This window comes from Vulpes vulpes, chromosome 4 (assembly GCF_048418805.1).
Source record: "Vulpes vulpes isolate BD-2025 chromosome 4, VulVul3, whole genome shotgun sequence".
NCBI classification, from domain to species: domain Eukaryota; kingdom Metazoa; phylum Chordata; class Mammalia; order Carnivora; family Canidae; genus Vulpes; species Vulpes vulpes.
In genome coordinates, this window is record NC_132783.1 from 21,780,653 (window position 1) to 21,852,741 (window position 72,089).

At 39.5% G+C, this 72,089-nt stretch overlaps 1 protein-coding gene and 1 long non-coding RNA gene across 2 annotated transcripts; both read left to right on the forward strand.

The window, feature by feature from the left end:
* The first annotated feature begins 1,049 nt into the window (after positions 1-1,049).
* LOC140598712 (uncharacterized) lies at positions 1,050-46,647 on the forward strand. The gene is made up of 5 exons (XM_072757239.1): positions 1,050-1,111; positions 4,382-4,786; positions 40,688-40,749; positions 43,386-43,476; positions 43,638-46,647. The coding sequence occupies exons 1-5, from the start codon at positions 1,050-1,052 to the stop codon at positions 43,699-43,701; spliced, it is 684 nt and encodes a 227-aa protein (XP_072613340.1). The 3' UTR covers positions 43,702-46,647.
* LOC140598522 (uncharacterized) lies at positions 5,307-35,147 on the forward strand. Its single transcript, XR_012000959.1, has 3 exons — positions 5,307-5,466; positions 32,677-33,518; positions 33,697-35,147. It is a non-coding gene; the product is annotated as an uncharacterized lncRNA (long non-coding RNA).
* Positions 46,648-72,089: the final 25,442 nt, after the last annotated feature.

Consider the following 72,089-nt stretch of genomic DNA (forward strand, 5'->3'; position numbering starts at 1 on the left):
TCTACTGAAATTTTTACATGGGTTTCATCCTTTCTTTTATTGATGTGATGTATGATATTGATTGATATGTGAATATTAAACCACCAGCCTCCCTGGAATAATATCTTACTTGATTATGGTGAATGATTTTTTAATGTACTGTTGGATTCTGTTTGCTAATATTTTGTTAAGGATTTTTGCATCTATATTCATCAGAAACAATGAATTGCCTGTAGTTCTCTTTCTTTTTCTTTCTCTTTCTTTTCTTTCTTTCTTTCTTTCTTTCTTTCTTTCTTTCTTTCTTTCTTTCTTTCTTTCTTTCTTTCTTTCTTTTCTTTTTGGTAGTGTCTTCATCTGGTTTTGGTAGTAGGGTAATACTGGCCTCATAAAATGAACTTGGAAGCTTTTCTTCCTCTCTTTTTTGGAACAGTTTGAGAAGAACAGGTATTAACTCTTTAAATGTTTGATAGAATTTGCCTGTGAAGCCATCTGGCCCTGGGTTTTGATTCAAATGCAGACCTTTTCCCAAAGTCCTTGCTCTTAACCTGTATCATATACCTAGACAAGAAGATGCTGTGGATAGCAGATATAAATGTTGTGAGACAGAAGAATATTCAAGCTTCACCCTTCGCATTCATATCTTCATCCAAGTCCATTATACTTAAATGAAAAGGCCCCATTTCAGATTTGTGAGGATCTTCTGGGGCTTCTTTTACCTATCAGTAAAATTTTCCTACAATGGTGGAGGTTTTTTTTTTGTTTTTGTTTTTTTTATTCAAAAGAAGTTAGAAATGGAAATGATAGAGAATAGTTTTCCCTCTCTGTCTAGACAAATGCATTTCTCTTAACAGCTCTCTTGAATCTTGGTGAAGATAGAGACTCTAGAGCGAGTAAAACTGCTACTCTTCCCAACACCTGCTCTCACTGTATGAGGACTAGGGATAATCAGAGAAGTAGATCTTAATGTGCATCATATGCTTCACTAGACTGGCATTGTTCCAGACAAATAAATTACTTGACTACAGAAGGTGCAGTTATAATGGAATTTCAACTAAGCAATAACAACGATAATGGCAAAAAATAACAATATTAATAACTATGGATTTGTGGGCTTTCTAAATTGTTCAGAAATGTGAGGTCCACAACTGATGTGTCTGCTGTCCAATGCTTGATTTGTGGTATAGATCAAAAACTTTTCCTTGGGTGGCTCAGTTGGTTAAGCATCTGCCTTTGGCTCAGGTCATGATCCCAAGACCGTGGGATGGAGCCCATCAGGCTCTCTGCTCAGTGGGGAACCTATTTCTCAGTCTCCCTGCTTACCACTCCACCAATTTGTGCGCTGTCTCTGTGTCAAATAAGTAAATAAAATCTTTTAAAAACATTTTCCTGGGGGATCCCTGGGTGGTTTTTTTTTGTACAAAATTTTCAGTTTTATTATAAAAATGCCCACACAACAAAGATTGTCATAAGTCATTTCTTGGCTCTACTTGCATTCAGCACTTGCTCTTGAGCAGCTTTCTTTGCTTTTCCCATCTCGACAAGTTCCTTATATCGCTTCATGCAGTCCTTCTTTGTCCTGCCAGGCACTGCTTCTGCTATTTTTTCCCACCTTTCAGGTGTATTTACTGGGTACGTTTTTAAATCCTGTTCCAAAAGCTTCTGTTCTTCTGTTGTCCAAGGGGTGAAATCTGTGCACGGGCCTTCAAATCGTTCTGAAGGTGTCGCATTGTTGGCTTGAGGCACCACTCCATGCTCTTTTTTAAATTTATCAAAAGCCCTTTTGTTTATGTCATCTTTTTGAAGAGGGTCAAGTTTTTGAAGACTCTTTGCTTTGCCAATAACATCTTTGGCAGTTCTCTTGACTCCAGAAGAAGAGTGTATAGTCTTATCATTAGCGATAACTTCCCATCTTGAATTTGTTCCAGCAAGGAAGAGGTTCACAGCTTTAATTAGTAATTGCAAATCATCTTCTGACCAGTTTTTACTGCCATTTCCACTTCCACCAGTTCATTTCTCTGCATTCTTGGATGCTTGTCGCATTCGAGCCTCACCTTCCTCTTTCTCTTTTCTAATCTGCTCATTTATTTCTTCTGTTTTTTCCAGAGCAGCCTTTCTTACTTCCTTTGTAGATGATGTGAGTGTTTCATTCAAACACTGTAAACTTAGGCACTTAGCGCCTGCCTTCTGCCCAGGGCATGATCCTGGAGACCTGGGATGGAGTCCCATGTCGGGCTCCCTGCATGGAGCCTGCTTCTCCCTCTGCCTGTGTCTCTGCTTCTCTCTCTCTCTCTCTCTCTCTCTCTCTCTCTCTCTCTCTCTGTCTCTCATGAATAAATAAATAAATCTTAAAAAAAACTTTTCCTCGAAAAATCATGTGAAATTTACATACAGGGAAATTCACAGAACACAATTTTTTTATTGTCCATTTGGTCAGGGACTAATTGCCATATTAAAATCACCCTCTGTCAGCTATTTTTTTTTCTAATGTATATTGATTGGTTTCTTATTTAATCAGACTTACACATTTTATTTCCATTGAATATGGAATTCTAATTCCTTACTATTTAACCTTAACTCAAATCTTACCCTCTCTTTTAATAAATTAGGACATACCAATCTTGTAAAATATTATTTCTAATTATCGGTTAGTACATTCCACTCTCTTCTTTCATCTGACAGGTGAGACACACAATCACTCAATCTTCATGCAAAGATATATGACGATGTAATACAGTTTTACAGAATACTGTGTATGTTATTTCTATTACATAATTCATTTTAGTGTTTCCATCCATCAAAATATAGCGTTCATCTGAAACTTCTCTAATAATTCTTTTGCCTCTTATGTACAGAGATAGATAAATGAAGTGACTGTCTTACAACATGTAATAGGTTGACTTATTTGTTTGTATGTGGGGATTTATACAGTGATTTGTCTCCAAAGAGGAAGTGAAATAATTTTTTTAAATGGAAAACATAAAAATTTTAATGTGAAGACTACAGGGAAGGCTTTAATGAAGGAGAAGGCTGACATATTTTCCTGATAATGACAACACAGACATTGTTAAATTTCTTTGCGAGGACAATGAGAAAAAAGTTAGGAGGGTGCTTTTATAAAGTCATTGTTATTATTACTCAAGTCAATGAGCTGTTAAGTACAAGCTTAATTATGACCTATGTTCATCATCTTGATACTTAATAACGCACCAGATGCACTTTCCCTGCTTTGTCAATTGCCTGATCTGGGATCCCTGGGTGCCCAGCGGTTTAGCGCCTGCCTTTGGCCCAGGGATCCTGGAGACCCGGGATCGAATCCCACGTCGGGCTCCAGGTGCATGGAGCCTGCTTCTCCCTCTGCCTGTGTCTCTGCCTCTCTCTCTCTCTCTCTCTCTCTCTCTCTCTCTGTGACTATCATGAATAAAAAAAAAAATTGGCTGATCTATCAGTTGACTGAGCATTCCCTGCCAAATGTGACTGTCTTCCATCTCCAGAGGAGATAGCTGGTTTACCCACATCTAGACTTCATCGTTTTCTTCCCAAAATATTTGTTCCCTGAGACAGGTTCCATCGGAAATTAGGTCGGAAATTAGGTCGGAAATTTGTTGTTTACTCAAATTTGTTACTCAAATTTGTTCCATCGGAAATTAGGTCGGAAATTTGTTGTTGACCACATCTTAGGTCAGAAGAAACAAATGAAACAATATCTCATCTTGATAAATGATTGAGATACGGTCAGATGACATACTAATTTTAAAAGTGTGTTAATCCCACCTAAATATAGATGACGAATTAATTTAAACGTGGGCTAACCGGCCTGCTCTGCACTGCATCCAGGTGATGCCTTTGCTCTCAAGTTAACCTGATTGCGCAGAGGTGCCCTTGTTCCCTGACTTCATCCCCAAACCATCAGGATTATTTCAGTTTACCTTCTCCTTTTCCCAGAACATCCTGTTTGGAGTCATGCAAAGGGAGTGTTTGCTGCAAAGAAGCCTAATTCATAGTTAACATTGTCCTTATCATGGACATACTACGTAGGGGAATGCCTCTGCTGGAGGTCACCCACCAGGACCCACAAACCTGTGGCCCACACCCAGGCTGGCTGGGCTCCAGACAGGTTGATTTGGCTCCTTCCAGACCCAAGCCCAGGGCGCTGGGCGGTCGTGGTTCACCCAGGGTGGGGGCAAAGTGCCCAGGGTAGCAGCACTTCTTATTTTTGGTGGAAACTGCCCCTCGCTCTGGCTTTCAGGACCTGGGGGTGTGCGCACTCATCGCGACAGTCCCTCTCTTAAGTGAGGCACTCCGCGCCCCCCCCACCCCCAATCACCTCTGCGCGCCCCCCTGCAGCCCTTGCAGCGCCCAGCGCACCCCAATGGCGGCCACTGAGCTTCCTGCAAGCTCCCAGTTGCCTCCGTCGCCGCCTGGGAATCTGGGGCCCCAGGGGACTGCGAGCCCTGGTGTCCGTGGGACACAGGGAGGACGCAGCCGCTGTGCCTGCCCCACCCGCCACCCCTGGGAGCGGGGAGGCCCGGAGAGGCGGGGCGCGGCCAGCAGCTGGCCTGGGGCAGGAGCAGCGCCGCCCACAGCCCGGGCCTGGAGCCCAGCGGAGGGGGAGCGGCGGGGGCAGAGCTCTCCTCCGCGGGGGAGGGCCCCCAGCGGGGGGCACAGCAGCACCAGGCAGCTGCCCGGAGGCCGCGGGGTCCTGGAGCGGGGGTGGGGGGGCAGCTGCAGCGGGAACAGGCCTCCGTGGAAGCGTGGCTGGTGATCACCGGGACTTCACCTTCTCTTACTTTGTTAGGAAAGCCACCAGGTAAGGAGGGGACCCCCGGAGGACGCGCCGGGCGCTGAGTGGCCTGGGGCTCAGCTCGCCCCCTTCCTGAACCTCCCCCCTTCCTTCACCCTTAAAGGAGCTCTGTTCCCAGGCCCTTTGCTTTCCAAGGAGGGCTTTGGTCCCGCTGGGCCATAGAGATCTCTACTCCGCGGCAGGTACAGCCCAGACGCCAGGCGTGGGGTTCGATGCAACTTTCTCACAAAGTTAGATGCAACAGTGCACAGGCTGGACCCCCTCCCTCGACCCGCCCCCCACCCCCTGCCCTGGCATCCCCAGGGCAAGATTGTTCAGACACCCCGCTCAGAGGCCTCCCCCCCCTCTAGCCTCCGGGGCCCCCTAAATCTTAGCGCCCCTCAAACCATGTTGGAGCCCTTCCCTGCAGCTCCTCCGGGAGCACCATTTCCAGCCTGGTCGCAGCGGCTCCGCTCCACCCCAGGCCGCTCGCCGGCCCTCAGGGGGGGCGGGGAAGCCGGCGGGGGAGAGCGCGGGGAGCCCTAAGGCAGCACCATGCCGGAGTCCTCCCGGAGTGAGTGGGGTCGCCTCCGCCCCCGCAGTCCCTCCCGGGCTCCGCGCTTCCTTCCACTCTCTGGCTGCGCCCAGGGCGGCGCTGGGGAGGGCGGCGGCGGCGGAGGGCAGGTGCCCTTTGGGGACCAAACAAGGTACTTCCCGAGCATCCCCCCTCCCACTTCCCTTGGGGGCGCGGGGCTGGGTGCGGGGTGGGGGCGTCGGGGTCAGCCGGGGGCGGGGGTGCTCCCCTGGAAGCGGACTGATAGGGTTCTCTGCCTTCATTCTCTTCGTGTAGTCCTACTTAGGGACCTCAGAAGCGGCTCTTGTTTTTCTGTTTGTTTGTTTTTTCACAAAAGGCTGTTTCTCCTAAAGCTTTGGTGTCCCTGTCATCCCTGTTGGGGTTTGGGGACAGAGCCGACCTCTTCGGGCAACTCTGATCTCCAGGGTTTCGTTACTCCCCGTCCTTGTAAAGTCTTTAAAAAAAGACTTTTTTTAAAGCTATGGTTATTAAAACGTATGTGTGTATATATTCTTATATACTATCTGTAAGAGTTCATGTTGAGTAAAAGTCAGAAAAGGAAAGTGTAAAATATTTAAAGAGTAGCACAGACCATTAATTGTAAGAGTTAAAAAGCACCAAAAGCTGTCAGTTTAAAGAATATAATCTAAGAGCTTGTGTGTAGTCAGGGGTTCTGGTTTGGGCTGATATTTGGTGGCATTAACTGGGTATTTAAGAGATTACTCAGTTGTTGATTATAAAAATTCCAAATTTCTAAACCCAGCGTGATTCATATGGTTGTGGTAAAAACTTATTGCAGACATTTTCACTTTAGAGCTAGGATTGTTTTTTTAACTAGAAGCTCACATTACTTTGCTTTTTTCCCTTTTGTTACACGCTGTAAGTGTAAAATGAGTCTGTGATTCAGAACCCCATGAAACAGATCGTTCTGTAGAAACATTTAACATTTTTTAAATTTAAAATAAATTTGGATTCACTTAGATTGGGCATCCGTGCCTGTAAACAGGCATGTTGATGGAATATTTCTACCTTATTTGATTTAATTGTTGTCATTTGACATTCATGCGTGCTTTTTTATCCTATCCCCAGACTGAATGATCTGTCCTCACAAGTAGTCCCTGAACAGGATGAAGGTTTCTGGCATTCCTAAATTCTTATTTATATACCTGTGAAGGGGATCCCTGGGTGGCTCAGAGTTCAGTGCCTGCCTTCTGCCCAGGGCATGATCCTGGAGACCTAGAATGGAGTCCCACGTCAGGCTCCCTGCATGGAGCCTGCTTCTCCCTCTGCCTGTGTCTCTGCACACCCCCCCCCCCCCCGGTCATGAGTAAATAAATAAAATTTAAAAAATACCTGTGAAAATTGGTTGACCTTGAAAGGAGTTCTGCTGCTATATTACATTGATTGTTATAACTTATCTTCAAACACAGAGCTAAGCACCTAGTTTAAAGAAAGCTACAAGCTTGGGGCATAGATGCTTTTTAGGAATCGCAGCCTCAAAGGAAAAAAAAAAGGAATCGCAGCCTCTTTATGTGAATTTGAGTGTCAATTGAAGAATTCATAACATAATCTATAGGCAGAAAAATTATTTTGAGACTTGCAAACTACAACGTATGGAAAATCCCACCCTCACTGTTCTACCTGCCTGTGTACATACCCTGTGAACTAAGGGCTCTAATCTTCATGCATTTGCAAATGAAGGCTTCTGGTGCCAGTGCCACTTTAACAGCTCTTCTTCTTGCCATCATACTAAAATAATGTTACCTTTCATTATTTACTAAACTTCTCTGCCAAGGAGGGTGATGTTTTACATCATTTAGTATTGTAGGAGTAGCATGGTTGACTTTTTATTGCTTTGTTTTGTACGAGGCAAAGAGAATATTCAGAATATTTGGCATTTAATGGAAATAGGAATTACTAAGTGAGGACAAGTTTTTATGACCGCTTGGATCAAAGTCCAGAAACAGAAGTCTTACACTTCCGTGTAGCTTTCAGCGATAGACTTTTTATTTGACACTGCAAAACTGTGCTGAATTAGTTCACATTCCTGGTCCTGTGTCTAGGATTTTTTTCACTTCTTTTCTTTTCTTCTCTCTTTCTTTGTTTCTGTCATAATTTTTCTCATCTCTAAAAGCTGTAATATTCTTATTTGCAAAATAGTTCTATTAAAATCAGATGAAATAAATTTAACACCAATAAAAGATAAATGTATTATAAAAATTCAAATGAAATAAAATCAGATGATAGATATCAAATAAATATTGCCATCCACTTTTTCAAAAGATACTGTTTCTGTGAATATATAGGAATATAATTCCAATTATCAGATAAATGATTTGTGAGGCATATGTTATTAAGTTGTCACTAGTGTTGAAGATAATAAAACTCTATGGTTATTGACTCAGTCTGACTTCGGTCTTATTTATAATAATTTTATGGTGGTAATTCTGATGCGGTGATGACCTTTTCTTTTTGTATGGTTTATAAACAGCGTTCATATAGCCAGCTTTAAGCTGCTCTTTAGTACTCACCTCAAGATGTGCAGTTTTTAGTATTTTGAATATGTTGTGCAACAAAATTTTCTTTTTAGTAATTCCACCTAAATATTTAAAATATCCGAAACTGGCTTTTAAGTTTCAAAGGTAGAATTTGTACCTTCATCCTTATCTGAATACAGAGAAGGTTTCCTAAGGTTTGAAACACAAAATAACTTAGGACTTTGCTTGAACTTCCTACTGCATTTTAAGAATGCTCAAGAAAGATTTCTTCTGTAGTTGAAAAGGCTACACAGAACTGTTTGGTGTTTATTAGTTTATCCCCCAAACATTTTTCAACCTAATATTTTATTAAACCTGTAACTGTTATGTCGAATTAGATGTGTTCTTTGTTCTCAGAGCTGATTGTAGGATGACAGCCTCTTCCTAGGAGGAAAGTCTTCCATAAGGACCACTGGGCAATTAAACAAATCACTGAGTTGATTGATTGTGGAGGGTTCAAAACGACTAATTTCTGAATTTAGGATGCAGTCTAGTTACTGACTTTGCAGGACTTCCTATGAAATTAGTTTAGCTGGATAGATGCGGATTCAGTTGACCAGTGTTTACAGCTGATTGATGTGGTCGCGGTGATATCTGTTATATCAGGCTCTGAGTAAAAAGCGCCTGTGAGCTACATACCTAGGAATAAAAAATGAAGGAAGGCTTTCCAATATAGGAGTCATTCATTTGATATTTAGCTCTGTAATCTTATTTACCGACTTGGTATTCCCACTTAACTTGAACTATATATATATTTTTTACGATGTAAGTGCTTTATTCATTTTCTCTAACTGGTAGAAATTTACGCTTACTGCCAAGCAAATGTTTAAGGCAGGTAAAGCCAAGTACTCACTTGGCTTAAGTTTTGACACTGCAAAACTGTGCTGAATTAGTTAAGAACTTGAGTTCTTAAGAGTCATTTTGCTAAGTATTCTAAAAACCTTTTAAGAAGCTCTTAAGGATATCTATTTATTTCTCTGGTTTGTAGTTTGTACTGAACATGCTATTTAAAGTGTTATGTGCCATTGGTAGCTTCTGTTTTCCTCGAGACTTTTCCTCTGATTCTGAATTGTAAAGTCAACCTTTTGGAAATTACATTTTCTGAATAATTTTATTAAAACTAAACTTGGGACTGAAAAGATACTCTTCTAGTATCATATCTCTAGTGATAACTATAAAAAATAGCCATCCTTATTTCTGCTCTCTGTACATATACCGAGGTATAAGAAAAGATCCGGATCTCTTAAGCTGATGAAATAATTAAAACACACACACACACACACACACACACACACACACACAGAATTTTTGCACTTTAGAGTTAGAGAGGATCATGAAATCCGGTGTTTCTCAGACTTAAGTAGTGTTCCCCTGCTAAAGACAGTCTTATTCATCTCTAGCATATTAGAAAGCATTTGGTCATAAGTAACATAAACCCTACTTGGATGCATATAAAATTGACTTACATGATTAAGTGCCTGGAGATTGGTTTGGTTATGAAATTGAGCTGATCAAATACCCGTCAAGATTCTGTTTGTCTGTATGTCTGTTTAATCTGTTTGTCCTTCCTTCAGTCTATCCATTCACCTCTTCTTCCTTCTTTCTTTCCTTCTGTCCATCTACCCTTCCAGTTTTTGGTCTTATGCTGTGTTGGCTTTATTCTGTACATTTTCTTTATAGGCTGGAAGCCTTTTTGGTGCAACTTTCGGTGGCTCTTAATATTCTGAAACTAGAGAAATACCTTGTTATTTGTGTCAGTCCTCTCAAAATTACTCTGGCCCTGCTTGGGTCATGTGCCAGCTCTGGACCAATCACTGTGTCCAGAAGAATAGGTTTATCCAAGGGGTGGATAAGCCACAATCTGAAATGCCTTTGGGGGAGAGGGAATTTCCTAAAAGAAAGCGATGTAGACACAGCAAGAAGTTCCAGATACCTACCATCTAGTGCCGGGCTTCCTTTTATTTAATGTTAGTTAAACGTGGAATTCTTAAGAGCTGGTATAATGCTGCCATAATTACAGCATTTTTCCAATTGTAATACCGAAATAAATTTGTGAGTTAATTACGAACTAAAATGGTACAACCCCAGCCAGATACAAGTTGACAGCATTTATTAAATCACCCTTTTAGAGTGAATCTGGCCCTGCCTGCCCAGTAAAGGGTCTGCTGAGGTCAGCTCACCTTTGCTACAGTTGCCTTAATGATGATTGACTTCTTCCCCTGGGTCTGCTCAGTCAGGAAGCTTTTATTCCAATAGCACAGCATACCAACTTTGGGTTTTCCTTGGTCTGAAAGCATATTTGCATATCAAGGTGGTCTCTTTTCAAGATTTCCCTTTGTTCTGCGACCACTAAACTGCAGTGTGATTGTGAACACAAATATATACCTGACTGCCAAAATTGCAGGACAGTGCTTGATTCCAAGGTGGTCATCCCAGTATTTTAAAGTATACTTCTTTCACCTTCTTTCTCTCCTCCTCCTCCTCCTCCTCCTCCTCCTCCTCCTCCTCCTCCTCCTTCTTCTTCTTCTTCTTCTTCTTATTATTATTATTATTATTATTATCATCAGTGTGGAAACACAAAATTTAAGACACTTTCATAGAAAAATTACAGATCTCCACAACACACTTGTTTGGGGTCCCTCCAATTGGAGGTGCCCCCAAGTGCCAAACCAGCACAGTCTTTCCCATATCTCAGCTGCAAAACAAATCAGTTTACATATTTACAGCATAGACGTCAGTGACTATGTTTTCTTTCAGAGATAAGTAGGATTTCCTTTAAGGAATATTTTTCACACATGTGTTTGTGAGTGCACGGAAATTTACAGAACACATCTCTTTCAACTCTCAGTCAAGTGTGAATGTAAAACCACATGAAGCAGTTATGCATTTAATTTGTATCGGGTCCCAGTTAGCTTCTCAGATGTTTTCATAGCTGGAGAAAACTTGGAAATACTAGATAACTTCAGGCAGAGCGTTCATGTCCTTTCCATGCCAGATCCAAGAGAACTAATCACTGTAATATCGGAGTAGAGGTTATTTGAGGATATCACTTGGAGGTGCTCCGAATCTCCCCAGCTTCATTTAATAGCCTATTATAGTGTAGTCATCTTTTCTTTATCTAAAGCAGTACTCCTCAAAGGGGATGCTGTGGGGGTACCTAGGTGGTCTAGTTGGTTAAGTGTCCAGCTCTTGATTTTGGCTCTGGTCATGACCTGAGGGTTGTGAGATCAAGCCCCACCTTGGACTCCATCCTGGGCATGGACCCTGCTTAAGATTCTCTCTCTCTCCCTCTCACTTTTTTCCCTCCCCAGCTTCTCTCTCTCCCCCTCTCAAAAAGAAAAGGTGAGGGATGCTATTGGAGTTCGATGGTGGCTTTTTTATGTTGTTTTGAGACACTGTACAACACATTGCAGGATATTTAACATCCCAAGGCCCCAGACACTAATTGCCAGAGTGCCCCCATCATACTGACCCACATTTCCAAATGCCCCCAAGGACATACTATTACGTACATACTACTTGGTTAGAAGCCATTGTTCCAAACTCTTTCATATTGATTTCTACTGATGAATACTGTGTAAGGGCCCCAGATAGGACAAATCTTAGCTTCAAACCCTGGAGCTATCTCTTTCAAAGATTATGACCTTAGGTGCTTCATTTGCCTCCTCTGTAAAATGGGGATAGCATTTACTTTGTAGGGTTCTTACGAAATTTAAAGGAAATAATGTATATTTTCTTCTCTCTCCTAGAATGAATTTCAGTAGTTTACTCTTTTATCTTTATCTTGAGAATCATCAGCACCTTAAATATAATCACAGACAGTCATTGCTTTATTCTGGCAAGTGGGAATTAGAACAAATGAATGGTGATTTTATAGATTTTAAGAGTCCTTATTTTTTACATGAATGTTAATTAATGATTTGAACAGAACCATTTGTGAATTCTGTGAGGTACTGGAAAAGGAAGTGGAAGGGGAGCTCAGACCTCCCAGTGCTGTCCCCAGCATTGGAATTGGCCCAAATTAATAACCCTCAGCTTTAAAGTGAGAGAGGGTAGGGAATCAAAGCAGAGACATTCATTAGTGAGCTTAAAAATCTCTTTCAGGTCTCCTAACTCAGGGAAAAGAACTAGGGGTGGTGGAAGGGAAGGTGGGCGGGGGTTGAAGGTGACTGGGTGACAGACACTCAGGAGGGCACTTGAAAGGATGAGCCCTGGGTGTTATTCTATATGTTGGCAAATTGAACACCAATAAAAAAAAATTATGAATAAAAAAATCTCTGCTCTAAGCATTCTTTTTTTAGGCTTATTTGAGAGAGCAAGAGAGAGAGCATGCACACAAACAAAAGAATACAAGCAGGGGGAGCTGCAGAAGGAGGAGGGAGAAGCTGACTCTCCCCTGAGCAGGGAGCCTGATGCCCATGGTTCCTTGCTCTATCCCAGGACCCTGAGATCATGACTTGAGCCAGAGGCAGATGCTTAACCGGCTAAGCCACCAGGTGCCCCAGCACTAAGCATTCTTGATTCTCACAAGGAGAGCAGAGTGTCAGATTCTCAGATTCAATAGTTTTCTTCTTTAACTACTTTCCAAATATATGAGTAGTGGATGCAGGTCAAATCATTCAAACAGTGTAACTCAAACTGTAAAATTAGGATTGAAGGGCAGGAAAAATATCTAATGTTATATTTATTTTTGTGAGTTATTTTTGTGGTTTTCCTACAGATCATTTTAGCAGATTTCCGTATAGGTGTTTAACCATCCCTTTCCAGACAAATAATTAGTATAATTTTTGTAATTCTGGTTTTAAAGTGATTAATTCACATGACTTATGGAAAAAAGCACTGGACAGAAAGAAAAAGGGATGACACTTTAATAGTAATCTTCAAAACTTGGGAATATGTTGTGTTTTGTGGATTACTCAGGTCCTGCAACTTTTTAATCTACTTGTCTGAAGCATCCTGCAAATCTCCCCAAATATTACTGCTCAAAAACCTGGTGCATAGCCCTCCTGGAGGCCCAAGCTTCAGCATACTTAGAGAATTTCCTCAATTGAGCCCCTTCGGTAGGAGCTATAACAGACCAACTTTAGTTTCCAAATCTGTATCAGAGTGTTAAAGTATTATGTTATCTAGTACTAAAAACCATTCTGCGATTTAGAATTATGATTATTGTGAAATATTGCAATTGTTTTCATTATAGTTATTTATTTTCTCACATTTGTTGTGAGTTTTATCTTTGATATTTTGAAAAAAGGTCCCCCAAATCTATAACTTATTTCTGCAAAAAAAATTAAGTTTTTGATAGTAATGGGAAAACAAGATATGTTCTTATATTTATTTTTCTCAACTAAATATTCAGCTCTTTATTTTTATACATTATTCAGAAAATTACATCATATATAGTGTAGTTATTATTAGTCTAGGGAGTCTTAATGGTTTTTCAGTACTAAATTGAGAGAAAACAAGCATTGAAAAGACCATTTTATTCCTTTAAGTGTTTCTGTACAGATATTAGTGCTTTTAAAACAGGAGCCTAAGAAGCAGCAGTGGCTAACATCTAGTTGTTCTGTACAAGCCTCTTGAATAATTTTTATTTTTACAAGAAATCACTTTTGAAGGTATACTCCATTTAATAATGTTTGATTAACTGAAAAGTAATATCTATCATGTATTAAAGACTGTATTAGGCATAAGGCTTGTCTGAGACTCTATGCTGTCACATTATATGTCTCATTTCCTTAAATTTTTAAAAAATACTTATTTATTTATTTATTCTACTTTACATTTTGTGGCTTTTTTATTTTCATGTATCTATTTTTTATTGGTGTTTAATTTGCCAACATATAGAATAACACCCACTGCTCACCCCGTCAAGAGCCCACCTCAGTGCCTGTCACTCAGTCACCCCTACCCCCCGCCCACTACCCCTTCCACCACCCCTAGTTCGTTTCCCAGAGTTAGGAGTCTCTCATGTTCTGTCTCCCTTTCAGATATTTCCCAATTATTTTTCTCCTTTTCCCTTTATTCCCTTTCACTATTTTTTATATTCCCCAAATGAATGAGACCATATAATGTTTGTTCTTCTCTGATTGACTAATCTCACTCAGCATAATACCCTCCAGTTCCATCCACGTCGAAGCAAATGGTGGGTATTTGTCGTTTCTAATGGCTGAGTAACATTCCATTGTATACATAGACCACATCTTCTTTATCCATTCATCTTTCAATGGACACTGAGGCTCCATCCACAGTTTGGCTATTGTGGACATTGCTGCTAGAAACATCAGGGTGCAGGTGTCCCGGCGTTTCATTGCATCTGTATCTTTGGGGTAAATCCCCAGCAGTGCAATTGCTGGGTCTAGGGCAGATATATTTTTAACTCTGAGGAACCTCCACACAGTTTTCCAGAGTGGCTGCACCCTGGAATCCCCTATCTGCAGTTCATATTCCCACTAACAGTGCAGGTGGGTTCCCCTTTCTCCGCATCCTCTCCAACATTTGTGGCTTCCTGCTGCGTTAATTTCCCCATTCTCACTGGTGTGAGGTGGTATCTCATTGTGGTTTTGATTTGTATTTCCATGATGGCAAGTGATGCAGAGCATTTTCTCATGTGCGTGTTGGCCATGTCTATGTCTTCTTCTGTGAGATTTCTGTTCATGTCTTTTGCCCATTTCCTGATTGGATTGTTTGTTTCTTTGCTGTTGGGTTTAATAGTTCTTTATAGATCTTGGAAACTAGCCCTTTATCTGAGACGTCATTTGCAAATACCTTCTCCCATTCTGTAGGTTGTCTTTTACTTTTGTTGACTGTATCCTTTGCTGTGCAAAAGCTTCTTATCTTGATCAAGTCCCAATAGTTCATTTTTGCTTGTGTTTCTCTTGCAAAAGAAAAGAAGAGAAGAGAAGAGAAGAGAAGAGAAGAGAAGAGAAGAGAAGAAAGAGAAAGAGAATAAAATAAAAGAGAAAAAAAGAAAAGAAAAAAACGGGTGGGGGGTCAGAAACAAATCAAAAAACAAAAAAAACAAGGGGGAGTACCCTCTGATTCTGTGTACTGTAAATCCCTCGACCCCCCCTGGAACTTTCCAGTGCTGCTTGGTGAATAATTTGTTTTTCCCCTGTCCCCCTAGCTGGTCTCCTGGGGGAAGGGCCTGCTGTGCTGATTTTCAGGTGTTAGCACTTGGGGGAACTGCTCAGTCCCCTGCCTGCTGCAAGGCTCAGTGAAAGATGTTTAAACTGTTTATCAGGTGAGGCCACTGTGAGGCTCAGTGGGGGTTGTTTACCCCTTGAGGCCCCAGGAGGAGCAACCAGAGTAGTGGCAGCCAGCTCTCCAGCCCTACAGTCAGCTCCCGCAGTAACTCGGGAGCTCTCAGTCTGCAGGGGCCTGGAGACTCCGGGGCGGGGGCACTCATCTGCTCAGCTTGTGGCAGGAGCCTCCTTGTTGTCCTTGGCCCTCGCGGCTTCTACCTGTCAGCGAAGGAGGCCAGATACTGGGCTGTGTCCCCGGCGCCCTGGGCTCCCAGGCCTGTGCTGTTGGAATCCTGCTCCTGCCACGCAACCCCCTTCACGCGGAGCCGCAGCCGGAGCCCCTCCGAGCTACTCCCCGGTCTAGCCAAGTGCACTGCAGCCCTTTAGGCAGCTCGGCTCTGGGGTGTGGCGTGCTGTCCCCGGGGTGCAGGTGTCTGTTAGTGCCTCTGGGAGCCTGAGGGCATCCCCACCCTCCTGGGTCCTGCTCCAACTTCCTGTGAGCCCCTTTCCATCTGGGAAGATTGGTGAAGCTCCTGCTTCTCCGGGACGGAGCTTTCCTGTCCTGGGGACACCGTCCCCAGCCTTAGCCGGCTCCACATGGGGCCCCTTCCCCTTGGATGCTTTTTGTTTCTTTATTTCTTTTTCCCCGTCCTCCTACCTTGATAGATGCATGAAGTCTTCTCACTGTAGCGTTCCAGCTGTTCTCTCTTTAAATCTCAGGCCAAATTGGTAGATTTTGAGGATTATTTGAAGGTTATCTTGGTAATTTGGTGGGGAGAGGTGACTTGGGAACCCTACTCTTCCACCATCTTGCCCAGAATACTTTTCTGACATTCTTCAGCTACACATATTTAGGGCACTAATTACTTGTAATGAAAAACTGACTTAATTTTTCACATCAACCCTTTTAAGTTATTTAACTTCCTGTGTACTGTATTCTGAATGCTGTTCAGTTAAAGAGACTGCGATCTGTAAAAATATGTGTTTTCTATCTGCTTTTCACTCTGGAGATAGGGGATTCCATGGGTCGGGGTTATTGGATAATACCCCTGGAGAAGATATAAACAGGTAGGCCTCGGTGATATGTGTATACGTGTGTATAAGCCCAAAACAGCAAGAATTTTTAACAGAATCCTTTGAAAAATCACTAGGGGTGGTAAAAGGGGAGGAGCGAGGGGGTGGGGGTGATTGGGTGACGGGCACTGAGGGGGGCACTTGACGGGATGAGCACTGGGTGTTATTTTGTATGTTGGCAAATTCAACACCAATAAAAAATAAATTTATTATTAAAAAAAAAGAATCCTTTGAGAAATCAATAGAAAAAGCCCTGTGCCCTTTGCTGAAAAATTGTAAATCTCTACTGTCCTAGTGACGATCTTTGTTGATTTCTAAAAATGTGTCTCTCTTGGGTTTAAATCTGAGAACGGTGTGCTGTCAGAATTGATTACATGAGCAGACTTTTTTTTTCTTTGTGCTTCTAAGGATATCCTGAGATCTGTTTAATTGGACACTGAAGGCAGAGCATCTGGCCTAACTTCAGTTAAAAACAAAGGAAAAAATGCCTGTAATTTAATATAAACATATGGTGCCATCTGATTCTCCAAAGATACCCCTACCTTAAATATTAGTGCTTAAAACTAGCTTCTTTTTCTTTTCTTTTCCTTCCCCACCTTAGCTACATTTTTTTTTTATGTAACTGGCTTAGGAGGTCTGTGCAAATCAAACAGGGTTTGGGATCGAGATGGTTTTTACTGCAAGATGAGAATATTCACTCATTACAGGCCCCCAGACATGTGGGAGATGATCTTCAGTAGGACAGTAACCAATACACTTCATCTTCATGAAAATTCAAATAAAAGATGATGCTATTTGGAAGACAAGTTTTGACAGGAAAAAATTATATTTTGGCTGCAAAGGTTAGTTAGATGCAGGAAAATGATACTAAGAGGAATATCTTCCTTATTCCTTCGATTTTAAAAATGTTCAATTTATTACCTCAGGGTTTGGTATCAAATTAAAAATAGATAAATGGAGACTTTAATAGTAGCCATCTGTCTGGAGAGTTTTTATTTGGTTTGTCTGGAGAGAGGAAGGATGGCTTAGATTATCTTTGAATGTCTCTTAGATATTTCAAGAGGGGAATGCTGTGGGTAGGGTGGGAAGATACAAATCACATGAGCAGATGATCTTACAGCTTCAGGGAAGTGTTAAGACTGGGAAGGGGAACAAGGCACTTCAGAGTTGGAGGGAACAGGTAGCCTGCAGAGAGGAACTCAGAAGTCATTTGGTTCAGGGTGTTTTGAATAAAATAAATAGTGGTTCTGTTAATGAACAAAAAGAAGTATCTCAGCTATGAATATGTAAGCAACTCTACAGTACACTGCTGTCTATGATCTTGTTGCTATGAGAATATAAGTAATCCTGAATCGATATGTAAAATGGATGTATTGAAAGGGACAGGTTTCATCAGAAGTTTAATATAAAATTAAATGGTGCTTGTCTCCTAAGCTGTGATGTGGTGTGAGATGGTTACAGACAACCAGAGTGAATACATCTAATGGACCGGAAATAAGTCACTAATACTGAATACTTGGACCTGGTTGGAGGCAAAGGGCCTGGGAAAAAGCTGAAATATACAAAGAGCCAACGATGCCCCTGGCCGAGTGTCCTTACTCTAATAAGTCACAGAGAAATCTTTGTTACATTTCACATCTTTGAAGAAAGAATTCCAAATGTCAGACACATCTGATGTATATTGTACTTCCTACTGGGCAGCCAATGTATGACTCAGAGGTAGTTTCTGTGAGTAGTGCTGTCCTCTCCAACGGAGATATGTCCCTGACAGAGCCATTGGGGTTTCCCTACATAAAAAAAAAAGTTGGATTGTGTGGATTCCAACAGTAATGGTGTTCTGGAAGAGAGTGTCTGTTTGTGTAAATGGAGGTCTCAGTCCTTGGATTCCCCAGAAGATTTATGTGGGGATCTGCACTCCAATAAAGATAGCCAGAAAGAATGTAGTAAATGCAAAGCGGTTCGTTAAAGCAAAAAAAGTGCACTTTCAAGGTGGAAGAATAGGCAGGTTCTGAGAGGTAGAACCGGCTCCTAGGTTGTTCTGGAATTGGGTATTACTGGGCCTCTCTGGGCTGGGAGGAGCTGTGATCTGCAGTGAGGTGGTCTCTTAATGGAGGCTGCCTCCAGTCATTTGGGAAACTCCTCCCACAAGTTGGGAGTAAGAGTTTGACCCTCTGAGGTTTGGCAGCCTTCTCCGTGGGGGGGGGGGATAGAGTGTTGTACCCATTATGCAAATACATTATAATGAGTCTAGGGGTTACCTTGGGGTAGGGGTGGAAGGGGAGAGAGCATGTTCTACACCTGAGGCATTTGATCTGCCCACCCCAAGGTCTTAGAAACTACAAAGGAGGCCATTGTCTTCCCAGGATTTTTTTTTTAATTTTTATTTATTTATTATAGTCACAGAGATAGAGAGAGAGGCAGAGACATAGGCAGAGGGAGAAGCAGGCTCCATGCACCGGGAGCCTGATGTGGGATTCGATCCCGGGTCTGCAGGATCGCGCCCTGGGCCAAAGGCAGGCGCCAAACCGCTGCGCCACCCAGGCATGCCTCTTCCCAGGATTTTAATGTGTAGCTTATTTATCACCAGCCTTGCCTCTGCTCCTCTCCCCATCATTTCCCTTTAAAGACTGGGGACCGTGCCTTAGGGTGTTCCTTCCACTGCTTCAGTCTCCCTTCTGCAAAACAGTCGCAGATTTTAAAATCTGATTCTAAGAAAATTTTTGTTTCAAGAATCTAATGGCATTGCTGCTCATTCTGCTTCATTTAGCTCTTTGTCAAGGTAAACAGTTTTGTTACTGTAGCTACAGAGGAACCGGGAAAGGAGACTTCATACCCAATTATCTAACGTGACTTATTTAATGATTTATTCACTGTCCTTAAAGAACAGTGAGTTGATGTCCTCTTTGAGGAGGGGCATGGAGAGTTCTTTCTATGTATCCCAGCAGTCTTTCTGGACACTTCTGACGTTACCCAATGGGCAGTGAGGGGTAAGCAGCAACATAGCACAGTTTTCAAGTGCCTCCCAAAGGAGATCTCAGTATGAGCTTTCCTAGTGAGAAGTTACAAATTCCCATGGCTTCTCACCTAAACATATGAGATATAAATAGTAGGTGTTTATAGTCCTGAGTTCTTCTTTTAGCAGTTACAATATCAAAAATTAAATTTCTGCTTCTCATGGAGGTCTCGCATTTTGTCAGCAAGATTTTTAAATGATTATTGAGGATCCTTTGGCATTTAAGAAAACAGGAATTGTTTGAGACACATGGCAGTGAATGGTATAAAGACAGAACAGGAAAACTGCATTTTTTCTGGACAATATATGCTAAAATCTTGACATATCAGTGTTTGGAGCTCATGTAGCAGATGTTTTGATGTAACAGTCTTTTGGAGGTAACTTGACCTCTGCAGATGGCTTCCTAGTCTGTACATCAGTATGTGGCTGGACCTGTGCAGTTTGTTTGATGTCCCTGCCCCTCATTTTCTTGGTTGCTTCTGTGCCACTCCCGGGGCCTTTCTAATTGCCTTCTATGTGCTGTTCTCTCTGGGTAGGAGCACTCTGTCTCCAGCCCTCCACTGGCCACTGGCCAGTCCCTACCTTCTTTAGAGCTCCTCTCAGGTCAGAGAGGCTGTATCATCTCTTCTGAGATTGCTCAGCTCCCCTCACTCTGCCTCCTTCTGCTCTGCTTGAGTTGTCTTCACAGCTCTTACCTTTCCCTGAAGTGATATCCTATGCTTGTTTGTTCTTAAGTGCTGCAACGATGTCCAGTTCCAGCTGTCTTGTTCACTGAAAGATTCATAGTGCCTTAAGTTGTACCTGGCACATGGTAGGGACTCAGTGAATTATGTCCAGTGAATGCATGATTGTCCAAATGGATCATTGGGAAATTCAGACATTATTAGGCTCGTGGTGCTTTATTTTATTAAATGAAGTTTTGGAGATGTAGAATTTGTTTATCCCCACCCCAAGTCTGCAAAGGTGAATTTATATTCTTATATTTGTGTTACTTGGTATTAGAGATCTGAAGTGCTGATCACTCACTCCTTTCCTCCTCCCCTGGATTCCAATGGAATTTAAACACACAGTGAGTTGGATGGAGATTGATTTTTCCATTATTAAACTGAGCACCGCCTGATAACCTACAGCGTGGGGGCCTTGGAGAAGCTTGAGTTGAAGCAACTTGGTTTCCAGAATGTAAAATGAGCTACCCACTCCTTTGGCAGTTACCTCTCTCCCTCCAACTGAATGTTGAGTGGGTCTGACCAGGAAGCCTTATGGCATGAAACAAAAGACAGAGGGCGCACTGACCTCAACAAGCCATGAGCAGGCCATGAAAAGACAAAATGGAACCTATTTTATTTATCTACTATTTAGAAATGTGAAAATGTGGCTCAGTGGATGTCAGATTCTACTGGTTTCATTGGCAAGTTCTCCTCATATGGAAAAGATTCAGGAAACAGGTGGAGAGTGAAATTGAAAGGATTGCTCCAGCTCTGCCCCCCTCAAGTGGGAACCAAGCAGTATCCCCTTTTCAGTGGGAAAAGGGGGACAGGTTGCAATTATGGTTGTCCCCTGGGTGGTTGCAGTTGCAACACGTCTATTAAAATATACCAACTAACAAATAATTTGAACCAGAAAAGAGCTATCAACTCTGAGAGTTGCTGCAATTGTGAGTCGTCTAGACATCTGCCAAATAAAATAGTAGGTTCTATTTGTACGTATGTTTAAGGGGGAGAATGGATGTTAATCCAGCATCTATTCAACATCTGTCAATAAGAAATGTGTATCCTTATGAGAAAATATCATATCCTACTCTTGATATGTTTAGTATGACTAATACTAACTTCATGTCCAAACTCAGCAGCTTTTTATGTTTCAGGTTCGTGGGAGTAAGGGAGAAGTACTATACATTTTGGATGCTACCAACCCTCGACACTCCAACTGGCTTCGCTTTGTTCATGAGGCACCATCTCAGGAGCAGAAAAACTTGGCTGCCATTCATGGAAGCTTATTTGCTTCTTATTTGTACTATGTACTGTGAGAGGAATGAACCAATTTATAACTGCACTCCCTGTTTTAAATTTATTCCCAATGACCTGCTTCAAATAACAGTAACTAACTCATAAAGCAGAGAAATCTCATGTATTCAGCATATGCAGAAAAGGGTTAAATCTAGTTGTAAATTGACACCAGATCATTCTCTTTATGAGAATTCTTGAGGGAATGAATTACATGCTCTGATAATGTCCTTGGCAGATCTTGTTTTCAAGTACTTTTGATTCATTCAGTGAACATTTATTGATAGTTTCTTTACTTGATGGTTTATTTGGCTCATAGTGCAATATTCTGTGTTATTACTTGGGAAAGGCTTCATGGAGAAATTTTATTTGGGTATATCCTCATGACTAGATTTTGAGCTTCTCGAGGATAGTGTATTAGCCAGTGTTTCCCAGAGAAATAGAACTGATAGGATCTAGATATCTGTCTTTCTGTCTATCTATTTATATATATCTCTATCTATCGAAAGATTCATTCCAGGGAATTGGCTCACGTGGTTATGGAGGCTGACCAAGTCCAGAATATGCAGAACAAGTGTCCCACTTTGAATCTAGAGGCCACAGGCTGACGTAGAAGAAGCAGTGTCCCACTTTACACACCGTTAGGCTGGAAGAGCAGATATTCTAGTTTGAAGATCATCAAGCAGGAGAATCCTCTTATGTGGAGGAGGATCACCCTGTTGTTCTGTTCAGGTCTTCAACTGATAGGATGAGGCTCACCCACACTGGAGGACAATTTGCATTAGTCAAGTCCATCTATTTAAATGTTAATCGCATGCCAGAACACCCTCACAGAAACACCCAGAATGATGTTTGAACAACTATCTGGTGATCCTGTGGCCCAGTCAAGTTAATACATAAAATTAACCATCCTCAGTAGGAACCGTATTTTATTGAATTCCATATCCCTGTATCCTTGCCTAGTGCTGCACATTACATTGGGCTCTGACAGAAACTGTGAGTTGAACATAGCTGATTCCTCAGCAGAAATTCCGCCAAGATGAGAAAAAGTTAAGCAATAAGTTTTTAGAGGAGTCCTCTAATTAAAACTCCTTTATCAGATGGTTAACAGAATGAAGAAACATTGCAATTCACTGGGAAATTGGTTGATTGCATGTGAAAGCACAGCTCCTGGTACCTAAGCTGCAAAAAAAAAGCAAAGCTATGGTTGGCAGAAGTAAGAGAGAAGGGAAAGAATAAGGAAACTAATATTTTTTTTAAGAATTTACCATGTGCAGGCAGGCCCAGTGGCTTAGCGGTTTAGCACTGCTTTCTGCCCAGGGCGTGATCCTGGGGACCCGGGATCAAGACCCATGTCAAACTCCCTGCATGGAGCCTGCTTCTCCGTCTGCCTCTCTCTCTCTCTCTCTCTCTCTCTCTCTCTCTAATAAATAAATTAATAATCTTTAAAAACAAAGAATTTACCATGTTTATTGTTCTAGAAGCTTCATTGTACATCATGTCATTTACTGTGATCCGAAAGACTGTAAATTTAATAATTTGCTGAGAGTTATGCTGATTTCACTCCATTCTGAGTGTAAAGTCCACAGTCAGAAGAGGGAAAATGCACAGAATTAGGTTTTAAAGTAACCAGAAAGGATAGTCATCTAGAATATTCCATTTCCTGATGTTATTAGCTAACCATATTTTCTCCATACAGATAAGCATTGGATAACCAATGTAATTACTGTCTTTTTTTTGTCTGGATAAATGAGAGATGCCTCTTACAAAAGGCTAGATTGGGCTGGAAAATAGAATCTTTTTGGCAGCTGGAGATATTCAAGCCACTTTTTAGGTTATTCAGGATATACGTTGATCCAACCACAAATTTCAACTGATATTTTTAAATGTGCATACATTAATTTTTTCCAAGCATTTTGTATTTTTTATGGCTTCCTGATGCAGTCCTCTTCCAGCACCTCCAGCATGACCTCACAATTTTAATTTACAAACTCAGTTCAAGTGTCTCCTTGTGAATGTTACTGATATCAAAAAGCCTACATGTAGACTCATGGAATTTACTTTAGGCAAACCCACTGTTTTGTGTTCTTTCTTTATTCTGTGTTTTAGAGAATGTTATTCTGTTTAAACTACATTTTTTCCTTATGCTTAAATAGTAACTCTTACCTTTGCTCAGCTGCCTTTTGTTTGTGACCTTTCTTCCTATTGGTGGTTATGTCTGTATCATCGATAACACTCTACGTTTGCCCAGACTCCCAAAGGATTGGCTGCTCAGCTTTGAGTTCCCTTTAACTGTATATTTTGCTTGCAATGATCCCTTTAGGTAATGGAATACTATGTCGGTAAGTTTTTATATCTACCTTTTACCCACATCACTCCTCTAGGCCCTACTTATGTATTTCTTTATAAGGGAACCACCTGCACGTCTCTCTTGTTTAGTAGCCGGTGTTGCAAAGACTCACACAGTTCTCCCGGTCATTCGGTCATTCAGTGTCGTACCTGTCTTCTGCTATGTCAGGTGCGCTTCCTTCCTTGAAATAGAGTAGGAATCTACAGAAGATGACTGTTGGCAACTTTGATACTCTCAGAAATTATTGTTCGATTTAAGAGGAGGTGAAGTGGGGGTGGGACTGGAAGAGGATTCATAAACTAGAAGATCTGTGAAGTTTCATATTCAAATTAATTAGAATCTGTTCAGAGGCCAGTGTGAGAGCCTTTTGGTGCACAAGTGATGACAGTGTCTTTAATTCCTTTTAACATTATCTTGGCTTTTCCTTAGAGTGGGATCGAGTGCACTCTGTGTTCCTTGCCACAGAGCACAGTATGGATCTTTGTCGCTCCCTTGGCGGAACGTCTGTTTTCCTTGAATGCTAGCTGGAGTAGCAGACTGTTCAGGGTTCAGAATCACATCTGAGCTGGGAGCAGAGGACCCAGCTATAATGGGTCACAAGGCTGACAGTGATGTCAGCCTTCTGATTCGGTGGAATAATCTCCTGAGGGTTGCATTCCAGAAACATCGAGCTGGTAGGAGAAGACCATAATGTTTCCTGCTTAACATTATGAATCACTTACATTCCAAATTGTATCTGAAATTTGGGGTATTCAGGAAATTTCTTGTTTGAGCTGTATGTCCCAGGATTGGAGTAAATGAGAAACATTTGTGGCTATGTGGCTTGCTTGGTGGAAAACATCAATAGTTGGTCCAATTTTTTTGGACAAGGGATTAAGAATTTGAAGTCTGTTTTGGCAGAGAATTGGAACTCCTTTTTGGAGACTTAGTTCACTGGTAGTTTTGCAATTTATTTGATTTTGGAAGATTTGCTTTGGAAATGATGATTTAAATATATGAATTATTGAAGGATCTCATAAGCAAAAAATTCTTCCCACATGCACACATTTCAGAACAATTCATTGAACTGTATGTTCAGACTTCTGAAAAGTATTTCCAACTGAACCAGAAAATTCTAAGTGTGAAAGATGTGGCTTAAAATGAACCAAAAGAATTCTTAGGCTCCATAAAAAATGGGTGATTCTTATGACTAAGTATTAATTTCTTTACACCAAAGGAAAAATGTAATATTGGAAGAAATATTTGACCTACTCAGATTTTACAGGCTTTTAAAAATTTCTGATCTTTTCATAGAAAATTATTTATGTACAGAATTACATCATTTAAAGTCAAGACTTTGAATTCTTGGAATATTTTAGATATAGTGCTACATCTCATGTTCTTAAAGACATAGTTCCAGGCATCCCTTCCTGGGACTTTTTTGCAGCATAATATCAACATAAATGAAAAGGTGGCTTGGTGTTATAAGAAAAAGGAGCATATAGAAAACCTGGGTTTTTGGAACACCTCATGAGGGATGTCAGGTTGTGGGGATGGACTGAATATGTTGAGAGAGCACTAGGTATTGAGCCAAACTTGTGATGTCAACAAAGCTTTGTCCCAATTCTGATGTCAGTTTCGTTTTCCCATTAGCAGGAGAGTTATTTTATTACATATTATTTTCTCTCCTTTCTCTGCCTTGTGCAAGGCTGGGTAGTCTTAGGCAGTTTATCTTGGAGTCTTCTGGTGACACATGATATTTCAAAATGGTCAAGCCAAGAGATCAAATGTGGATTCCTGTGAGAGAAGCAACTTGATTGTTTCTAAAGCACAGACAAGACTTTCTCCATTGTCATGAAGACATTGAGATCCATGGGCTTATTAAATGTTGTTGATGCAGCATTCAGATCGCAGGGGCACCAACCTAGCAACCAAAAAAAAAAAAATCAACTGGATTTTTCATTTATACCAAAAATTATAAAGACTTTTCTCTAATTCAGTTTCTTTTCTGTTTTTTAAATCAGATTTATATAAATGTTTTTTTAATAATTTTTCTAGACTCTGTTACAGAATATTAGGGAGCAGCTATCTAATGATTTCTTTAGTAATACCATAATAATATCAGTTAAATATCTTGGAGATCTTTTAATGGATTATTTTATAGTAAAGTACATATTTGTCTTTCCTTAGTTAAAAGTTTAAAATAAGTACAATTAGAAGCAGTAGGTCCTATGAAATTTTAAGTACTAGCCCTACTGTGGCTACATATTACTATAGGAAGTTAAATTATTATATTACTTATAAATATATTATTTTAATTCAATTGGAGATTATCCGCAAGTCAAACGACTATTTTTAGAAATATCCTTAAGCTGTATAGATTGATAACTTTGAAATACATCATTTAATCCTTAATAATGATGATGGTGACGGCAGCTAGCACAGAATAGGTACTATGTGCCTATAAGTGGTCATGTGTATTAGAACCTTAATATGTACCATGAATATGTGAGGAAGGCACTAGAATTGTCCCCTCCTCTGTCAGGTGAGGTTGCTGATACAGAATCTAAGTAACTTGCCTGAGCCACACAGCCATTGAGTAGCTGGATAGGAACTGAGTCCAGGTAATTTGTCTTCCCTGTCCACCGTGTAAACCTCTGTGCTCTAATACCTTAGAGTTAATTTGCAAAAGAGTAAACACAGATTTTAAAAGCCTTCCATGCTTCTGAATTTACTATTTAGATAGTTTTGAAACTACTGAACATTTGCAAACAGTTTCATTTAAGAATATACATAGTTTAGAGTTATTTAGAACTCATGTTCCTTGATATTTTTAAGTTCTCAAAACATCCTGAATTCATTCAAAGGCATTGCACCTTCTTTTCTTTTATACAAAAGTCATGCGTAGGCAATATGTGTTTTAGCCTCTTTTTCCCTTTGGTGAGGGAAATTAGCTTTGTTGGAGGATGAGGAAAAGTTAGAGTCAGTGGACAAAACAAACACTTGATATAGAAGTAGAAAGAATGCAGAACTGAGCCCAGTTTGGATTCTGTTAAGAAAGGCAATTTAAAGGCCTAATTTCTGGCCCTGACCCTTGTTGGCTGAACACTTCACTTGATGCATTCATTCAACTGATAGCCCTCGAGCATCTGCTGTGGGCCAGGGCCTGTACAAAACTGAGCCCAGTTTGGATTCTGTTAAGAAAGGCAATAAATGCCTAATTTCTGACCCTTGTTGGCTGAACACTTCACTTGATGCATTCATTCAACTGATAGCCCTCGAGCATCTGCTGTGGGCCAGGGCCTGTACAGAGCACTGGACATGTTATAGTTCAAAAGATAATCTAGTCACTGTTTCCATAGTGGTAAAAATAATCTTGGAACTCTTGTTTCTGTTGTGAATTAATGATGATAATACCTACCTCATTGGATTTTGTGAAGATTAAGTTAAATAAGATAACATAAGCAAAACACCTGGCCCCTATGTGTGCCATATAAGTTAGCAAGTATTTTTATCACCACTCTGCCATGTGTATAGTTTTTGTCTCTGTAGTTTTGTTTCTATATAAAACAGAGCAAAGTCTGTTTTATTTCTCTAACATCTCAAGGTAGCTGGTATAAATCCCAAGCATGCCAAAGACGTTTAAGTAAATAATCACCACTCAAGGAACAACGTGCTATGTGGATGACAGTCCTAACGGGCCTACTCCCAATGAAGACAGCAGCAGCCTAGTGCCCTGTTCCTGGGCTCCTCAGTTGGATGCACAGGGAAGCATGTGTTCACTTAGGCCACTTGAATATTGTTTACCGGGGCCATCGTACTGGCTATGGCTGGGTGGCCTGTCTTCTCTTTGGAAAGGTTGCTAGGACTTTATAAATGTAAGAAATGTCCTGTAGGGAAGATATCTTGTTGTGCTGTGCAGAGACCTTTATTAGATATGGTGGTTTGGCAGCTTTAGAGATAGGTTTAAGATCATTATTATTATGCTAAACCGCTTTCAGCTTTTTAAGAGAAGCAGGTTTTGTGCCAGCTGATTGTTTCTTAGTCAACCTTGTGCCTGCAGTCAGCTACCTTTCCGAATGGGGAATGCTGGATGTTAGTAGGTAGGGTCTTTAGAAATCATTTCAGTGAGCCTACACCTTCATAATTTGTAGGGCAGTAAAGCCTACCGCTGAGGCATCAACCAAGGAGAAGCTAGAGTGTTTGTTTCCTAACTGCGCTGCGGCCTTTGTTAACAGGATTGGTGATACTGAAAGTATGAAATAGAATTTAAAAAAGGAATTCTGTGAAATTCTTCTTTGGGAGGAAAAGTGCTGAGTCTTCGATTTTATATTTAAAGTTATTATTATTACTAATTTAAAATTAAATTCTATTTAATTTCTAATTTAACATTTTAAGTGAATTTGAAGCAGAATTGTTTAAGATTTTCCCAATACCTCTAGAATAGAAATCTAGAGTAATATATCCATGGGCCCACTTAGAGAAATGATTTACTTATATATGTGTTTTTGTCACTGAACTGAGTTCCTCAAGAACTGAACTGAGGAACACAGAACAGCTATGTTTATTTTCTCACTGCCCACCCTGGCAGTCGGGGCTCAGTGAATGCTGGGTGATCTGGCCTCCTCTGTTCCCTTTCGTTTCTCTCCTGATGCAGTACACCTCGTCCAGTGTGCCTTTTCAATTCGGAAGAAAGCTTATGTCTCTTTCCTTGGAAGTTACAGAAAGCAAATTCTTCCACTTGAACTCTGGTCTGCTGTTCATGTGCATGGAAGTATTTGGTCTGGCAAAGTGTTACATTTTTACCCTGGGATTGCTGAGTATGTACTGGTATGTGTGTACACATTTTGGTCTACTGTGTAAGTAGCTTATCTCTGAGCCACATAACTGTGTGGCCAACAGCATCTTGTTGTTAGGTCATAGATCTTTTTATGGTTATTACCACAGATAATCAGAGCCTTCGATTAAGATACCCCATTGACTAAGAACCTGGCAGTCCTGTCTGGACTACTCAGAAACCTGGATATGGAGCAGTGAAATGACTAAGGTTCATGCGAAGATGGTATTTGCTGCAGGGTTCTTTCAAATTATGCTTAACAAATGTAATAATGAAAGATTAGTATTCTAAAATTAATCCACATTGCATTAAATACACAGGTTTAAGAAGAGATATGGTAAAAACTAAAAAGGAGAAAGTTTACAATCTTTTGTTGCTAAAAACTATGATGAAAAGAAGAGGCATTCGAGTTAGATTCAGTAAGGCAAATAACATGAATACATCACTTATCACAAGAGGAAATTAAAAGAATATAACACTTTTAAGTGTTAAATCTAATATCTAGACAACTAAAATTAAACATACATATTGCTTGTTTCCAGACAGGATTTCTTTGTGTAGGAAGATAAAGAAGAAAATGCCTTTTTTTTTTTAAATTGGGGATATATTTTATGATGAGTATTAGATTATTTTTTAATGATTGGTATAAAAATAGTCAATAAGCTGCAAAGTGAAGTTAATTTAATGCACATAACATAAAACACTTGAATTAGCTAGATTTAGTTCTTTATGAAGGAAAGTTGTGTTTCTAGGGAGATTTTTATTCAAGAAAAATGTATTCCATCTAGTAACATGAGTGGATACTCATAAAAGATTCAGCCACTACTTAGCCATACAAAATAAAATGTGAAGTTCTACATTGCATCATTGAATTAATAAAATATTCAAAAGAAGGTTTAAAATTTGTCTTGTAATATAAATTTTTATGATTTATATTTATACTTTATATAATTCAGTGAATGTAACCTGCACAATAAAGATGTATTCAGCTAAGTATATTAAATTATGAGAATTTGAGAAACAAGCTCACAGAACCTTAAGAAAAATGTTTCTTAGAACCTTAGGAAAAATGTTTCCTAGAACTTTAGTCATCCTTCATTGTGCCTTAGCCCTCTTTGGAAATCTCACATGATCCAAAAAAGACTGCTCAGGAAGGGAGACAGAACATGAAGACTCCTAACTCTGGGAAATGAACTAGGGGTGGTGGAAGGGGAGGTGGGCGCGGGGGGGGGGGCGGTGACTGGGTGCTGGGCACTGAGGGGGGCACTTGATGGGATGAGCACTGGGTGTTATTCTGTATGTTGGCAAATTCAACACCAATAAAAAATAAATTTATTATTAAAAAAATCAAAAATAAAAGAAATCCTGTGCCTAAAAAAAAAAAAAAAAAAAAAGACTGCTTGGAGAAAAGAAAAAGGAAGATAAGTTACTGAGTTGTAGGCCACTGTTTGTGGTGCTTTATTGCATCAAGAGGGTACAGAGTTGAATAGAAGAGGAGTTCTAACTCCTAACTCTGGGAAACGAACTAGGGGTGGTGGAAGGGGAGGTGGGCGTGGGGTGGGGGTGACTGAGTGGCAGGCACTGAGGTGAGCACTTGACAGGATGAGTCTGGGTGTTATTCTGTATGTTTACAAATTGAACACCAATAAAAAATAAATTTAAAAAAAGGAGAGGAGTTCTAAAATGTGGCCTTCCCTTTTTTGGAGTTTGTTTTTTTTTTCTTTTTTTTAAACTTTATTTTATTTTAATTTATTTATGATAGTCACAGAGAGAGAGAGAGAGAGAGAGAGAGGCAGAGGGAGAAGCAGGCTCCATGCACTGGGAGCCCGACGTGGGATTCGATCCTGGGTCTCCAGGATCGTGCCCTGGCCAAAGGCAGGCGCTAAACCGCTGCGCCACCCAGGGATCCCAGGAGTTTGTTTAACAAGAGTCTAAAAAGTAATTAAATATATTATTATCATGGCTGACTTATGTCAAAACTATACACACTATTATTCTTTTTTTTTTAATTAATTTTTATTGGTGTTCAATTTACCAACATACAGAAAAACACCCAGTGCTCATCCCGTCAAGTGTCCACCTCAGTGCCCGTCACCCATTCCCCTCCAACACCCGCCCTCCTCCCCCCTTCCACCACCCCTAGTTCGTTTCCCCGAGTTAGGAGTATTATTCTTAATTAAATGCATAATCAACTGACTGATGTGTCTATTATTTCTTAGGTTGGTATTTACTTTTTTATTTTTTTTAATTTTTAGATGAAGAACAAAATTTTATTCTAAAAATAGTTCTCAGTGACAATTAAATACCAAAACCTGGTCATTATAATAAAAGGAAAAAAGAGTTAAAGGAATTTGCTTTAAATTTTTCTCCTTAAAAATACAAAATTCTCACGAATATATTGTCAACTCTCATTTACCTGAATGGGAGTGATTCATGTTTTGGATTATCTAAAGTCCTGGATTGGATTCTCACGCATCTTCCAGTGAATACATTTCTCAGCGGGAACAGAAGCGAGTATTTGCCGCAGTGAACAGGACTAGGTAATGAGTTTATGCCCGTGAAATGTGCACTAGGGGAGCAGTGGTTGGCCTGGGAAGTGAGCGATGCAGCTTCCACACGGAGAAGACAGGCCTCAGGCCACCGGAAAGGTATTCAGGGACATGAAGTGGTTCCCTATCCTCAGAGTGCTCAGAATCCGGCTGCCTACGGGGTTCTTTTTTTTTTTTAATTTTTATTTATTTATGATAGTCACAGAGAGATAGAGAGAGAGGCAGAGACACAGGCAGAGGGAGAAGCAGGCTCCATGCACCGGGAGCCCAACGTGGGATTCGATCCCGGGTCTCCAGGATCGCGCCCTGGGCCAAAGGCAGGCGCCAAACCGATGCGCCACCCAGGGATCCCCTGCCTCTGGGGTTCTAATGGACCTCAAGCCGGGAAGCACAAAGAACACAAGAGATGAAAAAGGTAAAATTGAAAACACCCCCCACCCGCATCGTCATTTTACAAAGAAATGGAAACGGTGGGGGTTCCTACCAGGCAAGTATGTGGTCTGTTACCAACTCTGCCCACCCAGGCTTCCTTGGATTCCTTCTACAATACACATCTCAGGCCTGCGGCGTTACCTGGTCCTCAGCAGACTAGGCCTTAATGCACAGTGCGTAGACGTGATGCTTTTACATAGAAATTCCTAGCATCCTCTGAAACACAAAAGCTGATCACAAGTCACATTTAAATCCTTTGCAGTGCAGACGAGGGACATTAGGACATATTAGTGCATTTCTGGATTAGCAGAAATTTACTAAGATAGCAACACTCTGTCGGATGGTCATATAGTCAGATTAAGTACCATTTTTTCACCAAACATGAACGAGTTTTGGCTGCTTGTAACAGGAACTACATTGACTGGCCCTGGGGTCCCTACAACATGGGGCTTTCTCTAATACCATAATACAGCCATGTGCCCGCCCCCAGGAGACCAGTGGCCTGAAGAATAATAAAAGCTTATCTTTAAAAGCCTTAAAAATGTACTCCAAAGCTTTTGTAGTATAAAAATGCTATGTCCCCAATCTGAGTAAAATCAACAGTGCACAAAAATGCAGCATTTGGTATGTAGGTGGGAGCCTGAGGGGTTGTGTAGGTAGTGCTGCCCTACGGCCCCTGGATGGACTGGCACAGCCTTAGCTTGTGGGGTGGGTTTGGAAATCACAGGAGGAACTTAGGTTAGGGAAGTTTACAGGACATTCAGCGATTCTAGGAGCAGAAAGCTTTACACCTCTTAAAAATATTCACTAAACAGAAAATAACTGTTCCATATGAAATAGAGCGATTTCTGGTAGTGACACTAGTCTCACATCAGCAATAACCTAACCAAATCTTTAAAACACTGTTCAGTGTTCCAATTTAGTGAAATACACAGAGGAAAAAAATACTTAGATTACCTCTCATTGAAAGTTCAGGCTCTCCCTAGCAGGGCAAAGCCCAGATATCTTCGCTAGTTTGACTGGGCCCTGGGGGCAGTGCACCCGGCACAACGCTTTAAAGTTATGCTTGCGAGCTGGTGAACTCCTATAATTTTTGCTGTGTGGTGTTTCTGTCAGCATCCTGAGGGCCTTATTTGTATGCAGGGAGGGCACAGCACCCATGGGGGACCATGTCTGCCGATCACTCCCCTGCTGTGACCAGTGCCATACAAGGAAAGGGCAGGCCTTGTCTTACTGTGTATTTCTTAAAAGTGACTATAACCATTGCATTAACTCTATGTTCCAAATACTCCTTTAGAAAACCCAAACCAAACCCGTTTTCCCTTTAGGAACCAGGAGGACGCTCCACATGTTTATATAGCACATTGTATATTATGTGCATGGCCGAATCACCGAAATGATCTGACAGGGCTGTATCCGTCTTCTTCCACTGGTCCTGGACCTCCTTAGATGATGGCATCATGTTCACCAATGGTTCGTGATCGAACGCCTCTTCTGGAATAATACCTTCTGCCTCCGATGTAAGGAACCGACGGGACACCCAGTGTCAGCACAATACCGCCCAGAGAGCTGCCAGTATCCACTCTGGATCCTGGATTTCCTTTAGAGCTAATAGCTGGTGTGATTGTGACTGATAAGAAAAGGCCGCGGCTGAACTGTCGTGGGGATGGTCTCCGAGGCCAGTGTCGCCTGGGTTGTGTTCTGGGACCCTGAGCTGCTGGAGATCCTGTTGGCCCAGCCCCCAGCTGCTGGGATTCTGGCTGTAGCCACGCGTCTTGGAGATGGAGATGGCGGTTGGTCAGCGGGTTCCCGGAGCTGCTGGTGGCCTGGCTCCTAGAGCTGGAGGTCACAGAGGTGACATTCCCTGTTGGTGGTTTCCTGAGGCATCGAATTCTCTGCATGCAGAGATCCGTGCAGGCGCGCGCTGTCCACAGGCGCCTGGAGCAGCGCCAGCAGGAGCAGCAGCGCCCAGGCCACGTCCCAGGCCCCTTGTTCAGGGGCAGGACACGCAGCCTCAGGGTCCCGCCCCAGCTCAGCTGCCTCCTTCAGGCGGGATTGAATGGGCGATTGATTTAATTCATCTCAGTGGGCAGAGATGACAGCGACATTTCCTTGTGTCTTTCCCTTTGGTGAACTAAGTCCTGTGATGTATGGCTGTGCACAGTTAGGGGTGGGTTACATGTCTGTCTGTCTATCGGTTTGCTTTCCTTCTTTCTTTCTCCTTCCTTCCTTCCTTCCTTCCTTCCTTCCTTCCTTCCTTCCTTCCTTCCTTCCTTCCTTCCTTCCTCACTCCCTCCCTCCCTCCCTCCCTCCCTCCCTCACTCCCTCCCATTCTTTTTGTTTTTCAGAAAGGAAAAGCAAAGAAAAAGGAGCATGGTCATTCTTGCTGACAGTTTCCCTGACTCTTCCTCTAGCAACAGCATGGAACCAAGCAGGCTTTGGAGAGCTTTCCCTCCGCGACTTAGTTCCATGGGCCCATTTGTAGACTTTGGAATGTAGTGTGCTTGTAAACAGCTTTCCTGATCTTTCTTCATTTTTTTCTCTATTAAATTTAAATGCACATTATTGGGTATTTATATGCTATATTAAACTTTTATAAATATATTTTGCTTTGTTTCAATTCATGGTAGGACCAATGCCATATTGTACACAAAAGTGACATTTAATAATCCCTTGAAATACTTTGTACCTTGCCACACGTAAGATTTTTAATTCTGTTGACACCATCTGAATCCCATAGGAAACCCTATGGTAATTTTAACCCTAGAATGTCAGTAAACAACTGGAAAGATAATGTAAATAACACTGACACATCAGCTCCTGACAGCACACACTCACACTCACTCATCGGTGCACTCGTTCTGTTTTCGTCCTCCCGGCATAGAGAAGTGTCTGTCCCCTCCTCTTTCTGAAGAACAAGCCTGTGTACCCCCTCTGATGAACACTTAGGACGTAGAGCATCCCCTCTCTTCATTTGATATTCACCCTCTGACACTGATGATCATTGTCATTGATATTAAATATTCAGACTTTTTCTTTTCAAAATTGTTCCCTCTTGATTCTACATCCCCTTTCGTCAGGGATCCCCTCTTTGCTTGGATATTCTAGGTCTCCAGTTTTCTCACCTCCAATGTGCTCCTCTGCCCGCACTGAGATGGCTTCTGCCCTGAGCTTTCTAGTGACTCTCTCAGGCCACCATGCACTTTGTGTCACTAAAGCACTGCAGGCTTTTTGGAGCTCCTTCTGCTGATCTGCCCAGTGGCATTAGGGGTTGTTGACAGATGACAGATACCTCCCTCTTAAAGCACTCTCTTCCTTGACTTCACTGAAACCATCTCCTAGCCACTCATTTTTTTGTTCTATTTTTTTGCAGCTTATACGCTTTTTACCCAGCTATTAAATGTCTGAGTGCCTTCCACTTGCTCTACATTTGCATTTTCTCTTTTTCCTTTGCTAGATTCCTCTGTTCAGTCATCACAGGGCCAAGAAACCATCCTTGAACTCCAGATGAGATTAGCTCTCTCCATTATATACTCCAGTAGCACCATGTTCATCATTGTCCTTGCATTCATCAGGTTATTTTCCATTTCTTTGGTGGTTGATTAATGGCTTATCCCTACCTAGTCTGTAAGCTCTTTGAGGTTGGGTACTGTGCCTGCTTTATTTATTTCACTGTGTTATACTTAGTCCTAGCATTACTCTTGCACATACAGGCTCATTTTTTTTTCTCAAAAGAATTGTTTATCTATATAAGAAGTATTTCTTTCTTCATTAAAATAAAAAGAAGTAAAATTAAAAATGGTTGATATTGAATGACTATTGCTCTGAACTTATCTGAAGGCTATTTAATGTTACATTTTGGTCAAGGTTAACATGTTTTCATTGACTAGAAGGTGTATCAAGAGTCCTTTAGTTTTTCATCAGATAGATTCTATTGTAGCAATATAACAGACATCTGAAATTTCAAGTTTGATTGTATTAGTCTGGGCTCTCCGGAAAAGCAGAATCAATAGGATGTGTGTGTGTGTGTGTGTGTGTGTGTGTGTGTGTGTGTGTATATATATATATATATATATATATATATATATATATATATATATATCTCAGTGTAAGAATTGGCTAAGGTGGTTATGGAGGCTGACAAGTTCTGAGATCCGCAGGGTAAGCCAGCAAGCTGGAGACCAAAGGGAGCTGGTGCTGTACTAGTTTGAGTCTGAAGGCCTAAGAACCAGGAGAACTGAGGGTATAGCTCAGGTCAAAGACTCTCAAGCTCGAGACACAACCAGTGTTTCAACTTAGGTCCAAAGGCAGAAGAAAGCTAATGTCCCAGTTTGGAGGCAGTCAGGCAGGAGGAATTCTCAGGGGAGGGTTAGTCTTTTGTTCTGTTTGGGCCTTGAGCTGATTGGATGAGGCCCACCCATGTTGTGGCTAGCAAGTTCCTATAGTCAGTCAATGAATTCACATCTTAATCTCATTTGAATATATTCTCATGGATACACTCAGAATAATGTTTGACCAGATATCTGACACCCTATGATTCAGTCAGGTTGATACATAAAATATACCATCATATTGATCAAATGAACAAAATTTATTATAGATTTCTACTTTTTAGTCTTTTTTTTTTCTATTTCATTAGGGTGAGGAGGTTGCCTTATAATTTTCTTCAAATGCTGCAATTAACAAGGCATATTTAGATTTTTTTAAAAGATTTTTTTTATTTATTAGAAACAGCAAGAGAGAGAGAACATGAAGGCAGGTAAAGGCCGAGGGAGAAGCAAGCTCCCTACTGAGCAAAGAACCTGATGCAGGGCTGGATCCCCGGACTCCAGGATCACGAGCTGAGCCAAAGGCAGGGCATGTTGAATCTGTGCCTGACTTTTCAGTCACTCCACACATCGAAGCTGCTCTTTCAGTCTCCTTTTCTACAACTTGTCTGCAATACCCAGTGTTCTAGCTAGGTTTGTTGCTTACCATAATCTGAGCTACGCTTGGTAATACTGTGACTTTGCTGACATTGTTTGCCCTATTTTAATAAACCCACTCCCTCTCAATCTTGTCTTGTCCCAAACTTTCCTAGTTTTCAAGGTTCAGAGTGAATCTCAAACACTGTTGTGAAACTGCCTCTGAGACTTCCATAGCTGCTGCTCTCCATGCAATTGTCTTGGCCCCTTTTACTTTTTATGGTAATTTAACCAGTTCCTATTCTCTTTCCACCAAAAGCATGTCAAGTCCTACAGAGCAGAAACTGGTATTGACTTTCTTGTGAGTGGTGGGGGGTGGGGGGTCCTGCAGGATGGTGCACATGATGTGCTACAATAAATGCATTGAATGAACACTCGGTTTCTCTCATAGGTTTTTGAATTGACTTTTGGTATATGAGTGGAGTGTGCTTGGCCTGATTCCGGTTCTCTTTCCAGGAAGCACATCTGCTTATCTACTCTGTCCTCTTATTTCCAGTCGGTTAAAATACTCTCAATTATTGGTTAACTTTTGATTTCTTAAGAATTTGTTGGGAATGGGAACTTGATTCCTCAGTCCTTTTTCTAGCAAGTTCCACTTTCCTGAATGACATTCTTGCCTTTATCATCTTATTAATTTACAGGAAAATGCCAGTTATTTTTCTTAGTTTTTAGTCCATTGGGTTCTTTGTGTCTGGCCCTCATGAGCAAGGTGTTGAGTCAGGTACTGAGATTTCTACATAGATGAATATGATGTAGTGCGTGCCCTCTGGGAGCAAGGAATCTTTGGGGAAGGGAGGAGGCAAGGGGAAGGAGAAATCTGTGTTTAGTGAAGTCTCCTGCCATTTAGAATAATATATATTTGGGGAATGATAATTTATATGTAATTTGAGGATATAATCCCTTCCCCCATGGAGTTTGCAGCCCAGTTGGCGGATGCATCTAAATAAATACAGATCAGGGTGGGAAATACTTTGATAGGGATAGCAAAGTTGGTTAGGGAGGCATGTGTGGGGAATCTGTTGCTCAAACTTGGTTATATAATAATTTGGTTGAAATTCTCTTTTCTGATGTGATATGGACCGGTACGTGGTCAGGTAATAGAAAAAGTTTGTGCTAGCAGGGAAAATAGAACTGATATTTCAACCATTTAATTTTAGTTTAAGTTTTGTAAGTATACATTGATTCTTTTTTAAAATAATAAATTTATTTTTTATTGGTGTTCAATTTACCAACATACAGAATAACACCCAGTGCTCATGCCGTCAAGTGCCCCCCTCAGTGCCCGTCACCCATTCACCCCCACCCCCCACCCTCCTTCCCTTCCATCACCCCTAGTTCATTTCCCAGAGTTAGGAGTCTTTATGTTCTGTCTCCCTTTCTGATATTTCCCACACATTACTTCTCCCTTCCCTTATATTCCCTTTCACTATTATTTATATTCCCTAAATGAATGAGAACACATTGATTCTTTAATTTTTAAAACTATGAGCAGCCTGGGTGGCTCAGCAGTTTAGTGCCACCTTCAGCCCAGGGCGTGATAGTGGAGACCCGGGATCCAGTCCCACGTCGGGCTCCCTGCATGGAGCCTACTTCTCCCTCTGCCTGTGTCTCTGTCTCTGTCTCTATCTCATGAATAAATAAACAAAATCTTTTTTAAAAAAATAAAATTTAGGGATCCCTGGGTGGCGCAGCGGTTTGGCGTGTGCCTTTGGCCCAGGGCGCAATCCTGGAGACCCGGGATCGAGTCCCACGTCGGGCTCCCGGTGCATGGAGCCTGCTTGTGTCTCTGCCTCTCTCTCTCTCTCTCTCTCTCTCTCTCTCTCTCTGTGTGTGTGTGTGTGTGACTATCATAAATAAATAAATAAATTTAAAAAAAAATAAAATAAAAAAAAAATAAAATAAAATAAAATTTATGACCATAGCCTTCTTGATTCTGAGCATAGGTTTTCTCACTAGAGTTTGCAACCATATATATTTTTTATAACCACTCCTTATAGTATTCAGTTTTGCTATTTTTAAAGTAATATGAGTAAAGCCTCCTTCTTGTAAAGCAAGTGGAGTATAAACTCCTTCCAGACTTATGATTTTCCTCCATCTTTTATAATTGCTTTCGTTCTGTAACTTTTTTTGTTTTTTTCCTCTTTTTTTTTCCTTCTGTAACTTGACAATTCTTTTTACACATTTACCTTTGAGTGTTTTTTAAAAATATACAGCTGATTTTCTTAGAAACAAATGAATTTTTTTCTTACTCGTATATCTTTGGTTTATGTAATATTTGGTTAAGTTATCAATTAAAATATCTTGTACAAGTGTCATAAAATATGTGGGAACACACACAAGGGACTCTCACGACACAAGCATGCTAGTCAAGGGCTGAGGACAGAGGTGTGCCCGTAAAGCAGAGAGCAGGCTGCCAACTGAGAAGACTTTGCTTTGGACGTCATTCAGCTGACTTGATGCAGTGTCAGGTAAATCTGGGAATGAGTTAAGTGGAGGTCAGTTAAAAAACTTCTGATGTAAAATAGAGCAAAAATGCTCTGGGAACACAATATGCTCTCTAATTGCTTGTCTATAAAATAGCCACTCTGTTCTCTGTGACATAATCTTATTCTAAAGTTTCTTGGCCTGTCGAGATTGGTAATTTATCTAAGTAAAATAGTTGAGGTATACCTTTTTTTCCTGTGAAGAGTACCTGTTTCCTAGGATCAGATCACATGTTTTCTGTGTAACAGATTTTTCTTTTTATTCTTCTTGTCTTTTCTGTTGACTTTTTTTCCATGTCAGATTTTTTTTTTGTAAGATACTTTAAAGATTACTGTCTTTGCCTGAGCCCCTCAGAGAAACATAGCATATATGTTAGTGATTTGTGGTTGTTGTTTTTTATTTATGGACTTAGTTTTTTTGTCTAATATAGGATCCCATTCCTAGGAATCCTATTAAATTGTTTCCTTGCTGTGTGGCTGATTATTAGCTGTGATTAGAAACCATCAGAGACCATTTTAGTGTCACCTGGATGGCTCAGTTGGTGAAGCATTTGACTCCTGATTTCACCTCGGGTCATGATCTCATGGATTGTGGGATCCAGCCCTGAGTAGGATTCCACACTCAGCAGGGAATCTGCTTCTCTCCTTCTTGCTCTCCCTCTTCCCCTCCATTGTTTTCTCTCTCACAAATAAATAAATAAATCTTTTTTAAAAGAAAAGAAAAGAAACATTTACATTTGTTTGAAACTTCACTTTTTAATAGGACCCGATGAGTGTGCCGTAAATATGAAATTAACTTATTTTACACAGTTCACTCTTTTGAATACACCTGTCATTTTTCTGCTTCACATAAATTTCCTTGATTAAAAGATGCTTCATTTTTACCAAGGGAATAATTTAAAAAGTATTATTTTGCTTAAGTCATTGTATCAGTCAACTTTTGCCAAGAAGACTGCTCAAACAAATAACCTTAAAGTCTTAGCGGTTTCTAGCAACAAAGATTTAGCTCTTGTCCATGCAAGTGTGGGGTACAGGAGGCTGTGACTCTTTCCAGCATTTGGTTCCACTTGATGTGTAAGGGAACAACACTTACAAGAGACATGCATTTTTCTGGCAGAAGGGAAAGAACAGTCCCCCAAACATGACGACTCTTAAAGCATTCTCTTGGACATGATTCACTTTGCTTCCAGTCACATTTCATGTGTCAGTACAAGTCATTTGGTCAAGCCTGATACAGTACACACCTCATACACACACACCACTCTGGGCTAGATCACAACTTGGTACAGTGCCCCCTCCTGGGATGGGAGTAAATAAATAGGAATGCAATGTTCTGTTACAGTCAGGTCTTTTTTTAGGTTTTAATAATAAATTTATTTTTTATTGGTGTTCAATTTGCCAACATACAGAAAACACCCAGTGTTCATTTTAAAGATTTTTTGTTTTGTTAGAGGAGTATTAAGGATATATTTTGTGAATTTTACTGTGGAAATAATTTTTTCCTGATATTTTTCAGCTTTATATTTTGAACTCTGTAGAACTGATGTTAATATACAGGTTAAGATTGAATTAGGATCTTTGTAAGGAAGAATTAAGTGAAAGGATATTACATATGGAATTCTTACTTCCTACTTCATTATATTTTATTTTCTCCACCTTTATCACTTGTCTCCTACTTCTATTGATAATTGAGCGGGAGTTCAAACTTTTTTCGTCCATACTGGTATAGTTTCAGTTTGTAACTTTAGGAATTTTGAAGATTATTTCCTATTGTATTGATTAGTCATTAGTCAATTTGGCTGGATAATCTGACGCTATCTACTACCATTTCAATACACTAAATTATGCCTTTGCCAATTTCATAGTCATGTTTTGTTTTTTTTTTTTAACAGCATCCACATGTGGACAACAGTCTCCCAGCAAGTAAAGAGAAACCAAGTTAAGTCACAGACAGGTGCAGCTGAAATACCAAATCACGCATGGCCTTTTCTAGAGTTATATTTACTTGTGCACAGTGGGGACTATATTTCCTTACAAAACAAGAGATAGTTACATTTGCTGTTTTGAAATAGCAGAACTGAACCTCAAATGCATGAGAACATGAAATCTTAGTGGGGTATGGTACTTGAAAAGGGACAGTGGGCAAGTTGTCAGAGAAATTGGAGATTTGTGAGTGATGCTGGATGTTGGAAGGAGATAGGAAGTTTGAAAAGTAGATACATCTAGATATCCAGGAGTAAATGTTTTGTGATAGTGATGGAATCAGAAAGAATTAGACTGGAAGGCATTGTGAGTTTGTTTGGTCCTAGCTATTGCCACAATACAGAAGCAGTTCCATTGGTAAAAGCTTATCAAATGGTGGCTTACATTATCCTGTGTAATTTCAGAGAAGTCCCCTCCCCCAATCTTCCAAGATTGTGTATTCCAGTTTTTCACTGTCATATCCCACTTAAGTGTGTTTCTTAATTCCATACCAACTATCCTTTTCAAAGGGTGAGGTCTGAGAGGGGCAGCAATGATCACATCATCCTGTATATGCATTTCTCTTTAACGTCATTAAAGCTCTTGGGAAAGATGTTATTTCACCTGTGATTGAATCTAGTTCTGAAAGGGATGAGATTACAAAGTCTACCTACACCATTTTACAGATTAAGTGAAAGAGTTTCAAAGATGATGAGACTCGCCCAAGGTGAAAGGGCCCAAATGGGAAAGCCAAAGCCAGAAGAACAATCTTGTCTCCTAATTAAGTGTTCTTACTTTGTATATGACATATAAGTGGCTATTTCATGAGTATATTAATATCAGATGTACATAACAGAATATAAGTTTTCTTCCTGCACATAACATTGAGGTAGCATAGTTAATAATAGGTGTCTGGCCAAAGAAAGGAAATTGTTTTGTGAGTCATTGAAAAGTAAGCATAAGAAATAAAAGAAATATATGAGGACAAATTCCATTTAGCTGTCAAACGCATTGGGTTGTTTTAGCCTCCTTTAAGAAATGTTTTATCCAGGAAAATTGAAAGCTATATATAGATTAACTCATTCTATTTCACTCCTGAGTTCACTACGCCTGTTCTTCTCATGGTTCTAGTTATAGGCTGGCTCTAGGATTTGCTAAGTGTGAGCTTTACAATTGTTTATCATCACTTAGTCTCAACTCTCCCATTGGTAAAATGTGCACAGCTTGGAGGTGTTCTTCTGGGAGATGGACCCAGATTTTTTTGAATTTTTTTTAATAAATTAATTTTTATTGGTGTTCAATTTACCAACATACAGAAAAACACCCAGTGCTCATCCCGTCAAGTGTCCCCCTCAGTGCCCGTCACCCATATCCCCCCACCCCCCACCCTCCTCCCCTTCCACCACCCCTAGTTCGTTTCCCAGAGTTAGGAGTCTTTATGTTCTGTCTCCCTTCCTGATATTTTTTGAATTTTTTAATCCAGAATTACTCTTTTAGGTAGGTGCTATTGATCCTATTTTGTAGATAAGGTAATAAATGAAGTTAAGATAACCTTTCCTGAGGATACATTGCTAATAAATTGTATACCAGAATCCCAAGTCAGGTCTATCTGATTCCAAGGCAGAGTCTCTCCACCCAGTGTACTTGGAAATGCACTTGACTTTTTCATCCATCTCTCAGAAGGTGAAAGCCTGATAAAGTACGTGATATTTTTAGACAATTGCCAAGTGCTATATCAATGTGAGGTATTGTTGTTTCTTTTATGTGTTCTTAGCCACTTATTGGAAAATAGCAGTACGATCCAAGGCATAAATAAGTTTTCTATTTTCTGCTTTATGGATGAGGAAATTGAGGCCCATGGGATAAGGAAGGATATCTACATAGGCAGAAAGTAAGAGAGTAGTGTCAGTTCCTAGTCTAGTTCTAAAGCCCATCGTCCAGTCTTTCTCCTTATTCTTCTCTAGACCTGAGTTTTTATTCTGGCATAGGGGCTGATTCCATCACTATGTACTGATTCCTGTGTTGGAACTTCCCAATCAGCTAAGACACTCTAGCGAGGTAAGAGTAGGTTACTAGTAAGGAAAGAGGTAATGACACTGATGATAGTATTTTTTAAAGACTATATGCATACAGGTAATCATTCAAACTTCATGACAGTTGGATATAACACTATATGGCAACCCTTCCATACTTTATGAATTCAGAAACGGTCATTGTGGTGCATTAGGATTTTGGCAGAGCACCCGCCTCAAGAGAATACTCTGTAGCAGCTCTACCATAAGGCACTATCTCCAGTTTTCCTGTTGAATCATTCCAGCCAGGTTACTTACTACATTTTTCTGGGCTTGTTTATCTTCATTTCCTAAGTTTGTTTGAAAAACCCTAACAACTAGGACATTCAGAGAAGCTCTTGTATGTGCAAATTTGCCTGTAAATCTGAATTCTCTATGAGATGTTACTACCAAAATGTTGAATCTAATAAAACTGTAAGCCACCATGATTTTTGTGTGTCATTCAGAGATACAGATCAACATTCTCCTGTACTTTACTTTTTTGAATCGATTATCAGTCCAAAGGAAGAGCTTTGCAAGTAGTTTGTTACTAAAATGATTTATTTTTTGGATTTAGGTACACATGATGATTCTCTCAATTCTTTGAACCTCTCAGTTGCCTGTTCTTTTTTCTCTTTCTGGACCAGGGTTTTGGAAATTCATTTAAGGTTTGTTTGTAGTTCCCTGTCGTATAACATGAAAGTTCTAACTTAATTTTAATATTCTAGTTTAAATTTAATATTAAGAATTAGATCACCGATAGCATATTTTTCTCTAGATGCAGAAATGACACCATTACCTAATAAACTTCTTTTTGCTGCATTTACAGGCCTCCACAAGATGTTACTGCATTGGGCAAATTGATGATGTGGAATTCACTTTTAGAAAGTTAGATAATTAGCCTTTCCTTTGATATATATGACTGTCTCTATTTGTAATATATATTTTATGTATATTTTATGTATATGTATTTTGTTTGCCAGGTAACTGAATATTGTCAGATTCCTTTTTCAGTATCTAGATCAGTTGGAAATTTAAAAAAACATCAATGGTAACTTTGAATTGGCACGTGGTACTCAATGTATCTTAAAATGATTTTTTCTTAATCACTATTAGAAACAAATGAATAGGGCACCCTGGGTGGCTCAGCAGTTTAGCCTCTGCCTTTGGCCAGGGCCTGATCGTGGAGACCCAGGATCAAGTCCCACATTGGGATCCCTGCATGGAAAGCCATAAACTACCAGAACTGGAACAGGAAGAAATAGCAAATCTGAACAGGCCAATAACCAGGGAGGAAATTGAAGCAGTCATCACAAACCTTCCAAGACACAAAAGTCCAGGGCAAGATGGCTTCCCTGGGGAATTGTATCAAACGTTTAAAAAAGAAACCATACCTATTCTACTAAAGCTGTTTGGAAAGATAGAAAGAGATGGAGTACTTCCAAATTTGTTCTATCAGGCCAACATCACCTTAATTCCAAAACCAGATAAATACCCCACCAAAAAGGAGAATTATAGACCAATATCCCTGATGAACATGGATGCAAAAATTCTCAAGAAGATACTAGCCAATAAGATCCAACAACACATTAAGAAAATTATTCACCATGACCAAGTAGGATTTATCCCTGGGACACAAGGCTGGTTCAACACTCGTAAAACAATCAGTGTGACTCATCATATCAGCAAGAGAAAAACCAAGAACCATATGACCCTCTCATTAGATGCAGAGAAAGCATTTGACAAAATACAGCATCCATTCCTGATCAAAACACTTCAGAGTGTTGAGATAGAGGGAACTTTCCTCGACATCTTAAAAGCCATCTACGAAAAGCCCACAGCAAATATCATTCTCCATGGGGAAGCACTGGGAGCCTTTCCCCTAAGATCAGGAACAAGACAGGGATGTCCACTCTCACCACTGCTATTCAACATAGTACTGGAAGTCCTAGCCTCAGCAATCAGACAACAAAAAGATATTAAAGGCATTCAAATGGCAAAGAAGAAGTCAAACTCTCCCTCTTCACCGATGACATGATAAACTACACAGAAAACCCAAAAGCCTCCACCCCAAGATTGTTAGAACTCATACAGGAATTTGGTAGCGTGGCAGGATACAAAATCAATGCCCAGAAATCAATGGCATTTCTATCCACTTATAATGAGACTGAAGAAAGAGAAATTAAGGAGTCAATCCCATTTACAATTGCACCCAAAATCATAAGATATCTAGGAATAAACCTAACCAAAGAGGTAAAAGATCTATACCCTAAAAACTATAGAACACTTCTGAAAGAAATTGAGGAAGACACAAAGAGATGGAAAAATAGTCCATGCTCATGGATTGGCAGAATTAACATTGTGAAAATGTCAATGCTACCCAGGGCAATTTACACGTTTAATGCAATCCCTATCAAAGTACCATGGACTTTCCTCAGAGAGTTAGAACAAATTATTTTCAGATTTGTGTGGAATCAGAAAAGACCCCGAATAGCCAGGGGAATTTTAAAAACGAGAACCATAGCTGGGGGCATAACAATGCCAGATTTCAGGTTGTACTACAAAGCTGTGGTCATCAGGACAGTGTGGTATCGGCACAAAAACAGACACATAGATCAATGGAACAGAATAGAGAATCCAGAAGTGGACCCTCAACTTTATGGTCAACTAATATTCGATAAAATAGGAAAGACTATCCATTGGAAGAAAGACAGTCTCTTCAATAAATGGTGTTGAGAAAATTGGACATCCACATGCAGAAGAATGAAACTAGACCACTCTCTTGCACCATACACAAAGATAAACTCAAAATGGATGAAAGATCTAAATGGAGACAAGATTCCATCAAAATCCTAGAGGAGAACACAGGCAACACCCTTTTCGAACTTGGCCACAGTAACTTCTTGCAAGATACATCCACAAAGGCAAAAGAAACAAAAGCAAAAATGAACTATTGGGACTTCATCAAGATAAGAAGCTTTTGCACAGCAATGGATACAGTCAACAAAACTAAAAGACAACCTACAGAGTGGGAGAAGATATTTGCAAATGACGTATCAGATAAAGGGCTAGTTTCCAAGATCTATAAAGAACTTCTTAAACTCAACACCAAAGAAACAAACAATCCAATCATGAAATGGGCAAAAGACATGAAGAGAAATCTCACAGAGGAAGACATGGACATGGCCAACATGCACATGAGACAATGCTCTGCATCACTTGCCATCAGGGAAATACAAATCAAAACCACAATGAGATCCCACCTCACACCAGTGAGAATGGGGAAAATTAACAAGGCAGGAAACAACAAATGTTGGAGAGGATGCGGAGAAAAGGGAACCCTCTTACACTGTTGGTGGGAATATGTACTGGTGCAGCCACTCTGGAAACTGTGTGGAGTTCCTCAAAGTGTTAAAAATAGACCTGCCCTACGACCCAGCAATTGTACTGTTGGGGATTTACCCTAAAGATTCAGATGCAATGAAACGCCAGGACACCTGCACCCTGATATTTCTAGCAGCAATGTCCACAATAGCCAAACTGTGGAAGGAGCTCGGTCTCCATCGAAAGATGAATGGATAAAGAAGATGTGGTCTATGTATACAATGGAATATTCCTCAGCCATTAGAAACGACAAATACCCACCATTTGCTTCAACATGGATGGAACTGGAGGGTATTATGCTGAGTGAAATAAGTCAGAGAAGAACAAAAATAATATGTTCTCATTCTTTTGAGGAATATAGATAATAGTGAAAGGGAGTAGAAGGCAAAGGTGAAGAAATGGGTAGGAAATATCAGAAAGGGATACAGAACATAAAGACTCCTAACTCTGGGAAATGAACTAGGGGTGGTGGAAGGGGAGGAGGGTGGGGGGTGGGGGTGAATGGGTGACGGGCACTGAGGGGGACACTTGACGGGATGAGCACTGGGTGTTTTTCTGTATGTTGGTAAGTTGAACACCAATAAAAATTAATTTATTAAAAAAAGAAAAAATTTATTTCTCACAAACAGAGCATGTTGCAGCATTAAACAAATCTTCCTCATTTCTCACATTTGCATAATGACTTTCTCGGATCTAATCCCCAAATATGTTAACATCAGTCTTAAATTCCCGTTCTGTTAGGTGATACTCCTACGTCTATATCCTGACACTGTTGCACAGTGATGTTCAGAATTCACAATCAGGGTTTGCTAAACCTGCCTGTATCTCTAACTGCTACCCCAAAGTTCTTATCAATATTTTTCCCTACTTGAAAGTGTCTCCCCACTGAGGACATCGCTTCCCCTAAAGTCCTGTCAATTGAAGGCTATGTCCTCCATTGCCCTCTTCCCACAAATGCCTGGAACGCAGAAGGCAAGAGGTGGGGAGAGGTGGGTGGGGGTGGGGGCATAGTTGTTCCTCTGGAGGCTCAGGAATTGTAACAAGACCTGTAATCATTGCTGTGACCAGGCTCTCTCCCTCCTCCTTTCTAAAATTTCATGTTTTTTACAATAATCTTGAGGAATTACCCATATGTATTGCACTCACTATATTCCTCCCTACTTATAAGCCTTTTATTACTCCTTTGTGTTTCCTCTTATTCCTTGAAGACTTACACCACAATTCTTATCAAAATCCTTGATAATTTTATTATCTACATTGATGACTTTTGATCCTGGTGTCTCACTCAGTGACTCCATGTCCTTCTCTCCAGTGGATTTGGCTCTCAGCATGCTTCAGCTACTCACATAATCATGCCTATGTTTGTAATTACTAATTTCCACTGCCTTAAGAACCCAGCTCACCAATCACCAGCTCCTATCTTTCCAGCTTACTTCTTCTAGTACTCTAATTCCAAAAATGCCACAGACCCACTTGGACTTTCGGTCCATCATTTCTACTGCATTTTCGATGTTCTTTATGACCTCATCCTTGTGCCTTCCTTTTCAATATTACTAGCTTAAATTCCATGGAAGGTTTAATTTCTTTCAGGCATGTACCTGTAACTCCGTTATGCAATGCTCCCTTCAGAGCATTTGCTTGAATAATCACAATCCTAGTTTAAAACAAATTTCCTCCTCCTTGGGATCTGAACTCACAAAGTTTCATGCAGCTAAAGAAAAACACATACCATGTGAGTTCTGTGATCATTTGAGTCTCACCACAAGTAGGACTTTAATGGCACCCAATATATTTTTCCTATTCTGTTCACTCTTCTGCATTCCTGGAAGACTAGGCCAGACCTCTTCTCAAATTAATAATGCATCCTCACCGATCCTTACTGAGTCTATGACTTCTTATTCTTCTCCATTTCTCAGAGAAAACAAACAAATAGAAAGAAATAAGAGATGTTCCATAAACTCCTGCCACCATATTTGCTCCCCCCCTTTTAGGTTAGAAAAGGATTTGGGCACAAGATTGTCTTTTCAAAATTTTGTTTTGTTTAAAAAATACCCATATGCAGAATGGATACTTATCTCTTATTTATATAAATCTAGTATCTAAAACTTACAGGTCGAGATTCCAGTGTAAGTGCTAAATAAATGAAAGACTTCATCAATGAAGGATCAGTGAGCTAAAAATTAAAAGTTGAGAGGTAAATATTTGTCAAAGAAAGAATGCATGTCACTCCTATTTGCATTCTATTTAATCATTTATCCATAATACAAATATCCGTTAACCCCTGTTGTGTCTATGAAAGTACTGAGTAAATATTTTCTGGGTGAATAAGTGAATCCATTGATAGGGAGTCAGGAGGAGGAGTTTCTAAAACATAGCACAAAATTCCAGGAAACTTTTATTTGATTTTTTTAATTTGAATTCAATTTGCTGGAGTGTCTGGGTGGGCTCAGGTCATGATCCTGGGACGCTGGGATTGAGCCCGACATCAGGGATTCCTGCTCAAGCAAGGAGCCTGCTTCTCACTCTCTGCCTCTTCCCTCTGCTCATTCTCTCTCTCTCTCAGTAAATAAATAAATAAAATCTTAAAAATAAACAAATTAAATTTGCAACATCTAGTATAACACCCAATGCTCATCACATCCCATGCCCTCCTTAATCCCCATCACCCAGTTACCCTATCCTCCCCACCCACTTTCCTTCAGCAACACTCAGTTTGTTTCCCAGAGTTAAAGAGTCTCTCATCATTTGACCAGGAAACCTTTAATAAAATAGTTAAATAATCCTTTTTCTAAGAGAGCTATTCCAACACAAGATTATGAATTATTAGTAATTATTTCCCCAAATGAAGATGATTCTATCAGTGGTATCAATGGTACTACAGAATTTACTGTATTAGATGAGATCTTTTTTTTTCATTTAAAAATAGTTATAATAGCCATTTTTCAGAATGATGTGCAAATATATTTTATCTTATAAGAAACTGGCCATTTATACAGTCAAAAAATCTAAATATAATCTAATATAAAAACACTGTGTCATTCATTTTTCTCTTATATAAATGGTATATTTTTAAAAAGTGGTTATATAAAATATGTGGTTAGAATAATTCTTAAAGAAAAAACTGGGTCATAGAACTAGAAGACAATATAGGAGAACACCTAGATAATCTTGGGTATGGTGATGCCTTTTTGATATAACACAAGACACAACCCATGAAAGAAATAATTGATAAGCTGAACTTCATTAAAATGAAAAGCTTTTGCTCAATGAAATTCAATGTCAAGGGAATTAGAAGACAAGGTATAGACCAGGAGAAAATATTTGCAACCAATTAAATAATGGGCCAAAGACCTTAAAATATATACAGATATAAAACAAGCATATGAAAAATAGTCCACATTATATGCCCACAGAAAAATGCAGAAGATACCACAAAATACCTAGTAGAATTCCTAAAATCTGGAACACTGGCAACACTAATTGCTGGTGAGGATGTGAAGCAATGGGAACACGCTCATACACTGCTGATGAGATGCAAAATGGTCTAGCCATATTGGAAAGCAATTTGACAGGTTCTTATAAAACTAAACGCACCATTTGATCCAGCAACCACTCTTCCTGGCATTTACTCAGAAAAGTTTTAAATGTGTCCACACAAAAACATACACATAGATCTTTAAGTCATAATTGCCAAAACTTGGTAACAACCAAGATATCCATCATTTTTTAATTTTTTTATTCTTTTTCAGTAGGTAAATGGAAAAATAACTATGGTACATCTGACAAGGGAATTTTATTCAGTGCTAAGAGGAAATCAGCTTTCAAGCCATGAAAAGACACAGAGAGACCCTAAGTACATATTACGAAGTGAATGACACCAGTTGAAAAGACTATAGACTGCGTGATTATGACTAAATGATATTCTGGAAAAAGTAAAAATATGGAAATAGTAAAAATGTCAACAGTGGCAGAAGAAAGGATAAATGTACAGAGCACATGTTTAGGGCAGTGGAACTACTCTATATGATTTTAGAATGATGGATAAGTGTCATTATATGATTGTCTAAGCCCACGGAATGCACAACAGCAAGCACTAACCTCGAGGTTAATTCTGGACTCTGGGTGATTTTGATGTTCAATGTAGATTCATCATTGGTAACAAATGCACTACCTAGTGAGTGATGCTGATAATGCAGGAGGCCACGTGTGTGTGTCAGTGGGCAATGTGTGGAAAATCTCCATGATCCTCCCAGTCCTGCTGTGAAGCTTACATTGCTCTAAAAAATAAAGTTTAAAAAAAGAATATATTTTTCAATTGCAGTTTAAATCTGAAATGTTTTCATAATTTAAACCCAACACCGATCACCTTTTTTTCCACTAAAAGTTGAGACAAACAACTAACAAATGTGTTAGAACACATTTTTATATTATAGACATGAGACCCAATCTCAGCAAATAAAAGGCACTTAGTTGAGTTGATGATTACAACTAGCCCCATCTGCCCCATTCATGGAATGAATTACAAGTATGCTATAAAAATACATTTTTCTATAGAAGATTTATTTCCTTAAACAGCAATTTTTAAAATTTGGGACTAGTTTCCAACCAGACATTAAGAATGAACATCTCAATTTATCACCAGTTAACGTGAATGCATTACATTTGGAGAATATGTAATATCCTTATTATAGATGAGTTATATGAAGATTGCTTCCAAAGGGAAAAACGTGTTGTAGATTCTTTATATTGTCCTGTTACCAGTTTGATTCCTAGATTCAAAACAATGGATTATAAAATACATTACCACTTTTTTAAAAAAGTAACTAAGAAACTTAACTTTGATAAAATATTCAAAAGGAAATGCACTGTGCCCTTAAATCAGCATATATGCTTTGCCACTCTTGACAATGATGAACACATAGCACAGCTAAATAAAATATCATTTCCAGCAAATACCTGAATCATAGAACTCCCTATGGGATTTTCTTTCTCAGGGAGTAAAATTTAATAGTCAAAACTTTCCAAACAGAGCAAGGTGCTCTAAAAACAAAGTTTTACAAATTTTACAAGTACTACAGTTAGTTTTTTTATACAGATTAATTAGTAGTATATTAAATCCAACTGATACATGGATGACTACTGACAAACTATGATTTAAGGAATTGTGTCAGGGTAACCCCCCTAAGGAAGCAACTTGCTTTGGGTTTTTGTGAACAAGATCCAGGACTCTGGCAGAAAAAACCCCACAAAGGCTGAAGGGGCTGCTGTTAATACTTCAAATGACCAGCATGTCTCCCAAAGGAGTGGAAGGATGGGAAGGGAAGAAAAACGACCAGGGTCCACAATCCCTTTGAATCACCTCCTTAAAACCCTTCCATTACATATCTGGTTTCGACGAGCTCTATGTCAGGTGAGGTGCAGAAAAACAGGATAGAAATGGGGATGGGAGGAAAGCTAACAAAACTACCATAAAAGTAAAAGAGAAAGAAATACCATAGGATATCATCAAGGGGAGATGGCATCAAACATCAGCAGGCATGTCCGCCCACTGGATTCTGTTCAACAGCACACCTTTAAATACTAAGGTCATATGTTGGATGTGGGAGTGTAACAGGTCTCCTTCAAGGTAGGTCTCTGGGCCTGTCTTTATAGATGCATAAGCACATCCAAGGACACTGGGTAATAAGATTTTCTTCTCTATTATCAGGCAATTTCAGTATCAAGTGATTTGCTTGTTTGATTATATTGATTTTGCATCTTAGCAGCAGGTAGAAAGAATCAGTGTGAAAAGGTCAGCATGTCAAGGGAAGAACTGCAAATCTTAGACTAATCGTTATAGTAATGAAAAATACTCAAAGTCAGTGACACTGACATACTAAAGCCAGTTGAGCTTTGTCTACCCCATTTTTGTCCAGCCCAATGCATTTTAATTACTGACTTACCTTTGTAGTACATTGCCAGCTGGAATCTTACTTAACAACTCTATGTATCTTGTTCTACTTCATAACTAACATTTTGTTTTTTAATCTTGTGTTTTGTAGGTGCACAAATTACATTAGTGTACACGTGCATTTGGAGAGTTCTTTTTATGAAATTATCACTATTTGTTCTTTTAGGTTTGACTCTGTTGAATGCAAGGCTACATTCGTTAAAAGGTCCATAGTTTGGGGCAAAATCTGAACCATCCTAGCTACAAATCCCCAAAAGCCCCTCTCATTACCCTAATGAAGAATGTGAATATGTATCAGTCAAGGTCCAAGCAGAGCAGATGGCATATTCAAAAGATTAACTGAAAGAAACGTAACTAAGGGGCTATTAAGGGAATAACCAAGGTCAAGTTAAATACCACATTTCCAGCAAAAGCAAGAAACCCCACCACCTACCCTTAGGCCCAAAGTACATGGAAAGGGCAAAGCAGGATGGTGGTCTAGCCAAACGGAAGCTAGACCCGTGTGAGAGCAGCCTTTACACAGAACCTGAGGCCAAAGGGTGAGAATGCTTCCTTCCATGAAGAAAGGTAACAAATGCTTCAGCCTCTCAGCTGCCATGCTTGGACTCTCTTCCCCCCAAACCCACTAGGAAGCCAGGCAGCAAGGGAGTGTGGGTAACACAGGTTGAGGGATCTCCTCGGACATGGAGCAGAGAGGAAACATGAAGTGCATGACTTTGATACAGCAAATGCAAGTGATAAAAAGAGGAGAAAATGTCATGTTGAATTATTTTCAAGAGATTAAAAAAAATAATAGGTAAATTTTCATTTTCCCGGTAATGACAGACTAGCTCGTAGCAATCTATATAATATCCTCTCAAAACGAAGCAAAAAACTAAGGAAAAAACTAGAAATTATTCAAACAAGCAGACAATAAAAATCAACCATCTATTTAAAGGCAATGAAAAATTAGCAAGTAAGTGTGTGCTTGAAAGGTGATTATGGCAGGAGAAGAGATGCTCACAGGGGAAGACTTGGTGCCACACGTCGCTCTTCATGACAAGCAAACATCCATTTCTAAGATGAGAGGGAATAGCTGAGAAGCTGAGCAGGATGGCTGCTAAGGGACGGAGACCATAAATGGAGTTTCTCCACATTTCTGAAGACTGGTAGGTGCAACCCAGACCCCAAGGATGCTAAGCCCGCCATGCCTGAGTAACAAGATCTCCCTGCAAGTGAGACTTGGGCAAGGGAGCACTGCTGCCTCCTCCAGGAACCCAGCGACCCCGAGGCCATGCAGGCCAGAGGGCTGGGGCCCTGCAGCAGTGGGCAGCTCCAGCACCAGGACGGCACACAGGGCTTGCCACTGAGTAGGGCCCCTTACAAATTCCCAAGAATTTCATGTAGGACTTCTGAAAACAAGTAACCACAGGAGTAAGGGAGAAGCAGAAATACACCAGGACTTAAAAGCACTAAACTCAGCCTTGATCGAGCTTGACCTGACTTGTACTAAGATGATACGTCCATATGCTGACTACAGGCTGAAGATAATGTATCATCTAGAGCTCTGAGAGTTTTTCATATTAATTAAGTCTCCGACTTCATAAGATGTTAATAGACACGGCAAGAGATACAGCTAAGAGCAAAAAACAGCAGTAGAAGTAGACTCAGTGCTGATTCAGATGTTGGAATTCTCAGACACAAATGACAAAATAATGACAACTAAGGTGCTCAGGAAAGAGCTGGTAATCTGTTAAATTTCACCAGAGAACTAGAGGCTATGAAAATGGTCTAATGTAAACTCTAGGCATAAAAAATACAGTAATGAAATTATGAACTCAAAGGTCTTATTAAACATAATATTGGCAAATGTCAGCCTACGGTCCAAGTGCAGAATACTTGATAATGGATTTTGTATTGGAACAGGTCATAGCCACGTGGTTACATAATGTGTCTGACTCTCTGTGTATTAGGATGCCCAGTTTTCTACCTGTATGTCCTAAGCATAAGATATTTCTTATCTAGTCTTTTACAAAAAAAAAAAAAAAAGTCACTCATCCATGGATTAGGTAAAGAAGAATGGAGGATTGGAATAAAGTTCAGGAGAAAATATCCAGACTAGAGCACCAGAAGAGCTTTTACATGTGAACAAAGAGAAGGAAGAAAAAGATAAAATGTGTGTATATGGAATAACGTCTAATTTATGTAATTGCAAATGAAGCAACACAGAAGAGAGAAGGTGATGCTAACATAATACTTGAAGAAATAATGGCTGAGATTTTCTAAAAATGATAAAATGCATCATCTATAGATTCAAGAATGATAGATCCCAGGCAGGTAAACACAAAGAAGCAAACTAGCATAAGACATATGAATCTGAGCATATTAAAATATAAGTTAAAAAGAAATTAGAAACTGAAAAGCAGCCAGGGGTGGGAGCATTAAGAGAAGTTTAGCCTTCATGGAGTAACAATAAAATTGACAGTTAAGTATTATCATCTTAAATGATGAAAGCCAGAAGGCAATGGAATAACCTTTAAATTCCAGAAAGAACATGACTGCCAAACAGAATTCTATATCTGTATCTTTTGGACTGAAGAATAGAAATCAATATCTCCAACCAAAATAAGATGGAGTGAATTCATCAGCAGCACACTCTCATTTGAAAGAGTTACGAAAATTACTTTTTCCAGGACAAAAATACGATAACAGAGAGAAACACTAAAATCATTAAGGTACAGAGTAATGGAAAGAAAAAATGTGTGGGCAAATATAAGTAAATTATGACCCTAAAAGCAGAAACAATAGCTCATGGAGTATAAAATGCATGTAAAATTAAAATACACGAACTACATAGAGCCTATGATCCAGAACTCCATCCCTAAAGTCCATGCGGAGGGCACTTACACACACAACCAAAAAGACAGGGATAATCAGGTTCATTAAAATAATAATTTTTCTCATCATTGAAAACAAGGTAAATGCACCTTCAGAGAATTTCTTCTAATTACAGGTAAGATGTCCAGAACGGCAAGAGACCATCATTGCACTTTAAGAGCGAGAAGGAGTCAAACTGTAAAAGCCTTTGTGTTTTTAAGCCCATTTTAGAGGCAAAGGTCTCAGGAAGGCTCAAGGTGTCAACTGACATGAAGAGAGACATTTCCCAGGGCAAAGGGGCTGGGACTGGGGAGAAGGGCTGGTCACTGTGAGCAAGCTCCCCCAGGGATGGGGAAGAGGGTGGGGTCACAGGAGCACCCTCCTCTGGGGATGGAGAGGAGGGAGGGCAGGTCACAGGAGCACCCTCCCCTGGGGATGGAGAGGAGGACTGGGTCACGGGAGCACCCTACCCCAGGGATGGAGAGGAGGGCCAGTCACAGGAGTACCCTCCCACCCGCCAGGCCCTCCCGGGGCCCTGTCCTGTGTCCTGCCCCTGGAGCATCCTGGTGTGGAGGTGGAGGGCTGGCTAGTCCGGGGGCCAGGCTGAAGGACCCTTGGGGACCCTCCCCCGCAGAGTGTCAGGGGTCCAGGGCCACCCTGAAGCCTGGCTGTGTCCTGGTTCCCACAGGAAGGGAGACACAGGCCTAGGGCAGGCACTGTTGGGCCAGAGCCAGTAGCCAAAGCCTTCGTGCAGAGCAGGGGGACCGGGAGGAGGTGGGTGGGGTGCCCCCGACCCCCGGACATCACAGCACCCCCTCACCTGCACCCTGAGCTGCCCACACCGTGCTTTCCGGGAGCTGGGCCTGGCTGCACCACCGGCCTGGCCACAGGGGGACCTGGCCCCGAGGTGCAGCGGCCTGGCTCCCAACTTTCTGGACGCTGCTGAGTGGGGACATATCTGGGTGTGAAGTGTCCTTTTTGCATCTATGTGATCACAGTTTGTCGGACACATTGATGGGTGGAATGAGCTGCTCAAAGGGGTCTTAAGGCCTGCAGGACGGGAGGCGTGTCTGGAGTGGGTTTAAAGGCTCGAGTCGGAGCATCTCCGTAATCCCCTATAAAGGCAGCAGGATTATGTCCTTGCTTTTCTTTTGGTTGCTGCACTCTCAGATTGCAGAGAATGCCCATAACTAAAGTTTGTTCTTAATTAAGTAAATTCATTCTAACCAGACCCAGAAATCCCGTGCGACTCCCTTTGAAAGGCTGCGGTACGGGGGCCGTGTTCCTGTGAGTGGCTCAACCTTCAGAGACTGTCCCCCCGTGACCGAATCCCCATCGTGCCTGCTTATGCAGCTTTCTCCTTGTTACAACCCCATCACGGAGCCAGGTGCCACCCTAGTTAAGCCTCAAAAAGACAAATCGCTCATCTTTTATTTACCGGTAACTTTTGTCAAAGCCTCGTCGGGGTGGCTTTATGTCCTGTTTCACAAGTACATCAAACTCTTTCTCTTTTTCCTTCCAACCTGGAAAGATCCACTCGGCATTCACCGCCCAGGAGGCAGAAATGCAGGTTTCTCTGTGCTGTCTTCTTACTTGCATCCTTTTTTTCTTAAATAATAAATTTATTTTTATTGGTGTTCAATTTGCCAACATATAGAATAACACCCAGTGCTCATCTGGTCAGGTGCCCCCCTCAGTGCCCGTCACCCATTCACCCCCACCCTCTGCCTTCCTCCCCTTCCACCACCCCTAGTTCGTTTCCCAGAGTTAGGAGTCTCTCATGTTCTGTCTCCCTTTCTGATATTTCCTACCCATTTCTTCTCCCTTCCCTTCTATTCCCTTTCACTATTATTTATATAACCCAAATGAATGAGACCATATAATGTTTGTCCTTCTCCGATTGACTTACTTCACTCAGCATAATACCCTCCAGTTCCATCCACATCGAAGCAAATGGTGGGTATTTGTCATTTCTATTGGCTGAGTAATATTCCATTGTATACATAAACCACATCTTCTTTATCCATTCATCTTTCCATGGACACCGAGGCTCCTTCCACAGTTTGACTATTGTGGACATTGCTGCTAGAAACATCGGGGTGCAGGTGTCCTGGCGTTTCATTGCATCTGAATCTTTGGGGTAAATCCCCAGCAGTGCAATTGCTGGGTCGTAGGGCAGGTTTATTTTTAACTCTTTGAGGAACCTCCACACAGTTTTCTAGAGTGGCTGCACCAGGTCACATTCCCACCAACAGTGTAAGAGGGTTCCCTTTTCTCCCCATCCTCTCCATCATTTGTTGTTTCCTGCCTTGTTAATTTTCCCCATTCTCACTGGTGTGAGGTGGTATCTCATTGTGGTTTTGATTTGTATTTCCCTGATGGCAAGTGATGCAGAGCATTTTCTCATGTGCTTGTTGGCCATGTCCATGTCTTCCTCTGTGAGATTTCTCTTCATGTCTTTTGCCCATTTCATGATTGGATTGTTTGTTTCTTTGGTGTTGAGTGTAATAAGTTCTTTATAGATCTTGGAAACTAGCCCTTTATCTGATACGTCATTTGCAAACATCTTCTCCCATTCTGTAGGTTGTCTTTTAGTTTTGTTGACTGTATCCTTTGCTGTGCAAAAGCTCCTTATCTTGATGAAGTCCCAATAGTTCATTTCTGCTATTGTTTGTTTTGCCTTCTTGGATGTATCTTGCAAGAAGTTACTGTGGCTGACTTCAAAAAGGGTGTTGCCTGTGTTCTCCTCTAGGATTTTGATGGAATCTTGTCTCACATTTAGATCTTTCATCCATTTTGAGTTTATCTTTGTGTATGGTGCAAGAGAGTGGTCTAGTTTCATTCTTCTGCTTGTGGATGTCCAGTTTTCCCAGCACCATTTACTGAAGAGACTGTCTTTCTTCCAGTGGATAGTCTTTCCTCCTTTGTCGAGTATTAGTTGACCATAAAGTTGAGGGTCCACTTCTGGATTCTCTATTCTGTTCCATTGATCTATGTGTCTGTTTTTGTGCCAGTACCATACTGTCTTGATGACCACAGCTTTGTAGTACAACCTGAAATCTGGCATTGTGATGCCCCCAGCTATGGTTTTCTTTTTTAAAATCCCCCTGGCTATTCGGGGTCTTTTCTGATTCCACACAAATCTTAAAATAATTTGTTCTAACTCTCTGAAGAAAGTCCATGGTATTTTGAAGCAAAAGGCTCAGCAGTTTAATACCGCCTTCAGACCAGGGCATGATCCTGGAGACCCAGGATCGAGTCCCGCATCAGGCTCCCTGCGTGGAGCCTGCTTCTCCCTCTGCCTGTGTCTCTGCTTCTCTGTCTCTGTCTCTCTCTCTCTCTCTCTCTGCATCTCTCATGAATAAATAAAAATCTTTAAAAAAAAATCCAAATGGTCTTACATCAGTGCTTTGTTCAAAACTCCTCAGTGGTCCCTTGCTTCATTGAGAGTCTGTAGTAAGCTTGATAACTCTGCCCTCTATGGCTCCTAATTCTCATCCCTTCTCTTTTTAATTGTGCCTTCCACGTTCTGCTCCAGCATCCTATTCTCAAACATGTCAATATTGCTGCCATATCAGGTTCCTTATATCTGTTTTTCCCTTTTTCTAAGATTCTTTTTAAAAATTTAATTGAGAGAGAGAGAGAGAGAGAGAGAGAGAGAGAGACTGAATGAGTCGGGTGAGGTGTAAGGCAAGAGGTAGAAACAGACTCCTCGCTAAGCCCAATGTATGGCTTCACCCCTGTGGCTCTAGGGAGGTCTTCAAAGGGGGCTTGACCAGAGGACTCCACCCTGGAGTGGAGGAGGGCCTCCATGAGGAGTCCACTCGAAGACACTGAGATCATGACCGGTCAGACATGTAATTGTCTGAGCTGCCCAGACACTCTGCCTCAAGGTTCTTTTTCCCTAGATATGTACATGGTTATCCCCCTCATATGCAAGGAGACTTTCCTGACCACTGTATTTAATATTATAACCTCCCACTATTTCCTAATCTCTGTTCCCTACTTTATTTTTCTCTTATCGATTATGACCTATCACCACCTGATACTATGTACTAATATTCTCTTTCCCCTACGTTCATATCTTATGCTCCCTTGTTGTACCTAAGACCTAGAACATTTGTCTGGCCAATTGTAGACTTTTAAATATTTGTGGAGTGAGCAAATGCATGTATGAAATGTGAGCTCTATCAGACAGTTTTTTTTCAGTAGACATTAAGCATTTGGAATTATTTGAAGATGTTAGTGTATAATTTCACAGAGCATTTTTCCTATGTTTGGGTAATTGTGCATTATAATGTAAAGAGTATTTTTGGTCTAGTTGAGTAGCTGTTTCTATTAAACCACAAAAGTTATTGTTAGGGTTCTCCTTAGCAGCATATTAATAGGGAAAAGTAGAGAACGTAGGCTATTCACGTCAGTTCCACAGTTCTCTAAAGTGAAGCCATTGTAGATGTCACTGAGAGAAGAGGAAGAGCCAAAAACAGGAGGAAGAGAAGGCGTAAAAAATATGAAGCAAGTAAGTAGCAAGTAATGTTGTGAGGTACAAATGCTCTGACTCATTTGTTCTAGTTCCTCCCACAGGAAACATTTTTCAATATTATTAAATGTGCAATTTGTTGGATAAATATCTTCAGGTATTTTGAACCATCATGAACTCTCGTGCCCACTGCCTGGCCTCATGTTAGCTCTCAGGTACCACATCCTCAATTCAGTGAAGCTAAAGTTGTATTTCAAACAATATAATATAGCAGTGGCTTCTTACCTGGTGCCTGCATTGTGTTGTTGAGGATGGGAGGGAACTCAGTAGTGACCATTACTGTGTGCTAGATATGTGTTGAGAGTTTAACTTTTCTATCACTTGATTCCTAATGAGTAATAGAATCACATTAGGGACAGATAAAATGCTAGAAATGCAGAAAATGGGATCCAAACCCTTATTTCTCTGAATTCACAATCTACAGTCTTTCCACTTTACAAGCTACATGGATATGTCTGAAGGATAAAAGTATATTTGCACTTTGCTCAGTTTGGCTGTGATTCTGCAAAAAATTGGGAGAGATGCTTGGTCTATTGGACAGAACTAATTTAGCATTTTATTTGTATGTATTATTTGTGAATTTATCAAAATAACACAAGCAGAGAGTTTGAAATATTCAAATATGCCCAGAGTACATAACAAAACGTATGTTTCTGCTCCTCTTGCATCACCCAGATGCAACCATTATCTACTTTTTAAACTATTATTCTGACTTTTACACACATCTGTATTTTTAAATAAATGCGAAAACAAGTAATGTTTGATTCACCAGTTTGTGATATTATGGTTTGACTTCCTACTTTCATAAATGAGGATTTGATTGTTTGAATAATCTACCTCATTGTTGCTATGCTCCATCCTCCAGTATATTTAGTCAACATTTTTATTAAATCAAAATAGGTTTATATTATTATGTGTGTGCTCCTGCTGTTCATATCTGGGCACTATTTATATGCTGTGCTTATTTTTCATTCTTATGTTTTCTCCTAAAGTTAATAATGAGGCAATTCATTTTCATTTGCTTGATTCTCTTTGTATCTATTGCTAAAGTCCCCCACACTTCCCAGTAAAGCCTTTGTACAATTGTCATCAAGGCCAAACACATGAGGTAATCTGTCAGTTTCATTTTTTTCTTCAAAACATCTCTCCTAAAAATAACCATATATATATTTTTTCTCTCTCTGAGTCCTGCTACATGACTGGCATTCTGGAACTTCTTCTTTTTTTAAACGAAAATTTATTTATTCATGAGAGACACAGATATAGACAGGGGCAGAGACACAGGCAGAGGGAGAAGCAGGCTCCCTGCAGGGAGCCCAACGTGGGACTTGATCCCCGGGATCACACCCTGAGCCAAAGGCAGATGCTCAACCACTGAGCCATCCAGGGATGATCCCTCTGCAACACTTTTTATTAGCATAATAGAATTCTTTAGCTTTTTTCTGTTGCTGATTTTTTTCTCATGTCTTGCTTTTTCTTAATTTACTCACTTGTTATGGGAAAGAATAGCTTCCAGTACTTTCATTAAATTAAAAGCATTGTATAAAAAAATAAAAATAAAAAATAAATAAATAAATTAATTAATTAAAAGCATGGTGATTAAGTCTTACTGAATTGATCTATTATGCCGGATAAATAGTTGGCGCCCTGGAATCTCATTTGCTTACCATTTGGAGATTGTCTTGAACTTGTTTCTTGATGAATCTCTAGTTTTCTTGATCTTGTGGTTGCCTTTGATTTGCTTGTATTGCTTAGAGGCCTCTTCCAGTCGCTCCCTGTGAAAGAATGTAGTAAAAGCAAAATTTTGAAACTTTGTATGTCTGAAAATACATTATGCTTCTCACATAGTTGGTTGATAGTTTGGCTGAGTAAAAAATTCTAGATTGGAAATAATTTTCATTCAGAAAATTGGAGGTATGTTTCATCGACATTTCCCTTCCAGTGTTGCTATTGAAATAGCCAAAGTTATTTCAAGTCATCTTTTGCAAATAAGGTAATATCTTTTCTAAGATAGTTAGATCTTTTCCAATATACTTACAGCCACTGTGTACCCATACAACCATTCTGTTTTCACTTTATGTGTGGTATTCAATAAATTACATGAGCTACTTAGCACTGCATTATTAAATGGGCTTTATTTTAGCTAACTTTGCCCAACTGTTGTCTGAGTCTTTGAGCATGTTTAAAGTGGGCTAGGCTAAGCTGTGATGTTTGGTAGTCTATTCATATTAAATGCATTTTTGACTTACAATATCTTCAGCATATGATGGGTGTATTGGGATGTAATCCCATGGTAAGTCAAAGAGCTCTGCATTCATATAAGATAACTTGGCTTTAGCCTTGTTATAATACAAACTCTCTCAAATGTGCCTGCTGTCTCTTCCCACTCCACATGCACATATTCTCTGTTAAACTCTCTTCAGTGGCTAAAACTCCACACCTTTTCCAGAGTTGGGAGAGTAGCAGTAATCTAGAGATTTCATTGTTCTCAAACTTGTTTAATTCTCTTCTTTATTTTAACAACTCCTGTTATCCCGCGTTCCAAATGTGCCTAGTAGGCTGATTACTGAGGCTTTGAAGAGTCTAGAGTCTATGTCCATTTGCTCTTAGCTTTCCTGCTTTGGGCTTCAATAATACCCACCGTCTGTCTGCTTCCCAGCTCACAAGGTTTTGTCACTATGTTTCCTCCTCTGGTTTTCCCAGCTTTGGGACTTACAACTTGAAAACATTTGATTTACCATTTTGTTTGTGGGTTTTGGGAAGCAAAATTATATATATCCCAGAACTAAAAAATGATTTTCAATCTCAAAAGCTCTTAGAATCAAAAGAAGTGAATGTTAAGGTATAAAAACATAAAAAGAAAGGCATGAGTTGACTTACCTAATAATAATAATGAGGACAAAAAAAGCTGCTAAGTATATGGTGTTATGGATCAAGTGCACTTTCCATGCTTTATCTCATTTCAACCTCAGAACATCTATTACAGATAAATACTATTAATAGCTCATTTGCAAAAAAGGAAGCTGAAACACAGAGTGTTCAGCTAATTTGCCCTACTTCACAGATCTAGTATAAGGTGGAGCTCAAAATGAAACTCAAAATTCTGGTTCCAGGCTTTTAGCTATTTACCCCTTTGTCATATGTCCTCACCACATTATTATACTGAAAGGACAGAGTTGATTCACTTGGGTCATGATGAACCCTAAATATTTGGATTCTGTAGTTGCTGTGATAAAAGCCAAAATGATTTTGATTCTGATTAAAAATGGAGTCAGTGTAATTTATTACTTACTGATGTCAAAGGGGAGTAGATCATTGCATATTAGGAAGACCAACCTCTATAGTAAATATAGTTACTTAATGCTTCTTAATTTTATAGTATAGTGTAGTGTAGAAAACTGTACCTATGCATTATCAGTAAATTGAAGTATTATCAGTTCTCTGTCAGTTACCTGTGATAGCTATACAGTATTTGGTTTAAAAAGGATCTATTAGAAGAAGAAGAAGAAGAAGAAGAAGAAGAAGAAGAAGAAGAAGAAGAAGAAAAAGAAGAAGGGGAAGAAGAAGAAGAGGAAGAAGAAGAAGAAGAAGAAGAAGAAGAAGAAGAAGAAGAAGAAGAAGAAGAAGAAAGAAGAAGAAGAAACAGTAATAATGTTATGCATTATTTTAAGTGCAGCCAAGGTATATGCATTATAAGCCTAGTTAGATATAAACTGCATTTATTAAGATGTGTATGACATTGATTAATAAAATTAATCTACCAGAATAGTTACACCTGTAACCTACAATATTCTGGAAGATTTATTCTCTTCAATGAATTTGTTGGAGCATATACAGTCATTCAGTATTATCCATGATGCTTTGTGCTACAAGCAATTGAAAACCACAATCAAATTTGAAATAAACTGATTCATCATCTCAAATAAAGAAATCAAAGGAAAGATGGTTCCATCTGGTTAGTTCAGCTCAGTATATGTCTGAGCACCCAGACTCTATTTACCCTATCCTGCCGTTCTGTGTGGCATCTTTGCAGATTTGCATGTATCCTGAGGGATCGTGAGGGATCCTGAGGGATCATGAAGTCCAGGTCTTACCAATATATGAAGATGCCCAGGAGTGTATGAGGGGCTATCTATTTCTATTTCTCTTAAGGATTAGAGAATTATCCCATAAAACGCTAGCCCAAAATTGGTTCCCATGGTCACAATGGAGGCACATGACCTTTCCTGACATAAAAATTGATTAAGGTGCTATAAACTACCATGGCCAATTGGAAATATGATGGATATCTAAAAATATGATGGATAAAAGGAGCAATGGATATGCGATTTGCATTGCCTTTTTAAAAATTGAAGTATAACTAACATATAATGTTATAGTGTTTTCAGGTGTACAGTATATTGATTCAACAATTCTGTTACTTAAGGGTTAAGACCATGATAGTATGGTCACCATCTTCCCCGTACAATGTTGTTACAGTATTATTGACTATATTCCTTATGCTGTACTGTTTATCTCTATATTTAGTTATTTTATAACTGGGAGCCTGTACCTTATAATCATTTTTATCTAGTTCACCCATCCTCACCCACCTCCCCTCCAACAACCACCAGTTTGTTTTTTATATATATGTCTGTTTAAAAAAATCTGTTTTAGTTTTCTTCTCTCTTTGTTTCTTTATTTGTTCATTTGTTTCATTTTTAAGGTTCACATATAAGTGAAATTGTATGTTATTTGTCCTTTTCTGATTTATTTCACTTGACATAATACCTTCTAGGTATATCATGTTGTTTTGTTTTTGTGAATCACAAAATCTTTTACAGCTGAAATAATATCTAAATATAAAATTTTTATTATACACACACACACACACACACACCGCATCTTCTTTATCCATTCATATATCAATAGACACTTGAGTTGCTTCCATATTTTTGCTATTGTAAATAATAGTGCAAAGACATAGAGGTCTATATATATTTTTTCAAATTAATGGGTTTTTTTGTTTGGGTAAATACCTAGAAGTAGGATCGCTGGAACATATGGTATTTCTATTTTTAATTTTTGAGGAGGCTTCATACTGTTTTTCACAGTGGATGCACCAATTTACATTCCCACCAACAACGTATGAGGGTTCCTTTTTCTGCCCATCTTCACCAACATTTGTCATTTCTTGTCTCAATTCAGGCCATGCTGACAATGTCAGGTAATAACTTGTTGTGCTTTTGATTTGCATTTCCTTGATGGTAGTGATGTAGAGTACCTTTTCTTGTGTCTGTTGGTGAATTGCCTTTTAAACATTTAATGAAATAAATTCATACAATGAAAATTTTTTAGAATTACTTAAAGTTTCACAAAAAAAATCCTTGTGAAAATATGAGTCATTGTTGATTATATTAAGAAAACTTAAAAAAAATTGTATATTTTTTTTGGAGTTCAGTTTGCCAACATATAGTGTAACACTCAGTGCTCATCCTGCCAAGTCCTCCCCTCAGTGCCTGTCACCCAGTCTCCCCATCCCCACATCCCCCACCCACCTTCCCCTTCCACTACCTCTTGTTCATTTCCCAGAGTTAGGAGTCTCTCATGTGTTGTCACCCTCTCGGATTTTTTCCACTCATTTTCTCTCCTTTCCCCTTTATTCACTTTCACTATTTCTTATATTCTCCACATGAGTGAGACCATATAATGATTGTCCTCCAACTGACTTACTTCACTCAGCATAATACCCTCCAGTTCCATCCACATCGAAGCAAATGGTAGCTATTTGTCATTTCTAATGGCTGAGGAATATTCCGTTATATATATGGACCACATCTTCTTTATCCATTCATCTTTTGATGGACACCAAGGCTCATTCCACAGTCTGGCTATTGTGGACATTGCTGCTATAAACATTGGAGTGCAGGTGTCCCAGCGTTTCATTCATCTGAATCTTTGGGGTAAATCCCCAGCAGTGCAATTGCTGGGTCGTAGGGCAGCTCTATTTTTAACTCTTTGAGGAACCTCCACACAGTTTTCCCGAGTGGCTGCACCAGGTCACATCCCCACCAACAGTGCAGGAGGGTTCCCCTTTCTCCACATCCTCTCCAACATTTGTTGTTTCCTGCCTTGTTAATTTTCCCCATTCTCACTGGTGTGAGGTGGGATCTCATTGTGTTTTGGATTTGTATTTCCCTGATGGCCAGGGGGGCGGATCATTTTCTCACGTGCTTTTTGGCCATGTCTATGTTTTCCTTTGTGAGATTTCTGTTCATGGCTTTTGACCATTTCATGATTGGATTGTTTGTTTCTTTGGTGTTGAGTTTAAGAAGTTATTTATAGATCTTGGAATCTAGCCCTTTATCTGATACGTCATTTGCAAATATCTTCTCCCATTCTGTAGATTGTCTTTTAGTTTTGTTGACTGTATCCTTTGCTGTGCAAAAGCTCCTTATCTTGATGAAGTCCCAATAGTTTATTTCTGCTATTGTTTGTTCTGCCTTCTTGGATGTATCTTGCAAGAAGTTACTGTGGCAGAGTTCAAAAAGGGTGTTGCCTATGTTCTCCTCTAGGATTTTGATGGAATCTTCTCTCACATTTAGATCTTTCATCCATTTTGAGTTTATCTTTGTGAATGGTGCAAGAGAATGGTCCAGTTTTATTCTTCTGCACATGGGTGTCCAATTTTCCCAGCACCATTTATTGAAGAGACTGTCGTTTCCCAGGGCACAATCTTTTCTGCTTTGTCGAATATTAAAAATATTCGAATATAAAGTTGAGGGTCCACTTCTGGATTCTCTATTCTGTTCCATTGATCTTTGTGTCTGTTTTTTGTGCCAATACTGTCTTGATCACAGCTTTGTAGTACAACCTGAAATCTGGCATTATGATGTCCCCAGCTCTCGTTTTCTTCAATATTCCCCTGGCTATTTGGGGTCTTTTCTGATTCCACGCAAATCCTAAGATTATTTGTTCCAACTCTCTGAAGAAAATCCATGGTATTTTGATAAGGATTGCATTAAATGTGTAATTTGCCATGGGTAGAAAACTTTTAATTTGATTGTATTATTTTGAAAATCCTTATGATCATAGCATCCATTTTCACATTTAAAGAGAAATACAAGCACTTTTGTACATTAGAAATATATCAAGAAATTGGTGATTAACTATTATGTAACATGCCTTCTCTCTTGGCTCAGATGTCTCTATTCGATACAAATGTAACCTTCAGAGTGGGATGTTTTAAATGTATAGTTTTTCTGGAGTTACTTTCTGTGCCTTCAATCAGAATTATTTAGTTTCTTACAGAAATTTAAGCTGTATTTGGAAACATATTAATACATGTATCCTTTTTCATTTCTTTCTTCTTTTTTTTTCATTTCTTTCTTCTTTTAGTATAGTTCACTCAGGCTTATGTATCAGTTGAGTGAATAATATTCACTGATGGACATAAATTATTTCATAAGCACTTTATGAAAAATTGCTTAATACAATAGTGCCTTTAGATTTACACGCTCGGCTTTTTATCTGATTTCTTATGTCTTTCTAAATAGATCATTAGATGAATGAAGCTATTATATGGACTTACAAAAGAAGCATGGGTTTAGAACTTAAGGACTTCTGCTAAAATTGCTAGTATTACAGAAAAGTAAGTTAGTAGTGAGGTCTTCTTAAAAGTGATCCTACTAAGTGATCTTATGTACCACTCTTACCTTTTAACAGAATCTTTTATGCTATAATGTTGACCATTTTTGTTGTTGAAATTTTAATGGAGTAAACCAAGTAAGGCTAAATCATATTAATTATCTTAGATCTATATTAATTTACTAAAGTCCTGTGGTTTTGTTTTCACTTATTTCTTTTTGAATGACTGGCTACTATAAACATTTGGAAGAGAAAATATCTAGGATAAAAAATTTCCTTCCAGTAGTTTTCTTCTTTGATTTTTCATTTGTTCTTTTCTTTTTTGAAAAAAAAAATTGCTTAAAGTAACTCTTTTTTTAAGATAGGTTTGGTTTGTTTATTTGCCTATTTATTTATTTATTTATTTATGAGAGAGATAGAGAGAATTCAATCTGGGGTAGAGACAGAAAGAAAGAGAGAATCCCCAAGCAGCTCCCTCTGATCGCACAGTCCCACCCAGGGCTTGATCCCAGGAGCCTTAGGTCGTGACCTGAGCCAAAACCAAGAGTCAGACGTTTCACTGAATAAACCACACAGATATCCCTTAAGGTAACTATTATGGATGGTGATGCAGCAAAAAGCAAATACTCGTTGCTCTCATTTCTTCCAATATGTTGCTTTTGTGATATGACCCTATTTACATTTTTATTTACTGTGTGCACAACACTTTTTCTCACTAGACTCTTACAGAGTAATCCTGGATTATGACAATGTAAGCAGTCTTCCCTTCTACTAAAATAATGTTATTAATTATTGAGTCTGAGAGAAGAGATGAATCAAATCCTGAGTCTAAGTATTGCTTTTTAATTACCTCCCAAAGGCTCTGCTTGTGTCTCTTCAAAGACAAAACCAATCTTCAATAAAATTTTACTCTTTGTATAAACAATCACTGAAGTAATAGGGACATTAAAGACTATCATTTACATGTAGAAATTCAGTAAATAGGGCTAAACATTAAAGGAAACATTACTAGATATAAGACAGTCTCAGATTAATACTTGAATGTTTTCATTGTTTCCTTACTTCCCTTCTCCACAACCTCCTTCTTTGTCATTTCTGATCCTATTAGATCTGCTGATACTGCAGAATGGTGAAGAAAACAGGAATGGCCTTCAAGGGGCTTTCATTCCAATTGCATTCCAATTGCCTAAAAAAAATCACTTGAGAATGGTGATGTCTCAGTGATAGGGTCCTGGAATAATTGGTCACTTACTGAGAGACATATTTAGAATATGTTTAATGTGAGAGTTAATATTAAAATAAATTTCAGATTTTTAAAAAATATTAAATACTGAAGTGTGATATCATAAATATCTTAGAAAAAAGTGAATATTTGAATTTTGGATTTCATGATGAAGAATCACCTTAGCTTAAAAATAATAGAAGATTCACACCAGAACAGATGGACAGATTTGAATACATAAATATGTATTAAACCTATTTTGTATCAAAACATGGATATTTTAATATACACTAGTGTAGAGGACTGAACATATTTAAATCAAAATATTTTAGTAGATATTTTGTTTATATATGATATAAACAATTAAATATATATATATATGCATATATATATAATATCCCTATCCATTTCTATATTTCACATAACTACAATGGCCATGGCTTACCTATATAATAAAAATTTTTTTTAAAAATTCAGTCCTTTTTGAAAGTGTTGTTGATGGCTAAGAATGAGGTCAGGCTACAGTATTTGATAACTAAGCCAAATTAAAATTTTATTTCATATTTTAAGTAGCATATACACAAAAAACAAATTCAACAAATATTGAATCAATAAAAGTAATATTAATTTTCATTTTTTAAATGAACGTAATGGGTTTTAAGACCTATTTTATCCTCCATATTAAAATTTTAAAAATATATAAAGCTAAGTGTAACATTATCAAATCTACTATCTAATCATATTCCATTAGTTCATGTCCTTTTCTTCACTTGATGCGTTGGATGGGAAACACTCAGAAAAAAATATCACTCTAAGTATTCATAATTCCTATATTTAACCAAGCTTATTTATGCATGCGTATATATATATATAGTATGTATGTATGTGTCTGCTTCAAGATGTTTTAGAGGGGACGCAGGTTTCCTCCCTTTCCTGTCACAGAAGCACACACCTAACAAAAAGGAAGGAGGATGAGGGACTCATTTATGGAAAGTTCTGCATCATACATAAAAATAACTCATATTAAGTTTTTGGCATGTGAGTCCAGAATAATAATGCTGGATTGTTATATAATCAAAAATGTTAACTTTATGGATGAGCGAGTTATGATGCCAAGGCCCATATATGCATATATTCTTAAAAAGAGTAGAACTACAAAATTTATATTTTGAAATATAAAACTTATAATAGAAAACTTATAAAATCTAAACTTTCTAAGTTTAATATATTAAAATTTCATTTTATTGGCATTGTTGTCTAACTGAATTTTCCAATGTGCAAGTGTTATAGAATAGCAAAGTTTAATCAATATTATCTAAAATTCATGTGCAGCTTTTACTGATATTTTGGCAAATAAAGCACTGGATAACATCAAGAAAGTATTAAAGTTTTATGCTTTTGTTCTCGAAAATTAGTAAAAGAATAAAAAAAATCTATAAAAGTTGAATCAGTTGAATATTCTCATCAGTCAATACCTACTCACATGGAAATGTGACTGTAGAATAAGAAGAGAATATTAAAAAATTGCTACCTCTAAATTACTTAGGTATAAAAGGAATTACTATTGCTCATTGCATTCATATAAGTGTCCCCAAATATAGGTACCTCAGAAAAGTTTCGAGGCCTGTGATACAACATCATGGAATACTTCTAATTTTTAAATGCAGATCTACCGTTAAATGTGAAAAATATATATAACATATGATTTGTACTGTGTTGACAATTTACTATTGTTTACTTTTGGGGCGCCTGGGTGGTGTAGCCAGTTAAGCATCCTGCTCTTGGTCTTGGCTCAGTTTGTGATCTCATGGTCCTGAGATCCAGCCCCCATCACTTCATGTTCAGGTAGGGGTGTGCTTGAAACTCTCTCGCTCTCCCTCTGGCCCTCCTGCTCATGCTCGCTCTCTCTCTACAACAAATAAATAAGTCTTAGGAAAAATGTTTACTTCTATGAACACACGGAGTTGATGGATGCCTCCCTCCGTGACAGCTTGCCAGCCCGGATCTGCCGAATGGGAAGACGTGGTTGGCCCATCCATACATGCACTTCCACATCGCATAATTCTTTGTTTACTTGATATTTCTACACTGCTGACTTTACAGTGGTATTTCCATTATTAAATGGTAGCTTGGGAACCCATACCGCAAATGAGTGTGCACTGTTTGCAAGGTTGCGATTCTGAGTGTTTAGAGTACATGCACGCACACTTCTAGTCAGAGTTGGTCGTAGAACAAGGGTTCTGAAACTTCAGTTTGCATGACAATCTCATGGGTCTTGAAAATTCCTGGGCCCTACGACCTCAGTTTCTGAACTCCCTGGAGTGTGTTTAAGATTTGCTCTTCTAGGGGATCCCTGGGTGGCTCAGCGGTTTGGCACCTGCCTTTGGCCCAGGGTGCAATCCTGGAGTCCTGGGATTGAGTCCCGGGTCAGGCTCCCGGCATGGAGCCTGCTTATCCCTCTGCCTGTGTCTCTGCCTCTCTCTCTCTCTCTCTCTCTCTCTCTCTGCCTATAAAAAAAATCTAAAAAAAAAAAGATTTGCTCATCTAACAATATTCTAGCTGATGCTGGTGCTGTTAGTTTTGTGGTCCACATTTTGAGAACCAGTGATTTACAGGGGAAAATATTGGGCAGTAACTGGAGGGTCGCAAAGTCTGTTTGATCCATATTGTTTGTTATCTCAGGAGGATTTTTAAAAATTCACATTTAAAAATCATTTATTCTTATAGGACATTGAAAAAATATGGTTGCTCTTTTTTGCTTATTGATAGATCAATTCGGAAGTGGGATGACAACTAGACCAGCGTTTTGCACACTGGAAAATGATTTTCTTTCCATATAGTCATTCCCTTGGCAAGTATTTATTCATCAGAATATCATTAAAATTGTCGTTGGAGTCTCTGGTGGATTAAAACAACCTGACTTAATTTCACACGCATGCACGCACACATTTTATACAGGAAATAAATACTTTGACGTGCCTAGGTTGGAGAAAAATTGTGAAATATTGCCTGTGTGCCTGGCTTTTGAATTGCTGTGAATTTCTGGTCAGTTTTCAATGACATGACTCACATAGTATCTTGGTAAACGTTAAGTGCCTAAGACAAATGACCTCTCTCCAGTGAAGCTCCTGAAAGATGATGAAGATTACAACTTCTCATGATTGAAACGGATTGAAAATTATTGCCTTCCACTGAGAAAAAATCCCAAGCTATTCTTTCTGATCTGTGCACATTCTATGAAAAAAAAAAGGCAAGAACAGGGATGAATTTTTTTCCTTCAGTGTGCACCAAATTTAGAAATTGGACATTTTCAAATTTTAAAAATTTCTAAATCTGTAGTACCTTTTGAAATATTAACGGGTATTAAGTCTTGAAACAAGATAGTTTCAATGTATGTATTGTTAGCTCTTGAAGATTAAGTGATAGACTTGACGGCCTTTGCACTTTTCCTCTAGGCTTTATTATATGATATTGAGAAAAATTAAAATCAGTATCTAAGAATTAAACATTATACATTTATAGAAGTATATTTGAGGCAACAAATGCCTATTAAAATATTACCTTATGTTCTGTTCACAACTAGAAAGTCATAAGAGTGTTGGAGTAAATCTTTCACTTTATGGATTTGTAAACTCTAAATAGAACTAGGCATAAGGTATTAAATGATGCTGAGCAAAGCACTAGGGAAAAGTCAATTAAATGA

Coding starts and splice junctions, on each gene's coding strand:
- LOC140598712 (XM_072757239.1), top strand. CDS start 1,050: ATGGCAAAAAATAACAATATTAATAACTATGGATTTGTGGGCTTTCTA. Junction 1,112..4,381: donor TTTCTAAATTGTTCAGAAAT/GTGAGGTCCACA, acceptor GCAAGCTCCCAG/TTGCCTCCGTCGCCGCCTGG. Junction 40,750..43,385: donor CCAAGTTAAGTCACAGACAG/GTGCAGCTGAAA, acceptor TTTTGGATTTAG/GTACACATGATGATTCTCTC.